General features: G+C 37.4%; 1 long non-coding RNA gene and 3 pseudogenes across 1 annotated transcript; 2 read left to right on the forward strand and 2 right to left on the reverse strand.

Moving 5' to 3' along the window:
* Positions 1–14,556: 14,556 nt before the first annotated feature.
* On the reverse strand, positions 14,557–15,864 carry LOC149159060 (BTB/POZ and MATH domain-containing protein 4 pseudogene; annotated as a pseudogene).
* Positions 15,865–24,678: 8,814 nt separating this feature from the next.
* Positions 24,679–26,623, forward strand: LOC149159061 (uncharacterized). The gene is made up of 3 exons (XR_016261096.1): positions 24,679–24,981; positions 25,092–25,260; positions 25,424–26,623. It is a non-coding gene; the product is annotated as an uncharacterized LOC149159061 (long non-coding RNA).
* Positions 26,624–34,266: 7,643 nt separating this feature from the next.
* On the reverse strand, positions 34,267–36,222 carry LOC149159062 (FRIGIDA-like protein 3; annotated as a pseudogene).
* Positions 36,223–41,413: 5,191 nt separating this feature from the next.
* LOC149159063 (uncharacterized) lies at positions 41,414–53,663 on the forward strand (annotated as a pseudogene).
* Positions 53,664–72,089: the final 18,426 nt, after the last annotated feature.

Raw genomic sequence — 72,089 nt, forward strand, 5'->3', positions numbered from 1 at the left:
GATACGTTGTTGGAAAGATCTCTCCGAGGACTACGGCTGCCAATGCGATTCCCTTTGAAATCACTAGATGCATTTTGCCAAAAAAACGTCGTTTAGGGCCTCAAAATGGATCTGAAAGTTGAGGACCTGAAAAACTGCCAAAAGTAGTAAATTGTGCTAAAATTAAGGAAACTAAAAGAAACTGAAAGAAAAATGGTGAGGATCCAAGTGGCATAGGTGAGTGGCCACCAATATACACCTGGATCAGTCATCCCCCCTTAGGAAGAAATGGTCTCGATTGCATTGAGTTCATTGATGAGATGAGGAAACTTTTGTTGAACTTGGTCCCTGGTGAGCCATTTCCCTTGGTACAGGAGTTGGATGGCTTTGAAAACTCAATATATATGGATGTTTTCCTGCCGAGTGTTTTTTATATGTGTGTCCATGATTTGATCAATTGCAACTTGTTCCATGCAGTCTGGATTTAAATATATTGGTGTGATTTGCTCTAGGATTTCAGATGTGTCTAGTAATAATGGAAAGTATGGCTCAAGGTGATCCACATTGAAAACTAGGTGCAGGCCAAGGAATGGGGTAATTATGAGCTTAAAATCATTATCTCCCACAACCTTGGTGATGGTGTATGGCCCATATCGAAGTGGGAGAATCTTGTGGTGGGGCCCAACAAGGCGCTCCTTCTATAAATGTAGCCAAACTTTGTTGCCCAACTAGAACTTGTGTGGCACCCGATGCTGATCATGCCTCTACTTGTACTTAGTATTGATGTATCCAATATTCCATGGACCTGTTGGTGGATGTGTTGAATGTGTTTGATGAAGTTATTTTCCTTGTCATCTTCGGGTTGGACATGAGATGAATCTTTGTGAGTCACAGCAAATGGTATGGCCACATCAATGGGACATAGTGACTGGAATCCAAAGCCCACTTGAAAAGGGTTGTGGCCAGTGGAGTTGTGGGGAGTCTGGTTATAGTTGTGCTCGACATAGGGGTGGCTCTCATCCCATGTGCGTAGATTCTTTGAGTTGTACATGCACAGAATCTGTACGATCATCGTGTTGATGATGTCTCTCTCACCATTAATTTAGGGATGGAAAGTTGTGGAATTCGTGAGCTTAGTGTCCAACATCAACCAAAGATTGGAAGAAAATGTACTAAAGAACCTCTTGTCCCGATCTAAGATGATAGATCGCGGGATCCCAAAGTGTACCCACACTCGTTCAAAGAAGAGTTTAGCAGTGGCTTCTACTATGATATTCTTCTTACAGACCCCCATAATGGCCATCTTCGAGAATCTATCGATGATAACAAAAACACAATCATTTCCATGCTTAGTAGAAGGAAGGCCCGACATGTAATCCATGGAGATGGATTCCCAAGGTCGACTAGCGGTAGGCAGTGGAGTATAGAGGCATTGGTTCTTGATGGTTGGTTTTGCAATGGCATAGGAAGTGCAGGATCTAATATACTTCCTGACATCCTATCGAAGATTTGGCGAATAAAAATATTTCTATAGTACTGCCACCATTTTCTCGGCCCTCAAATGCCCAACAGTTTGACTGTAGTGTGCTTCCCAAATCATCTTGGAACACTTGCTTGAAGGAACACAAGGGTGTCTCGGGTGGCATAACAGAGCATCCTTGAGGTGAAAATCTGGAACTTGCTGACCTTCTAAGAGCGTATGGTATGTGTGGCCGAATTCTGGGTCGATTTTGTAGGGAAATGACCAATCAAAAGTCTCTTGCCCAAAAGAGTTGAGCACGGTGGTTAACACCATGATCGATGGTCGGTTGAGGCAGTCTCCAACATTATTGGTGATGCCCTTCTTGTACTTGATATTCAAATGGAACTGTTGCAAGTATGTGGATCACTTTTGATGATCATAATTCTACAACTTCCCTTCTGTCTATATGAATTGTAGGGGTCGGTGGTCTATGTGGATGACAATTTCCTTCCCTAAAATGTAATGCTTCAATTGTCGATAGGCCTGCACAATGGAATACATCTCTTTGTCATAAGTGGGATACTTCTGAACTGTGTCTGAAAGTGTCTCACTGTGATATGCCACTGGATGCCCCTATTGCATAAGGATTGCCCCAATAGCATAGCCAGAGGCATCTGTCTCGACCTTAAATGAGTATTGTAATTCTAGTAATGTGAGCACTAGTGCAGAGCAGAGGTGATGTTTCAACTCTGCAAATGCCTTCTGTTCAGATTCATACCAAAGGAATTTTTCTTTCGCTCCTCCCTTGGTGACTTGACTCAAGAGACAAGTGATATCAGAGAACCCCAACACTAACCTATGGTAGAAGTTGGCAAGACTAAGAAATATGCGGTGCTCTGTGAGAGTGGTTGGGGCCAACCAATTTGGAATTAATTGGATCTTGGATGGATCTACATGCACCCCCTGTTCATCAATAATGTCTCCCAAATACTGAACCTAAGTCATGCCAAAAGTGCATTTCTCCAAATTGGAACACAGCTTGTGCTGTCGCAGTGTTTGGAGAGCCTGTCAGAGGTGGTGGAGGTGCTCTTCCTAACTCTGGCTGAAGATTAGGATGTCATCCAAGTATACCACTACAAATGAGCTCTTGAAAGGCCGCAATACGTAATCCATTCCCCTCATGAAGGTTTTAGGAGCATTCGTCAACCCGAAAGGCGTACCCAACTATTTCAAAAGGCTCTCCTTGGCTTTCAAGGAAATCTTCCACATATCGTAGGGTTCGATTGGTACCTGGTGATATCTGGACTTCAAGTCAATCTTTCTGAAATATTTTTCCCCCTTGAGTTGGTCAAGAAGGTCATCAATCCATGGGATCAGGTACCTATTCCAGAAAGTGATCTTTTAAGCACTTGATGGTCAATACAGAGTCTCCAAGTCCCATCCTTCTTCTGTACCAACACGATTAAGCTCCCATAGGGCAATGAACTCGCCCAGATGTGACCTTTCTACAGTAGCTCCTGAATCTGACTCTTGATTTCATCATTCTCTAAAATAAATCGCTTGTAGATTGGTCCATTGGGAAATGATGCACCTGGGGTCAGATTGATGGAGTGCTTGAGTTTACAGTGAAAAGGCACCACTGTGGGGGAGGTGAAGATGTCCTTGTTCTCCTCCATGACCTTTTCCATCTTTTGTTGTCGTGTGGAGGGGCCCTATTTGGAGATCGTGGCCACTGTTTTCTTCTCTCCCTGAGGGCATTTCATTAGGAAAACAAATTTACTGGTTTTGGAAATGAGCTTAAAGCATTGGTTTGCAGTAACTACAGAGATTACAGTAGGTGGTGCTACGTTCAATGTCCAGTACAACTTATTTCCCAAGGTGAAAATAACAGTGTGAGGCCTTGACTCATACACAACATATCGCTTCCACAAGTACGGTGGGTCTAATAATTCATCACAAACATCAAGGGGAGAAACATCACGTAATACCTCATCCGTGAAGGGCTCGATGTTGTATGGAAGGTGGCACTGTTGGCTCACGTGAAGATCCTGTCCTTGGTGAAGCCAGTAGAAATTTTGAATAATATGACACATATTCACAGAGATTATCCTGATCATACAATTATAAGCGGAACATGTATAATACATAATCTCCTCTACGTTGATCATCAATTTACAGAAGCAGAAACATTCACAGGCACACATAGAAGCATCAATCAAACTCATAAACACAGCATGTATCCCGGGGAAAGCATCTCGCTAAAAACCCCACACTATCTGTATATTATATTTATTGAATCATGTAACATTACAAAGTACAATGCTTATCACAAGCAATCCAGTACCAGCTCCACCTGTTACACACAATACAGCTCAGATCTGATCTCCAAATCTATTCCACTGCTTGCCTGCCTCCACTGCTCAATACCTGCTCAAGAACTGATGAGAATGGCTCACCAAACTCGTTTTTCACCTGCAAAATAGTCACTCACTCTTTGTTGGACGTGAGCACAAGCTATAATGTGGGAAAATACGTGAGCAAACTCATTGGCATACTCAATCCCTTTATTGTGCAAGATCTGGTGCACAATTATAGTCACAACTGATAGCAATCTGATTCTATAACACCTGTCCCTGTTGAACTGAACATGCACTGACATGCAACTGAGTTAACTAATGTATTCATTAGTTGTATTATGAGTTAATAACTTGTGAATTAATTAATAACTAATTCACCCAACTCATCTCTAGTCTATTTGCCAGTTAGACTAAATACAACCAGTTTAACAAAGCTAAACTGAACACAACTCCATCAACTCCACCAAACTCAACTGATTGAGTTCTAACTGAAGTCATGCATGCAAATATTAGTCATCCCATAGGTAACCACGTATTTCCCTCTGGGATCTGCATCTGCCACATCCGTAGCTCATCCTGAAGTGCTCCAAGAGAATAAGATTAAGTTTATAGTCCAAATATTATTGTGAGATAATAATGTTTGAGTTTTCTATTTTTGACTTTGATCACTCACACTTTCATCAAAAATAGAAGTCCATCTATTTTTTTCCCAACTTGATCAATCATCCACAAACAGCAACTTGAAATCCATAGACATGATCCATATGTCTAAAAATAGACATAGTCTAAAAATAGACTTGCGCCAAAAATAACCCACGGGACCACTTAGAGAAGGTGACTCTTTTCACTAAGCTCCATCATCTTGTTGCACTCTCAACAAGCATTTCTTGTTGCACAGTTTTCAACAAAGCCACCCAATGGTGTACAGTTGTGTGTGTTGTGGTCAGTAAGACAACCTGTTTCATGGCCTATGTTGCAATGAGGTTCTTTTGGATCGCAATGTCAACAATGAACTGTAGTAGGTAACCCTTTACCCACATCAGGGAGTGGAAGATATGCTCCTCCTTCTTTGGATATTCAGGTTCCTTCTTCTACATCTTTGTGGTGGCAATAGTGTCATTGGGCTCCACATCGATAATTTGCTTCCCTTTGTCACTTCCCTTGTCAAGTTCTGACTCAGAGTCAGAACATGCATCTGATTTCGAAGCCTTCAGCTCAGCCACCAGTGACTACCTGGCCTGCCACTCACTTGTGTTGTCAGTGGACCTCTTATGGAACTCACTCCACGTTCTCGTATCTTTCTTCATCATTGAAGTGTTTTCCTTTACTTGTGGGTTTGGTGGGTTGTCCTGGGCCATCTTGCCTTGGATTTGTACTTTGTTCTATGGTTTTGGGGCACTTTTCCCTTGCTTTAGATTCACAGATCCAAAGTCTCACTTCTTATTTTTGAACTTCTAGTCGATCTTGACAGCATATCGATACACCATGCTAAGCGAGGATATGTCTAGGAGCTTCATCTTATCCTAGATGTATTTGTCTAGGTAGCTATGATACTTGAGTACCAAATATTTCTCAGAATCCTTGATACCCAACTTCATGTGAAGGGTATGAAAAACATTGGTAAACTCCAACACATATTCATCCCTTCCCTTTCACAGTGTGGTCCACTTTATGTATTTGTCCTCATAGATCTCGACAGGGTAGTACTACTCCTTGATGGCATCCCGAAATGAATTCCAAGTGGGAGTGGCTGAAAATAATGAGGTTGTACTTTCATCCATTTTCTCATAGTAGGTTTCCCACCAGTCCTTGACGTGGGGTGCGACTTTGAGAAGAGAAAAAGCAATCTTTTCCCGACTAGAAAAATCACGAATAGAAAAATATCCTTCTAGCATATTTAACCATTTATCTATGGTGTATGCATCTATTTGGCCCTCAAATATGGGAATGTCAAACTTTACTTGTACCTTAAAAGGTGTGGATCTTCCAGAGTGGCTGCTGGATGTGGATGCGCCCCTGATGGGCAATCATTGAAGGATCTAGGAAAAGTTATCCATCATTGAATTCCTCTATTTGTCGAGGGCCTCTTAGAAAAATATTTTAATATGATATCATTCTCCCTCGTATTTCTTTTCTTCCCCCATGGGTGGCTGTCGGGGTTTGCGAGGTTGATCTTGCAAAGGTTCAACCAGATTGAGCCCTAACTCCTTATATCCCAACCTCGTTGGAGACATGCAAAGAAAAACAGAGAAATATCAGACCTGTCTGATACCACTAATCTGTATTTAAATAGGAACACAACAAATTATAGATATAACCATATATATAGAGATGCAGAAGAAATAACACTTCATTTCATTAATATTAAATAATAAAATATGCTTACAAAAAGAATGGAAATAAGACTAGCTCAAGCGATGGTAGCTTATCTCTGAGAAGAGATATGGTGGCTACATGCCTCTGAAATCAGTTACAATGAGGCTCAAGGGCCTTTTTATTATTGAAAAGTAAGAGAAAAACCCTAAACAACCAAAACCCTAACCGGAGGAGATGGAACACCAAGAGCTTATGGGCCCCGTTGGGGTTAGTTGGGAAACCAACTTCCTGGGGTCTTAACTTGGTCATATTATCTATGTTTGATGCATATGATACCTCATTGGAAAGATCTCCCTGAGGAATATAGTTTATAATGAAATTTCCAAACATATCCCTAGATGCATTTGGCCAAAAACAAGTCGTTTAGGGCCTCAAAACGGCTCTGGAAGTTCACGACCCGATAAGCTGCCAAAATAGTAAATTGTGCTACAATTAAGGAAACTCAAAAAAATTGAAAGAACAATGGTGAGGGTCCAAGTGGAATAGGTAGGTGGCCACCAATATCCACCTAGATTAGAGATTATGTGCAATCCTACATTTTGAGGATATCTCATCTTAGAGATCAATTACAAAGAGTTTGGTAATTTTTGTCAAATAGGGAATTGGTGACTGTAACTCTATGAGGTCTCCCACCTATTTTGGAAACATTCATTGATACTATAAGAAAAAACAATACCCTCCCATCATTTGATGAAATTCTTGGAAATATCACTCAAGAAGAATGAAGGATGATATCAAGAGGAAGGATTCAAAAGCATGAAGAGGGAGATGTCGCTCCATTTATCATTGAAAACAAGAAGAAAGGAAAACAAGGTCCATCAAATTCAAGAAAGTCTCCGGCTTGAGATGCAATGAGAAGGAACGATAGATCATCATCTCACATTGAATGATACAATTCTCACAAGAAAGGTCACTATTCTCAAAATTTCCCTGAGGAGACAATGTTCCACACTATAATGCTAGAATCAACAAGAACGTGTTTGATGATTGAAGATGAAGAGAAGACCAAAGTAATGATGGAAATGGAAGAGATGGAAGAAGATGAGATGCTCCTAGTGAATATGATGAGGATCATCGTCCCAAAAGAATTCAAGATTCTCCAGGTATGAAACTAATGTTACAAATCAATCTGAATATATTCTTATTTATGACCTTACTAGTTCATCTCTAGATTTGTGGGATAGTTGGTTGGTTGATAGTTGTGCCACTCATCACTTCTCTGGGTATAAGGAATTTTTCTCTAATTTGGAAGACATGGAGTCAAATTTGAAAATTATTCTTGAAGATAACTCCACTGAGGCCATCAAAGGCTTTGGGTATATCAAATTTCATTTGAACTCTAAGGAATCTATTTTTCTCAATGATGTGATGTATGTGCCAAGATTTAAGAAGAATTTGGTATCAATATCTGCTTTGGAAGACAAAGGTATGAGGGTTTCCCTTAGCAAGGAAAAGGTTCTTACTTTTCCTATTGTATAACCTATAAGAGATTCATTCACATTAGCATCAAGATATGAAGGAATATACAGGGTTACTAGAAGACCTATTCTATAATTGGTCCATGATAATATTAATCTAAGTGAGCTATGGCACCAAATATTTCCCCATATACATTATTATGCTCTTTTAGAATTGGAAAAATTAGTCTCAGGGATTCCCAAGGCTCAAGCTCAACATGATGGATTATGTCTAGGTTGTGCTAGTGGAGAGAAGACAAGGGGAGCATCACCCTTTAGAGAGAAAAATAAAAATTACGTTCTCCATATCATTAATTTTAACATATGTGGTCCAATGTTTGTGAATTCTATTGGTGGCATCTCTACTACATCACCTTCATTGATGAATTCTCAAGAAAGACTGGGATATATTATTTGAAGCACAAGGATGAAGCATTTGAAATATTCAAGGAGTTCACATCTTTGATTGAAAATAAAAAAATGGAAGAAAATAAAAATATCCAGGTCTGACAATGGTGGAAAGTACACATCTAAGGAGTTCATTGATTTTTCGAAGAAGCAAGGTAAATAAAAACACAATTGTGCCCTATACTCCCAAACAAAATGGAGTAGTTGAAGGAAATAACAGGTCCATTATAGAAGTTGCATATGCCACCGACTAAGACTCCGAGCTATAGCAATAGCACTGTATCCATGAGACTGTAACCCTCCAATTTTGTTCATAAGCTTGAAAGGTAGCGACTGCAATCCCAATTTCTCTGTTATAATCCTGTGACCTTAGAATCAATAGCACTTATTAAGGGCTTGTCTCCAGACCACTGCCCAAAACTTAGTGAGACTTTCCAAAATAATAAAATAAATCAAGAAAAATATGGATATACAAATTTGAGCCACAAAATTGACCTAACTAAGCCTAACCATGACATTCATTTCGTCGAACATATTGGGAACATGAAATCTATAGTTCGTTAATGTATATCTGAAGATACAACTATGATACTTATATGAGAATAATAAAGAAGGTCTAATGCCCTCTCAAAGTAGACTCCATAACATCTAGTAGGTCATGCATTCAATAACCATTAATTTACCAATAAAACATGATAAGAGCCATGACTAGAATCTGGTATAGAACCATGCTTATAACTTGCATATAACTAGATTAATAAGAATGATAGAACAACTATTGAAGAAACATATTAACAAGCACATTTACTCATTAAATGCCAGAGGAAATAACTCTTATTAACATATTCAAAAGCCAACAAAGTTAGGGACTTCCATGAAACACCTGACCATAGATTAAGCTGAACCAAATCTTTCTTTCAGCCAATCACCACTATGCCATATTCCAAGCATGAATGTGGGACCTCATGGTATAAACCAAGACATAAACAACCAAGGGAATCCATAGGTTAAACAACCTCTAGCCTCACGCTACTGTGATCTCACCTAAATTAGTCCTGAGATCATGAAACCAAACCAATATTGGATGCATTAGAATTCCTTCACCATCCCTTGAGGAATTTTCCTGTCTCTACCCAACTGTTGAGGGATTCCTAGAGAAACCCATCTCCACCCCCAACCCTTGAGATTTTCTTGATAACACCTCACCTAGATCCAAAACCTTCTGACAATCTAAAGCTCAACCATTACTGAATCCCATCACACCATGGTTATCCAGAAATGGCAAGGCAAGGCTTAAACCACTGTCAAATTGGACAAAACCCATACTAATGACAACAAGATAACCTAATGCACACATGCATGTACCATGCATGCCAAAAATAGTAAGGAAATCATACATGCAACTTTATACCTACAAGTAATCCCACTGTAGACACTTGATCCAACTATTCCTTGCTTGATCCTTTCTTTCCTTTCCTTTATTTTTCTTTCTTGTCCTTCCTTTGCTTCCTTTTCTTCCTTGCTCATCTTGGTGCTCTTCTCCTCTCTAAAACCAATTCCCAAAACTAAACTGGCAAATACTATGAACTGATCCTAAGAAGCCTTTTTATTATTGAGGCCTCTATTTCCTTCAATTTCCTCTATTTTCGCTGCAATTTCCCTCTCATACAAAGATGTTACCCTTCATCTCCCTTTTCTCTTATTTTCCTTTATTTTTATAAATAAATGTAAATAATTTCCACTTTACATTTCCAAAGCCTTTGCCAATTTATTTAGCCATAATAACTGAAAGTGACACCCACTAGGATGTTTTTCCCAACATTCAACTTGGAATATGTGTCCCATGACCTTGGTCTTAGTTTGCCTTTATTAACCTTATTACATGAAATTTTAACCGGGGGTTGTTGAAGATTCGTGGCCCTTAGGGGAACATCATCCTTGATGTTCAATCAGACCTATAACCAACAAGATCATTGAGAACCAAAACATACTTCCTATGGAGCTTTATAACCCATGTTGTTGCAGTATTTACAATGACCATTGTTCAAGACACAACAATCATATTGTTTATTGGAGCTTTATAACACAACTCATTACGATATTGAGAATAAAAACCACATATATACTCATTCACGTTTGCTTCATCCAAGAAATAATCATATTATCTATGGATATTTAAAAAACAACTCAATACCATATTTAGAATGATATACAAGGATAATCACTTATCTACACATCCTATGATAAAGGACTTTTACTCTTACTAGATGCCACTCTTATTAGCTTCTTCAAAGCCTCAAGTAATTAACCTATTCCTCATTCAAATTAATTCCAATAAAGTTTTATGCATTTAAAAAAATTTAATTTTATTGAAGAAAAAAACTTATTTTCCTCCTTTACAATTGAACCCAAAAAATTTATTGTCTTAGACATGATTTTTTCTGATTTCTAAGGTAGCTACAGTCGATATTCCTAGCTACATAGGCAAACACTTAAAATAAATTAAAAGGAATAAATTTAAGATTTAAATTTTGAATTTAATTTTCCTCCAAAATATTCATTTCAGATCCAAAAGATGAGGTTAGCCCAACCATAAATATGCACCACTTGGGGCACCTTAATACACTATAAAATTGCATTCGACCTCATCACTTGGAGACCAACTCAGATCATGAAAAGGAGCATGTAATATTTTATTCACACATCTGAACGAGTCTAGGAAAGAGGATAAGATTTATAAGGGAGAATTTTATCTATGGAAACCAAGTTTATCCATCTTTTGACCAACATTGACCTCACACATATGGAAACAATGACATATTGTTTGACCTAAATTTTTATTTGCAAGTTCTAGGTAGCTCACAAAAATTCTAGGTAGGTTGAACAAACCTATTGGTTAGCTCTCGGAGGTCAAATTTCAGCTATATTGACCAAGGTTGACTAAAATGATGAGTACAAACAAGAAGGCTGAAAATTGATCTATTTGATGAGGTTTGACTCATTAGATCAGTTTGGTCAGTTTGACTTAATATCAAATTGCACCTCTTGTTGAATTGAAGAATTTCTCCAAAGAAAAGATTGTTGTTTTTCTCTCAAAGTTGGGTTTCCCATGTCAATTTTTTAATCTCCCTTTTGTGCTTGATTTTATCTTTATCCTCTAATCATTATTGCATTAGTATTGAGATTTTCTATTTATAATTTCTTAATATTACACGTGATATAAGAAACTTGATTAAGAAATTGTTAGACATTAATTATCGAATTAGAATATAAGATTCTCCATAGAAAATCGAGATGGTATCAAATCTAATATTTTTAACGAGAAGCCATAAGTCAATATAAACAATGTTAAAGTGTAGTCATTTGATTTCCCTAAAAGGAAAACTTAGATTGGACTGTGGAAAAGTCAATTCCCTAAATATAGTTTGAATGAAAAAAGTATTAATATTGATTTCATGAAGAATGGGTTTTATGTCTATAAAAGGACTTAAGTTTCCATGATTATTAGGAGGGTGAAATCCCTAGAAGGAAGCAATAATCCTCATATCTGCCATAAGAGGGCTGAAAGGCCTCAACAAATAAACAGAAGGGTCGAGAAAAGAATCAGTCTATTGGAAAAAACATTAGAAAGGGACCATAGCTAGCTTGCTGGCCTAGAAGAATTTGAAAGGTCTCATACCCTTGAAAATGTAGTTTTGAATTATTGATGATAGTAGTCTAGTAAGGTTAATTTGAGGATGTTGTTCTAGTATAAAGTGATTGTTGAATGTGCATTTTTGAATTAGACTGATCTTAAGTTAAGAAAGTTTGACCGAGATCTAGACCTGGAAGGATAGTAGAGTTGGGGAAACACTTGAATTTTATTAGAAGGTTACTCTAATTCAAAAATGCACATTCAATAATCACTTTATAGTAGAACAACATCCTCAAATTAACCTTGCTAGACTATTATCTTCAGTAATTCAAAACTACATTTTCAAGGGTATGAGACCTTTCAAATTCTTCTAGGCCAACAAGCTAGCTATGGCCCCCTTATGATGTTTTTTCCAATAGACTCATGCTTTTCTCGACCCTTCTATTTTTTTTTTAGGCCTTTTGGCCCTCTTATGGCAGATATGAGGATTATTGCTTCCTTCTAGGGATTTGACCCTCCTAATCATCGAAACTTAACCCCTTTTATAGACATAAAACCCATTCTTCATGACATCAATATTAATAATTTTTTTCATTCAAAGTCACAACACATTGAATCAAGTACCACTATTTTTGATACATGGTATATAAGGGAGTAGTGAAGCTCCATTGCATTTGTATGAATGAGAAGGATGTTGACATTCTCAAAATCAAGCCTCTATCACATGATGAAGTTTGTATACTTCAGGAAGTTGAGAATGCTTCTCTCAGTTAAAGGGAATGTTGAAATTGTAGCATCAAGGTGATGACATTCTCCCTAGGTCAGAATATTGACATATTAATAGTATTGACTAGGGCCATGTAATGTGGCTAGGGAGAATCACCTAGAGAGCATCAAGGCCTACAATGCTCCCTCAGTTAGAATATTCTAACCATATTTCCAAGAGGTACTTGGCTAGTTGGTAGAGTGAGTTCCTTTATCATTGGGACCAACTCCAATCATCACAAGAAGAATCAAATATTTTGTTCATAGATGCTAATGTATCTATGAAATACTTTGAGTTTTCTAACGACAAAATTTTTCTATGGCATACAACTTTATCCAACTTTTGATTAGGATTGACCTTAAGTGTATGGCTACAATAACAAATTGATTGACTAAACTTTTTATTGGAATGTTTTGGGTAGTTGAACTAGTTAAATGGGAAGTCTAGTGCTTTTGATAGGATTTTGAATTAAGAAGCCCTCTACAACCCAATATAGAAGCAATGGTGTAAAAAATTATGTAATGTAATCTAACATAATTTAATGTGATGCTATGTTGACTTGGTCAAATTATATAAAATAAAAATTGAATTAAAAAATAACAATTTATACTTGATATAACTAAATGTTGGTTCAATAAATAGATAGGTCATGTCCCTTCATATTACCATATAAAATATATAAATGTTGAATATTGAACTGAATGAATTGATGTTTATTACTATGAAACTGGATTGACTCCTCAGCAAATTCACATAAAAGAAAATGAAAAAATTCCATAGATGTATTGAAATACAAAACCAACAACAATAACAAAGGTTAAGGAATCCCTATCTTGTCACCATGAGAATCTAACTGACCAATCTTTCAATAAACTAAAGATATGTGTGTCATGATTAAATATTTATGTAATGAAACTACTATGTGCTAGAGAAAAAATGATTATAGGTTATGGTCTCTCTTCTACACCCTTGAATGGGTATGCTTGAACTAAATCTATACTTTGTTCTCGATATTTCTCTTAGTATAAAATTTGGAGCTTATTAATAAATATTTATCATTTCTATCTATTTATAACTAGCAAGCATGAATAAAGTTGCACCTCCCATCAACTAACATAGTTTTCTTTTGTTTTGTAGAAAACAAATAGTGGTTTTAACTAAAATGCATATTTTGAATATATGATAACTTTTAAGGTACAATGTTTCATATGTCTTCTATCTTTTTCAAAATGATATTTTTAATTATATTGTTGGAGATGGACAACATTTACAAAATTTGATATTTGATGCAACATATCTAATGTTCCAATGCATTAAACCCTAGGGAATTCACTACACTTTATGGGATAAGGTGATTTATCTAGTTTAGGTTTTACTAAATAAAAAAATTCAAGTATTCCATCATTCCACTATACACATCCAAGATATCGCTCATAACATCAACATCTTATCAACAATTTTATTACCAATATAGATTTTTTTGGTACTTGAGTGTTTTGGAGTTAACATAGATTTTAATTAGTTTAATTATTAATTTTATTAGCAAGCTACAAAAGCATTGCATTAATAAAAATTTGTATTACATAATAGATATTTCTTCTATGGTTTACCATTAGCTAATTCCAACTATAAGGGTAAATACACTGTCTTTATCCCAAAAAAATACCAAGGGTGAGAAAAACTAAGTCAAAAGTTTATATTGACAAGCATAAAGCACTAACAGATTCCTAGTAGCCAGAGCCATCTTGACAAAGAAAATGGGCACCAAATCACACTTCCACCAACTATTGTTAATAAAGGAGTACAGGAGGCCTAGTGTGAGGACCAAAGCACTCACCAAAATATAATTATTATTATCAAATTTTAAGGTAGTCAAAGTGGTGAGAGAAATAAAATGAGCACCAAATCACACTTCCACCAACCATTGTAAATAACAATGCTAAATAAACAATGCTAAATAAAGAAGCACAGGGAGGCCTGGTGGAGGACCAAGGCAATCCCCAAAAAAACTATCTTAGAAATGGGCATCATAAATCCTCTAGACTGAAGTTCAACTTTCTAGCCAATGCCCTTCTCAGCATCCACAGACACACACAAACAGTGATAGTCGACCTCAGTTAATGTCCAACAGTGTCGTTACTTTCAGATTGACAATCCACAGACAAGTCCAAACTGTGAATGCTATTTCTTGGTCTTACTCTCCTGCCATCAATATCTGTACCATCGGAAGGTTGATCCCAGCCATTAATATCAGTAGCATCGGAAGGTTGTTCGCAGACAACCCTGCGATTTTCTCGGCTGCTGCAATCATCCTCAAAGCCAACAACTGCCTTTAGAAGTTCTGACAGAAGTAAAGGGTATTTCTGTTGCAAAAACTCAAAACCCTTTGAACGCATAACCTCTGGAAGATTTTGTGTCGCAAATTTGAGACATGCAGCTTTCAAGCCAGTAGCATGGCAACTCTCAGCCAGAGCAAGAGTGGAGGCAACAGTATTTACAGATATGCTTCTGCATAATTTTGATTCACAAAGTAGCCTCAGTCGCCGCAAACCATACGCATCTGCTACGGCGAACAAGCGCTCAGTTGTTGAAGAAGAAGATGAATCGGCTGGGGATGGCTCTTCATCAAGAAGGGTTTCTGTATAAATATAATGCAGCATAGCCTTGAACACTCTAGGCTCCATGTCTATAATAACAACATCATTATTCTGCTTTGAAGAAGAAAAAATATTTGCTGTGAATACTGGGGATCGTGCAGCTAAGACAAGTTTATGAGCACGAAATTTCTCCCCAGCCACATCAAAAGTTACATCTGAGGCTTCCTGATTTTCTAAAAGTGCACCAAAATTTAAACCTAACTCTGATTCAGGAACAGCTATGGAGTGCAACCAAGCGTATTCGTTGCCAGAGACCACAACACCTACCGTGCAATGTAATTTCACGCAATCATCCTTGAGGTAATTGGATGTTTCAAGTGCAGCCCGTTCGATGAACCGTTTGTAACCCCACCTGCTTCCTTGAACCTCAAAAATGTGAGGGCCTCTCTCCCGCCCCGGGCGCGCATGGCTGTAGAGCGTCTTGTCCTTTCCCTCCCCGCTTTGATCCACCAACGTCAATACCTGGGTAGCGCGAACGTCAGTGCCCTTGCTGGCCAGCGCTATGAAAACCGAAACATAACGCGATTTATCCTCTGCACTTGTGCCGTCCGGGTAGAAATAAATAGCCCACTGATAACCTCCCACAAAGAAAGTCTGGCTGGAAATGTGCCTGCCAACGCCCATGCCCTTGACCAGAGAATAACCCTCTATCACGAAATTGTGTGACCCATTGACAGTGCTGGTAACCGATCTCGAGGTCGAAGCCGATCCATCGTCGTTCTGAATTCCATTCTGCATTGTGGACGGAAATCTACACCCAAGTGACCTTTTAATTGCCAATGGCCAGGCGAAACAAAAAACAAAAGAAAACACAGAAATGAAACCCTAGGCTGCCAAAATCGCTCTAATTCACAGATAACTCCGCTAGAGACCCATTAGATATTCCCTAGTTTATCCTCGATCACCTCGCACGGTCACTTCACCCAAGCGGTTTTTGAGCGATTTTGGGGGAAAACTTACTGAATATTCACTGCCCTTGTCGAATAGCCTATATAGATGGACAACGCCATCGAGACAAACTCGTGATGGCAGACAAGATAATAATGCTGTTTATCACCTCCAAATTCTCTCTATATATATTGCAAGTTATAATCAATCTAGGTCGGTGCTAGTTGGAATTTGTGGGTAAAAATTGATCGGTGGTCATTTAAATTGTGCCATGCTACTCTGGATATTCTACGAGATATGGTTAACTTTCACAATAGTATTCTAGACTTTTTCTCATGAGATTTAGTCAAAAAAAAATTTAATAACTAAAAAAAGATTTAGTCTAATTTTTTTAAAATAGATTTAGTCTAATTTTTTTAAAATAGATTTAGTCTAAATTTTTTTATTGGTTAAAAAAAACAAAATATTAAAACTAAATCTTATACAAATTAATTATTTTACAACACAATTTCCAAAATTTAAATTTATTTGTGAATAATTATTGATACAAATTAATTATTTTACACTACAATTTTGAAAAATTAAATTTATTTATGAACCATTATTTAATAGATGGTAGAGATTTAACCACTATAAAATATTGTAAAATATTTTTGATAGTAGTGTCAAACCAAATGTTATATTTATTTCAAAAATAGTTGTCTGTAACAAACCTCCTTAGCTTACCCGCTAATTTGGCCCCTAGGCCCCTTAAACATGGGATTTGGTCTCGCTACAGTTAGAATTTAGCCGCATTCATTAGTACATTAATCTGAATCACATCATGAACACTATTATTGAGCTCCAACATTAAGCAAAATTTTATAAATTTGTAGAAAGAAACTAGTTCTCTCATGTAATCCCTAACATTCATTATTTAAGTTTGCCAACAATATTAGTTAACTTATGTCTAATGCAGTTAGCCAACCATGCATCAGAATCATAATTCGAGAGACTTACTCAACTCTCATACAAGGTAGGAGGGCTAAGCGAGCCTCGTGGAGTACACATGTAATAGTTAATCGAGCTATCATAGATTATACCATGAAATGCATTCATCTATGTCTTGTACCCATTATGTACCGAGAGACGTAATATAACATTAAATACAAACTATGTTCTTTTAACATAACGATGATTAGATTTAGATCACTCGACATTTTACTCATCCACATTCATAAGAGTGAAATCAACATGAATACAGATAGTATCATCAACATATATCTTACGCAAGACAAGTAAAGAACTGGAACACTTCAATTGAACCTAAATCATTTATCATGTATAGTTATCATCGCACCTATAGCTAAACATATATGATGAAAGAATTGAAGTAATATCGAGGAAAAGAAACAACATACAATACATTCCATGCAACTAACACCAACTAAACCTCACTTGGAGGGAGGAGCACCACCACACAGCCATGAATCACCTCTGATTCCCCCAAGCCAAAGATCTTGCCAAGGATCAACTCTCCTCAATTGATCGATGCACTGGGTATTTAATACCCTCTTTCATGATTTAGTTACAATTATCGGCGTCCCGCTTTATGGATTTTTCCATTTGTGCAGGTCTTATCTGGAAAATCTCGTCTTTATCTCCCACGATGCTTTTCCACATAAAAGCTTGCGTTTATCTTCCGCAAAGCTTTTATGTCCGATGGATCTTTATCTCTCATCCATCTGATGGATATCCAATCCATCCAATCTTATCTAGAATCCCATCTAAAATCTTATCATGAAAGATTCATCTCTATCCCATTCCTCATGGGATTTGGCAAGCATCTCTTCTTTGTTGTTGCTTCACCCTCCAAGTGATTTATTTTATTTATTTATTTAATAATACATTTGCTTTTCATATTACATATCACCTAGCTTTCCTCAGCTTAGGTGTAGAATAGTTTAACCCAAAAAGGAGGGTACCAAACCTAGCTTTCCTCAGCTTAGGTTTACAACATTTAACACACAAGGGTGGATATCACACCTACCTTTAACATAGCTTAGATTTAAAATAATGTAGTACACAAGGGAAGGGTGTTACATACTCCCCCCTTAAATTTTACACTGTCCTCGGTGTATCACTACATCATGTTCTCGTTCACAAGTAGCGGGATTCTAATCAACAGCTCTCATGGATTTTCCATCTGATGCAATTTTTCTAATGTACATCTGTCACAAGGAGTGATCCCAGCATCTCTCCTTCCATAGCTATATCAGTATCAAGGAGTGCTCCGAGCATCTCTCCTTCCGTAGCTACCTGTCACACATTTTTTTTCAATCCATTTGTGATAATTTATCGATGCAAAGTTTAACTATGATAAATGTCATAATCTCTTACTATTAAAGAAGCTATTTCTTATCATTTATTTTATCTAAATAATGCATGTCCTCTGCTTGCATTCTTTCAAGCATTTGTATTCTTGTCGAACACATGCTTCTTGTAGTCTCTATGCATACAATGCATTAAGAATCATATTTTCCACATTAATATGTCTACAAGGTCATAACAGATTATTTCGCATCACAATATATATTCATATACATATATTAATTGTAATCAAACTGCGATTAACCATAGTTACTTATACCAACTTACTTTCCTTCTTCTTGGTAACCTCGAGGCTTGTTTACATGGCCAAACATCCATTCAATGACTAGTGCATACCTGCACACAAGGTATGTTATACACACCAATACACATTTCATTTTTCAAGCTTGTAGCATATGTAGTTATATGGTCCCATATGTATTGTTGTACATAGTCCAGTTGTGGTACAACCTATAATACCATCCTCATGGTATCACCTGCATGACATAAACTTTATCCACATATTTTTCCACTATGTTAGTATCATACAAACATTCATTTTTCATGGTTCATCTATGTAATTAAGAAAGTTTTTATGTCATGTGTAAATCAATTCTAGATGTCATGTGGTTACAATTTCAATCGCATATTATTGGATTCATGCATATCTTTTGCTTAATGTTCTAAATCAGATTATTAACTCATATTTGTTGAAGTTTAATATTCATGAGATCATTAATTCACCTCGTATGTTTTATTGTCGCCGTATTTATGCTTAAGCAACTTGTTGACCATGCATAATTCCATGTATTCATACATGAAAGTTTTTACTACTTACCATCTTACACTTGTAGTTGTAAGTGTTTATGATCTAAGGGTATTTACATGTTAGCTCATTCTTAACATTAAATCACCTTTTACCAAAAGCTGAGTTATCTGTTTATGAATTCTTGTTTGAATCACACAACATTTTCTTATGTTGTCCACACACCTTATCAATGCAATCTCATAAGAGATCCTCTCAAGATTTCTTGGTACAAATTATGATATCAATCTATTTTAAATAGATTGTTAAATATCATTTAATTGAATTAGGGGTTCATACCATATTGATTTCTCATGCACCCTGGTCTTATATATGAATGTTTTTCTAGTTAACCATAGGTATGATATGTTTCGTAATGATGATTACATTTAGATTTACTAGATGTCTCATACACCCATATATGTACATCCCACAATAAGGTTATTGTAATGTGTTCCACTTCAGTATAATGGTCCCATGTAGTTTTCATAATAAGTAAGATGGCTGCATAGCCTCAAGCCATAGAAACTACCTACAATGTAGCTACCCTTTAAGTAATGAGAGTCACAGGCATAACAATGAAATCATTCATTATACATAATGCTACTACCTCAGTGTCATAACTATAACTAGAACTTCATAAAAATTTAAACCAACAAAATAATCAAATTTTGCAGGTGCAATATTCATTCATGGTGCCTTATGCATAATTTGACTCTACCCACAAGCAAACATATTTAGAAACAAATTCTTCGTTGTTTACCATACCTTACCTACCTTACCTTGGGGTGCCTTATGCATAATTTGACTCTACCCACAAGCAAACATATTTAGAAACAAATTCTTCGTTGTTTACCATACCTTACCTACCTTACCTTGGTTAATGTGTTAACACCGCCTAACATTTTCTCCTTTTTTTTTATTTACAAAAATATTTTTTTTGGTAGGTAAGCACCCACGGGGGATTTGAACAAGTGACCTCTCCCAAGAAGTGTCTTAACAATAAACCCATTCACCATCAATCCAAAGCCCTGTGAGATTTTTTATTTACAAAAATCACAAAAAGAACAAGGAATATTTTAATTTATAATATATAACGGAAACTTACTAAAATCGGTATAATCTCATGTTAAGCATCATCCCTTTTTTATAAAGTAGATTTTATAATCAATGGTAAGTCGCTATAAGTCTAATGTGTACATGATAACAAAAAATAAAAATAAATTATTTAACCAAGCACCTTAGATCAACTAACTTTTAACATTCACATGGATTGTTCCATCTCTTCCTCTGCACATTCGCTCTGGTTGGCTAACACAAATACATGCAACATCAATATTTTGCATTCCCCCCACCTACACACAACATCTTATGTTGGATCACACAACCATTATATGCAAGGCCAATTCTGCTTACAAACAACATCGATCTTTACAATGATCGACCGATAACGGATCTCCTCACTAGTTAACACAATTTGTATATATTTATTAAAGAAATACACAATTACATCTCCTGGCCTTTATGGTCCTGACAGGCCTGCTCTTCATCTAATGGCCATTGTTTTACATGCCTGTAGGCTACATTTATAACAACAACAAAAACTAAGGATCGGGTCCTCATCCGAACTAATCCCTAAAATCGTTCATGATTCTAGAACTTGGGAAAATCAATTTATTAGATGAAATATTGTTTTCATGGGTACATTCACTTTCTAGAAGCTAGTATTTTCATTGATTTTCTTGAAAATACTCTACATCAAAAATCTTTTTTTGATTTGCAAAGAACCAGAGTAAAACTACTTACCAATCCATTCCAAAGACCAAAACAAACAATTTGTTGATTGTGAAATCTGGTCATCGAGGACGGCTAAATTCTAAAACAACCTTACGGAAGTGTTACAAATGCATATAAATAGAGTCACCCAATGGCCACCTGAGATTGCATAGTGTTTAAAAACCAAGAATAGTACCAAATAACGATACACATAAACGGATGCTTGGAACAATTTGAGACCCCTGAAAATGAATAGAGAGACGCATTCTAGGGGAAAATCCGAACTCGTAGACATGAACCTTCAGGGAGGAATCCTTCAACATCCCGTCATTTTTTTCTCTACAGCTGCACCTGCGTGGCTGCCTCTATTCTCATATCGATGGCACTCCATCGTCATAATAAACACAAATATATATATATATATATATACTATTCCGATTTAGCGAAGCTTAAGGTATTGCAGGAAATAACATAAACTCTAAACCTATGCATTCATGGTAGCTACACTTTAACGCAAATTATAGAGTTGTAATTATTTAAGACAATACTCACTATTATTTGTAACCCGACATAGTTCCATTACTGCTAAACCCACCAAATTGAGGACCCAAAGATTAGATAATACTTGGGTCTTCTTCGAACTCAAATAAATGGCAAGATTAGTGTGAACTTCTGCATTCCGTTTAGACAGGATATGTCCATATATATCGATTGAACAACATATGATATCCACGTCCATTGAAAAATAGAGCACTAAAAGAATGGCATATGCATTATATTTGTCTTTCCTCCTTTGCATCAGATAACCTTATCCTTCTACTTTTAAAACATTTCTTAAATCGGACTTGATCGTTATCAGAATCCAACTGTGATAAAACAACCTGAAAGGTCACATTACAAAGAAACAACAAACATATCCATAATCCATATGAACATCTGGCATTCTCGCCCTTTGGGGAGCTAGTGGGTGATAGTCATCAATGGAATGCAGGTGAGTGATAAGAACAACTGACAATTCGGCAAACAGAGAGGTGACTTACCCAAAAAGAAATAGCAATCTTAGGGTGATTCCAGATTATTATTTTTTGTGTTTTGAATTAAGCCATTTCTATGGTTGTCCATAACCGCGTCCTATTGGACCATGCGTAGGTTACTGAGGTGTTTGGATTATGATACAACTATCGAATCAATGTATTAATGAAAACCAGATTTGATTCTAACTCTAATACCGTTGTTATCTCTTCTCATTTTTGAATTGCCTAAATTACATTTCATGTTTTGTCTTGTTTTTATGAACCGATTATATTCTATCCCTTTGGATTTTTTTCACACTTCTTAGTGATTTTATCATTTCCAATTATCAGCAGAAATTCCAAGTTCAAATTACAACATAAACATTTTATGTCAAAAATCAAACAAGTAATATTTTACATTAATGACTTCAAACCTTATTTTGAACGCGCAAAAACTTCGTGACGTTACTTGGCAAAAAACCTTATGGTCAGTTTTTGGGTTTTATTTATTCTATACATCCCCATACTCAGCATGCATTATGCACAAATTAGATTTTATCTCGGCATTTCGGTATTATGGAGGAGCCGGTTGTAGAGAGAGAAGTTTGCACACATGGGATCAACTTCATTCACCGGGGGTGTAGGTAGTTGATTAGACCAATCCACTATAGCCGATTGGTCCATTAAGGGCTGCACCTAACAACATAGAGGGCCAGCACATTGCCACAAGTGAAGATTAGCCATGTGTAGTCAACAATGCCCCTTAATCTAAATAAGGAGCCGTACGAGTAGTGTGAGATGATATTATAGTACATCCTATTTTCTCACTTAATGGCAAACAATTTGTTTTCCTTGATTTGACAAAACCATGTTCCATCCATTCGACTAGTTTGACAACCAAGCCTCCAAGGTGAGCGAGGAGATGGTAATTTGTTGAGCGTGTTTTTATTAGAAGGTTAATTCCTTCATCCCAATGGATTAGAGTTTCGCTCCTTCTTTTATTGTTGGCCAAGGGTAACTAACATAGGTCTCGAAACCCTCCCTGGACAAGGATCGCTTTACACCTAGAACCCACGAGTAATTATGTTATTTCATATCACCATCATATTTTATATGACGTGGTTTTTTCATACACGAATGGCAGAAAATTGGATGTGTCTCACATAGAAGACTCAGTGTAGAAATTAACATGCCTGTCCTTTTCATACAATTTGGGGTTTCAGAAAGAGTGGATGGATATAGAGATACATTTATGCAACAGCGTGTTGACTTCTATAAGAAGCAGTGGAGCAGTAGGTGGAAGCTTGTTGTGGCAGTTGCTTCCCGAGGCGTGGAGTACATGAAACGACAATTATTGGATCTTGTTATCCTTCCATTGCTAAACTAATTTCTTTACAGTCCAGCAGAATGTTGACTTGTCCTAATGAAATAACACATATGCCTGTCATAGTTTTCACACAACCCCGTACTAAGTATAAATAAGATTTTATTTTCGCTTTTGGGTATTAGTGATGAGACGGCTTTACCAATATATATATATCAACGTTTCATGTGGGCATTGGGGAGGTGCCCTTAAATTAATAGAAACCATGGTAGGGTTTGTTGAAGTTCCTTCACCACTTCTTCAAAATTTACCAATTCTTAATTTTTGACCAACAAAGTTCAACATATATATAGCGAATTTAATATCTATATGTTATTAATCCCTCAATAACCTTGTTAACATTTGGATTCTTCTTTGAAGAACCTTAATTTACCTTGGCGGCGATAAATTCCATATGCTTAAATTTATGAGGTAAATTTTGGGGTTATGGTCCTTATAGGATTTTTATTATAATTGAGGTGGATGAGTCCATAGGTCGTAAAGTTTGAACTTAGCTTTGATACCATTTGTAACAAAGCTCCTTAGCCTGCCCAGGAATTTCACCCCTAGGCCCCTTAAACTTGGGATTTGGTCTCACTACAGTTAGAATTTAACCACATCCATTAGTACATTAACCTAAATCACTTCATGAACACTATTATTGAGCTCCATCATTAAGCACAATTTTATAAATTTGTAGAAAGAAACTAGTTCTTTCATGTAAGACCTAACATTCATTGTTTAAGTTTGCCAACAAAATTAATTAACTTAAGTCTAATGCAGTTAGCCCAGCCATTCATCAGAATCATAATTCGAAAGACTTACTCAACTCTTATAAAATAGGTAGGAGGGCTAAGAAAGCCTCCTTGAGTACACATGTAATAGTTAATAGAATAATCATAGAGCATATCATGAAATGCATGCATCTATGTATTTTACCTGTTATCTCCCGACAGATGTAATATAACATTAAATAAAAACTATGTTCCTTTAACATAATGATGATTACGCCGTAAGGCGTTTCCCTCTGGGAAGAACTCCCTTATATGCCACCGTGTCTTATTTTCGACCATTGATCTGATGTGTTAGACGATTAAAAGAGATTATGTCGTTGGATCAGATCATTATAGTTGGAATTTTATAGTTGGAATTTTAATCAGCGCTGGTTGAACTCCCGGTTTATCTCATGCTGGAGAGATTACCCGCTGGAAGGGGCACAACATCTACAGCGGTATCATAACTGGCTAGGATTGCATCGGCCGCAGATAAGGAACCCAAATCGGCAGCGGTGATAACTCCATTATGCATATCCATGGGATACGGGGCATATCCATGCGGTTATTAACTCCCGGCAGATCCATGAGTTTATTAACTGCCAAGCAGCTGTAACGGTAAAGAAACCACACAATAAGTAAAGGAGGGCTTCAGTAGACCAGCAATGGTGGTGATAGAGGAAGACTTTGTAAGCCACCTGCTAATAACTATGGAGGCTCCTTTTCCTGTGTATGGAACAAAGGCTCCATTTTTGCAAGGATTATCTTTAGATTGGCTTAGAAATCGCTCTAAATGGGCTGTGATCAGTAATGGCTCGGCTATTGATTCATGGAACTCTCCATGTAACTATCTTCGAGGCAGATTCACTGAGTGATCCTGGTTGAGTGACGGGAGGAGCTCCCAAGTCCTTCAGAAAGGTAAAAAATGGCGTAATTTGAGTTCTAAGATATAGAACGATCGAATCCTCTGTGATTCATTTTGTCTTTTTTTGTCTTTTTTTTATTATTGTTTGTGTCTATGGTTACAGTTCATTCAAGACATTGAGGGGCATTCAAGAGACTATGGGGTTTGGAAAAGGAGCTAACAGACTGTACGCGACCATCGATCTGGAGAAAGCTCTAGTGGGTTGAACTCGGTCTAGAGAAAGCTCTAGTGGGTTGAACTCAGATCCTTGACGAACCCAAAAACCCACGATGGTATGATTCCTTTCACATTTACTGTGCTAACCAAGCTGGCAATGTAGGAGTTCTCTTTCATGCACATGGGACTGTTGAATCTCTACTGCACTTTAAATACTTGGATGCTTGTATTTTCTTTCATCCTCTTTCTGATGAAGATATTTGGCAATGGCAATGGCAGATCAGGATAAGCCAGAGACCCCATCTAATAAGCTTTGCAGGTTCTCCAAGATGCAACAATACAAAATCCATTCGTTCCGTCCTCATTGAACAGTGTTAGGCAAACCAAAGAGTTGCAATTTTTTGAACTGCAATTCCTACGTTTGCCTAGGTCCCAAAAACAAAGTGAAGCTCTTCATGCAATCCGAATTCTACCTTCAGCCTCCTGGTGATAGCCCTACTCGGAGATCCCTGTTCGATTCTCTTAAAGTTGGGTGCATTCATGTGTTGTTCAATCCCTTTACAGCATATTATAAGTATCCATGGCATCTTCAGTTTACATAGCAGAAGAGACAGTTGAAGAAAATAATATAAATGTGATAGAGGCTCTTCAGAAAATCCCCAAGGAACAGAGGAAGGAAATGAGAAAGACCATAATCCAGGAAATTATACTTGCTATTCAAGATTTAAGGTTTTCCAGGATGCATTTATGATTTCTTTGAATAATATTCTCTGGAAAAAAACTAATCCCTCCAAGGATGAAGCCATTTGAATCCATGATGCATTCCATTATGGAGGGGACAATGCATCTGAGTTGAGTACAAGTTTTGAACTTTACAGACAACTAAGCTCTTGTAAAAAATTGTTTTGAATTGAGGATACATGAACAATCAGACGTTCATGGTTTTTGTAATTGCAAATAAAGGCATTGAAATGTGTCAGGCAATTGTTATAGGTGCTATCTCCACGATTCATAGGGAAAAAACTGAAGTGGAGTCTGCACCCAGCAACTTTCGGTTTGTTGGATGTTATTTAATTATGTAGTCAAGAACATAGTTACTGGTTGTTATTTAGTTATGTATTCATGAACATAATTATCGGCATCTTCTTTGGTTTTAGTTTGGTGGTTAAAGGCTACCAAAACCAGAGTTTTATACCGATCGGACCTCCAAATTACACAGATGCATATGTATGTGTTTTCCTTATCAGGCATTAAGAAAACTGTTCAATGTCTAAAATTTAGTTTCATGTATTTCTCTCTTTTAATATCATAAAATGTGCAAATGAAATCTATTCAATGTATCAATGACGTGTAGATTGTGGATTACTTTAATTGTGTGTGGTTTAGTTCAGATTATTGTTTCATTATTGTTTCATGGAGCAGGAAGTATGGCATTGGATGAGATGGAGTAATTTTGAAACCGTCTCAACTCTGCCTTCAAGCTCTGACATAAGCCTAAACACAGATGAAGCGTTATTCAAAATTGCTTCCATTTCTTCCTTTGACATAGTTTCTCCTCCATGAATGATGAACTGTCGGTTGGATTGAAATTCTTCAATGCGATTGCCTGTCTGCTAGTTAATTTACAGATCCTTTATTTTTGTTTTGCAAAATACTTTAGACATCAGAACAGTCTTCTTAGGGAAAAATCGACTCAAAATTTGGAAGAAGTGTTGGAATTGTTAAAGGGCTATCGTTTGACCACCCCTGCTCAGTTTCGAAGAGTGGTCTATCTCAACCCTAGGTTCCTTTTTTATAGATCCAAAATGAACGTGAAGTCTAAGATGACTTTCCTTGGGACCTTCATGGAGGAAGAGGATATCCCTAAACTAATTATTACGTATGCAAGGGAATTTGGAGCCAGTGAGAAGAAGCTTAAATCTACAATTTCTCTTTCGGAAAGATTGGGTGTTGTGGGTCGAGTATTATCAGAGTTAGTAGCTAACCATCCTCATATGTTCATGGCTTCAGAGGAAAAGGTAATGAAGTCATTTAGAATTGCCGAAGATTTGGGTTTCAAGCTGGGATCAAAGAAGTTTGTAGTTGCGGTACATGGAACGTTTAATCTAGCGAAAGAAACCTTAGAAGAAAAGGTTACAGTGTTTGAGCAGTTTGGGTTTCTCAAAGAAAAAAATTTCGCAAATGATAGATCGGGATCTGTCTATTCTGTGGCTTTCAAACGGATGGTGAGATCACTCAGTGGTACATCAGCAACATGGAGATCAAGGTTGTGTACACATGTCAGCATATAGGTCAGAATGAACAAGGGATAATATGGCTACTCTTTAGTGACCAGAGGACAAATATGGCTATGGCTACATATAAGCTCTATTATAGAGAAGAAAATTTTGTAACCAAGTGCGATGTTAGGTTTTGGTGGATTACCTTTTTTTTTTTTTTTGTATAGATGATATTGCAGCCGAGAAATATTATGTTTAGTATGAGAATAGCTCAGCAGAAAACTGGCAGATTCTGCAATTCTTGGTCTCAGAAATTTATGAGAAAATTTGGGGTAGATAAAAAGCTCATCATTGTAAGTTGTATCTGATCTGAAATCCCTATTAAAATGACACATGCACTGAATTTGTCAGTAAAAACATTTGCTAAGATTATGCCAGATAAATCTTTAATATGATTTTTCTTGTTCATAGTTTTTATTTTTTCACCAAAGAACTCCAGGTAAACGCTCCACTATTGGCAATTTTAATAAGGGGTCATTTTGGCTATATAATCTTCATGATTTCTCTTGCGGTATTTCAATATGATTGGTAATTTAAAAAAAAATTGAGGCTTGCTCTTCAGATGGTCTCAACTAAAGAGAGTTACCCTGGATGGGACTCTAGCTTAAATTTGGCATTCCCTGTCATAACAAGGAGTGCTCTCAGAAATGACTTGATTCATTTTGGGTAGGGAAAGGATAGAAATTTGAAGAGATTGGGCAGAACTCTACTATCTATAACAGAGTTCAAGTATTATTTGGACAATCATCTGCCTTTTTAAGTTTTAGGCTATGCTGCCCTCTGCAGTTACAACGTTACCAAGTTTTGCTTCAGTTGTAGTTTGCAAAAGTAAACACCTCATCTTTGCAAAAGCTAACAATTCATTTCAATGAAAAATGTAGTGAATTATTTGTTCTTGATAAATTTTAGTCATGTTGTGAATGAGTAGTCCAAATGTATGACGTTACCAAGTTTTGCTTCAGTTGTAGTTTGCAAAAGTAAACACCTCATCTTTGCAAAAGCTAACAATTCATTTCAATGAAAAATGTAGTGAATTATTTGTTCTTGATAAATTTTAGTCATGTTGTGAATGAGTAGTCCAAATGTATGACGTCTGCTTCATTTGTTTGACGAGATGGTTGATGGTCCTTACCATTACAGTGTAGATTCTAATCTTTCAACAAATTTTGAAAGTGTGATCTAGCAATTTTAATAAGGGGACTTTTTGGCTATATAATCTTCATGACGCTCTTGCGGTATTTCATAATGCTCTTGAGGTATTTCATGATGCTATCTTTCATGATGCTCTTGCGAATGATAATTTAGACGAGACTTCTTGTTCAGCAATCCCTGTCATAACAAGGAATGCTCTCAGAAATGCCCCACTTGATCCATTTTCAGCAGGCAACGGATAGAAATTTGAAGAGTGGGCAGAACTCAACTATCTATAACAGACTTCAAGTATTACTTGGACAATCATCTACTCTTTTTAGTTTTAGTCTATGTTGCCCTCTTCAGCTACAACATTACCAAGTTTTGTTTCAGTTGTAGTAATGGAGTAGTTGCTTTGATAACATCTAGTTACGCCGTAAGGCGTTTCCCTCTGGGAAGAACTCCCTTATATGCCACCGTGTCTTATTTTCGACCATTGATCTGATGTGTTAGACGATTAAAAGAGATTGTGCCGTTGGATCAGATCATTATAGTTGGAATTTTAATCAGCGCTGGTTGAACTCCCTGTTTATCTCATGCTGGAGAGATTACCCGCGGGAAGGGGCGCAACATCGACAGCGGTATCATAACTGGCTAGGATTGCATCCACCGCAGATAAGGAACCCAAATCGGCAGCGGCGACAGCAGCAGAGAATAAATGTGAGCAGAAATATAAATCTGCAGTTGCTGGAAGACAATATGCAACGGTTCATTTTTGGCGCCTCCAGGCAAACCAGAGAAAATCGCCGCTTCCGCGGCCGTTGTTGTCTTCGACAGTCTCGTTTAGTTGCCCTTTGTCGAGAGCTAGTAGATCATTTTGGTACAATGACAACAGACCTGAACAGATCACTAGAGGATTACCAAACACCATTAAGGACTGTCACGAGGACTGCGAGTGAGTGTCCATCTCAACCACAACTCGACCAGCGATATCCTACCAACTGTACTGGTAGGAATGACTCGGATGGTTAGTTGAACCGTGATTAGATGCTTGCAAAGGAATCTCTCATCAAACTTCACACTTTCCACTCTTTTTCTTGGTTCAGGAATCCTCAAAAAATTGTTAGGCTTTAAGCGTATCTATCTGCTCGCTTCCTTGTTTTACTTTTTAGATAGGACTTATATCTCCATTTGCCGGTCTTCAGTTTCACTACAGATGCTTCATTAGTGTACTGCAGTATTAATGGGTTAATTGTCATTCCCGTTTTCTTTACGCTGAAAATGGATGTTTCACTGTGTTATTTTTAACCTTTAATTCAAAATACGCAGTGGGTTGGTATGTGTTTGGCAATTTCCTTCTAAAATTACCCTTGGCATGATATTTATTTTATCCGTCATCTAAATATTAGCTTGATGTTTTTGTCTAAATATTATTTTGATGTTCCATCCTGTACTAAGGAAGCTTTTAAAATATTAGTCTGATCATAAAATATGTTTTAATCTAGATATTTTATAAGTTAATTATGCCGTAAGGCGTTTCCTTCTGGGAAGAACTCCCTTATATGCCACCGTGTCCTATTTTCGACCATTGATCTGATGTGTTAGACGATTAAAAGAGATTGTGCCGTTGGATCAGATCATTATAGTTGGAATTTTATAGTTGGAATTTTAATCAGCGCTGGTTGAACTCCCTGTTTATCTCATGCTGGAGAGATTACCCGCTCGAAACCCTTCGCAGACAGTAGTGATGGCTTCGCTGGAGTTTCGATTTCCTTGGCATCTTCTGAATTTTCTATTGAATTTTCTATAGTTATCTGTAGACAAATTTCCTGGCTGCCTGCTCAGTTTGAAAATCCCAATTCAGTGGGGATGAAGATCTCAGTCAGAAAAAACAAAATATAAATTAGGCCCCAGGCAGAACCTTGATGTATCTCGGGGCACTGTGTACATTATCTGTATCTTCATATAGGTACAAAGGATTGCATTTACACCATTTTCAAATTGTTTTATATTTTAGACCCGGTGCCATCTGAGAAATGGACCAAGTTGAGTATCATGATGTATATTTTGTATAACTACGACACATTTGGTGTGGGACAAGCTCCCTTTCCCAAGGGTAATAATCAAATTGTAAATCTCTCCTTGCAGAAAGTTTAAAGACTTGGTTGCCCTTGTGTTGCACACAGATAGGGCACTCCTCAGACAATTTAATTACCTGCACCAATAGGATTCACAGAAATGGCAGCCTGAATCAGTTATATATGTTCTTTCAAAAATATATTGATTTAATAATGCAAATGAGTGCTTGGTTTATCTCACCTTTGGTGCACATTTGAAACAAAATAAGTGGCTACATGGTAATTGCTTCGGCTCCACAACGGCATCTGCACATAGATTTATGGGTAGAAGTTTCAGATTTTGTTGTCTGTTGTTAGAATACAGATAAATCATTGAAATAACAATGTAAAAAAAACGAATATTCTAAGTACCCAGGCATATAGAACAAGTAAGTTCATTATCGATAGCAGATTTTGATGATGCTTGTGTTAAAACTTTGGAAATAGTGGGCATGTTCCCCATTGTTTTCTCTGTAGTATATAATACTGTTTTGATACCATTGGATCCATTAAGATTTGAAAATGGACTCTCTGGAAGGTTATGTCCATAGCTGTTGCAAGGAAAGAAACTCACTGATCATTACTTTTTTATAATAAACACCAAAACAAAACAAAGTAGCTTCTATTCAACTACTTCCAGGAACCCATTATTTACAGCTTGTTTTCTAAGTAAAATCTTTGTCATGTTCTTTATTTTACAGAACTACAGACTGTGGATGATGGTCTCTACTTTTCTTGATCATCATTGTCCCGCTTAGGCTCATCTTCGTTATTCTCCAGTACCTCAAGCAGGTACCCAAGATGATCGGTTGAAGGAAACTTGTTGAGATCTGCATAAGAGGATGAATGAAATTACTTAAATGCAAAGTGACAGTCTCTAGAGAACATGTCTTGAATAAGTGGGTATCCTAGGTTTACCTTTTGATGCCTTGGATTCTATTTCAGACTGTGGGAATCCATTAGTGAATCTATTCTCGAGGGGGTGGGAAACAACAATAGACGTGTATTCCTTTGGAGTAGTTCTTCTAGAGCTAATAACTAGAAGAAAACCAATCAATGACAAGAATCCTAAAGGCCAAGAAAGCTTGGTTATGTGGGTAGGGCTCTAGTGTCCTTGCTTGTTTTGTATTTGATAATTTTGGATTCTTTTGGTTTCGTTATCTTGGTTCAGAATCTTAATCTCTTGTAAATTTTAAAATTTAGGCAAGGCCATTACTGGCAGCTGGCTCTGTAAAAGAACTTGCAGATCCACTTTTGGAAGATGCTTATATGACATGAGGAAGATGAAGAGAATGGTCATTTGTGCAGCATGTTGTCTGAGACAGGCAGCTCAGTTTCGACCTTGAATGAACAGAGTAATTACTCTTATTCTCATTAGTTGCATATATATGTTTCAGTTTCTGATGTCAAATTTAGTTGCTTGAAGACATTTCCTTTCCTGTGAGGAGTTAGTGCTAGAATTGTTTTTTCCCATAACAAAGAATGGCACATGAAATATCGAGTTGATATCCTTCTGACATAGAGTAAAGGGTGTTTAGACCTAGTGTTTAGGGTTGTAATCTAAACATTTGTTTAGTAGTTCAATTTGTGAAATCATCACCCTTAAACCGCAGAAGAGATGTTGATGGTATGCAAATTACCCCTCCCTGAATAGGCAAGAAGAGCCAGCATATCTGCTTTCACTCCAATATCAAGAGAGTATATAGCTTTCCTGAGAATCACTATCCTAGCTGAAATCTGGATTGCAAGATTTGAATTGAAAGCTTTGGTTTCCCCAAATAAAGTGGCTTACCTTTGCATTAAACTGACTTTGTGAAATTTCAAACAATGGATAAATGTTAATGTAAGAACGTGAACTTATTCTTCCTCATTGTTTGTCTATAACTTATTATTGCAGAGTTTGAAATTAATACGAGGAGAAGGAGATGACCTACCTTATTGGACCAAGAGGTAATTGACAATGTCCATGGAATTAGATGAATTGATTGAGGATGAATCTGGAGAAAACTCTGGGAGTTGTGACATCCAAACTCATCTATCACTTGCAATGCTTGGAGTTGATGATGATTTGATATCAAACAATAGTCCAGATCAAAGTGTAAATCTTGTACATGAGAGCAGAACATTGGAAGATTATTTCTATGGACATTATAGCTGTTCAACAAGCTTTGATTGATTTAAATCTACTTCTCTGAGCTTCATAATTTTTCTTACTCCTTGCTTCTGTAAAAGCTTCAATATTTTATACTTGGTGTATTACTGTGAGCCAATGCCACTACTTAGCTATGTTCAATTTCAATCACTCTCCATATTGGCTGAAGCTGTGTCTGAAGTTGAGTGGAGTCCATGTAAAGTCCTTTGCCAATTCCTTGTATAAATGTGAAAGCCATTAGTGGTCACTCGTTTTGGTGACCCACTGGCGCTCACTAGAGCTGAAAATTTTCTTGTCCTTGCCTTTGGAGAAATTGTATGTACGTGGAAGGAAAAGCAATTATGATATCACTATTGATATGCCAAACCATTGTTATGTACTTTTTTAGGTCTGAAGATGTGTAACTTGTGGTTTATATTGGTACATTCTCTTGTATACTAGTTTACTTTGAATTTGTCAATATCATAAGCCCAATAGCAATTTAAGTGTATGTCTGCATGGCAGAACTGCATTGGGGTTGAAATTTTCTAAAATTAAGTTGTATTTAAAGAAATATGGTGTCTAAAAAGCATAGAACTCCAAACATCAAATCTCTTTGCTCCTTGTAGGCTTGAACCAACATCTCTTCTAGAGAAATTCAACAATTCTAATTTAATAATCCTATCGGCCTCTCTTTGTACCTTTTGAGACAATTGCTAGTTCTAGATGGGACATATAACTCCAATGTGCTTTGTCCTCGTTACAGAGAACACAAAAATATTAATGCAGGGTATAACAACTATACCACTAGTACTACAAATCATTTCTGCTCAAAAAGGGGGATTTAAATCATGCAACAGCTTAAGAGGGGCAGGGTCCAGTTTCAAAAATAGCCTTACAATTGGACTAATCAAAATAAATCTGATTCGCTTCATAGGCGTAGAGTAAACAGGTACCAATGAGGTAAGGTGCAAGTGGACAATTAAATCATATTCAGTACAAGACAAGCCCTCGGCATACAAATGCAATTGAAAGTCTTGTGTTATGAGCTCCGAACAAGATCACAAATGATATATTATTCACCAAATTTTAATCTTCCACAAAGAGACGGATTGATCCTCTCTGATTTGTCAAACAAATAAAAAAATACCAAAATTATGCATAGAATCATCTTTGAACTGTAAACACTACAGTATATAGTAACCTAGGAAAGTGATGAAGCACTCAATACCATACAAAAATAAAATTCCTTAATAGAAGATTCCTTAATAGAAGAAAACACCACTGAAAATTTTGAAAAGCTGCCAAATGAACTTTGCCAATCTTTTAGATTTACGGAAACAAAGTCAAAAAACCTCTTCAAAGCTAAGTGCTTACTACCAGCCACATCCAATAGAAAAGGTTTTATGGGGCCTGATAATATCAGAACTTGCTTGACCACGGTAAGATAAGCACCGTACCTACCTAATGTATAAAAGAAGACTGCTAAGCTGGAGGAGGGGCGGGCAGTCTACTGCCAAAGTGATGGTTGCTGTAATTAGTAGAGGAATTGTAAGAACCGAAACCCAACAATGAAGGTCCCATGTTATCTGATGGATACATATATGGCCTTGAGAGCGAGACTGGAGTCCTATTTCCAACACCATAGCCTGCTCCATATAATCCTTGGTTTGATCTGTCATATGCATTTTGGCCCTGTAGGTTGTAGGATGTAACACCTGGAGCTGCACCAGAATATTGTACTCTATCCAAAGACCTATAAAAGTTTCTGTCTGCACCATTGGAAGAAGCATAAAGAGTCGGAGTTCTTTCATCTGCACTTAACGGAGGCATATATACACCAGCATTTCCTCCATTAGCACGAGGACGCTTAGGTTGAGACTTAATAGCACCTGCAGACCTTTTTCTGTCAGCCTTAGCTTTCTCTAGCTGAGCTACACGCTTTTAAAGAGGATCTGGTGAGAACTGTGATTCAAGTTTGTGCTCCTCAATGCACTTTAACAGCTCTGTAAGCAGAAAGCTCTTTTGTATTTACTTCATTCTGTAGCACCAAATAAAAATATTGGTCAAAAAAGGAACTTCTGATATAACCAACAATACTAAGCCAAAATGATCATCACATAACAAGACATTTTGTATAACAGTAATACAATCGTACTTGTGCAACAATAGAGTTATTCCCGCTTTTTAAACTTGCCTGAGAAGCTTTCTTAGCATCTTTCAGATATTCCTTCAACAAAGGAACAGGTGCAAACTTCTCTGTCAACCCAAATGCATGAGCAAAGTTGACTGCCTCAATTTGTTTTCCACTATTGACCAGGGTTTCTACAACATCTGCATGAAATTGTCACAAAATTTTCAGTTAATCTGAATATGTCACAAACATTTGAAATACCAAAAGACAGTTTACTGTGAAAGGAAAAAAAATACAGACAACTTCAATGGATTTTTCAATAAAGATAACAGCTATGTCAGCTTGAGACCATTTTCGTAAGTAAATAGTTCCCCACTCATGAAAGGCCTTATGACACTTTACCATAACTGATCATCTTCAGGTGCCTTTATTAATATCAACAAAATAACTTACATACAACTTTCTACCTCATAAAAAAATGTCTACCTAGTATAGGCCACTCAGTATCTGCCTTGCATATGAAATGTTGAGATCTAAAGAAAAGACTACCAACCCCGTCAACTTAGAAACCCGTTCACTGGACTAAACAAAAAACGTTGGGAAGGTTTACTATAGCCACGATTACCAAAATTTATCTTCAACTCAATCAGCCACAACCAAGTATACTGATAAAATCCACCAGTCCCTCAAAAAAACCAAGCTAGCCATGAATGCCAGAAAAACAACAAAAAGCCTATCTACCAAAATGGATGGAAATTTTGCCAGCCTAGCCACTGAGGCTAACATTACATAACACCAGCCAACCAACCTGGCATTTTTTATTCAAGTCCAAGGGAACGACAGAGTTCAGGTGTCTGCCTGCACCATGCAACTGCAAGAACAAGCTTGCATAAGTCATCTTTATCAAACTCTGACGCAATTCCAAAAGTAGCTAGAAGTTGCAAGAAGGCCTGGGCCTCCAACGAATTGCCATTGGCAACATCTCCTTCAAGGTTTATCTTCGACTTCCATTCATGTGCAATACTTTTGGCTTGCTCCTTTATATTTAAGGGCAGAACTGGATGTTCAACACCCAAAATAGGATCTGCCAAAACAGGTACAAGAGATTCCAGTAATAATGTACAGGCCCGGCGTAGAGCCGGGAGCCCAGACTCTTTCTTGTCACTTGACTTTTGTTCAAGAGAATAAAACCCCTCCAAGGACTCTAACACTAACCGTGGTGGGTCAGTTGCAGAGTTTAATGCAGAGGGAACCTCATTGCAAAGCCCTATTTCCAATTGCAAAAGTCATTAAGAATGGGAAGAAAGGATTTAGGGATTATAATATCTGAAAATTTCTATTTTTAAAGTATTATAAAATGAGTTTAGATATTTATATAACAATAATAAGTGGAAATCAGAAAAAGAAAAAGAAAAGAAAAGAAATTGATTGGAGATAAATTTTTTATAATTTTCCAATGCTCAAACAAAATATTTATAAAAGGTAATTGACTGGTCTGTGGATGAAGCAAGCATTTGGAGGCTAATTCGTGAAGTCTGACAATAAAAGAGGTGAAATCAGAATGAGTAATGATAAGACAGACATCCTTGTATAGAAATTGCAATGAGGTTCTTCTTAAAGGTGACTTAATTGTATCACATTGATTTTGACATGACAACATCAGTAAAATGATATAAAAGTCGTTGCAACTAGTACACCTGTGTTTGGCGCATTAATCACTATATGAGATTGAAGGAATCTAGCGCATTCTCGATCAGAACTATTGCTTGATTGACAACAGCATGAGTCTTGTGTTGTACACTAATTGTATAATTGGTGCATTAATCATTGTATGAGATTGAAGGAATCTGGTTGCATTCTCAATCAGAACTATTGACAACAGCATGGACCTTGTGTTGTACAACAATTGTATAATTTGATTGTGAAGGATTTAAGGAGAAGTAATGTTGTTTTTTTTTATCCTAGTAAGGATTTCCAAATATACTATTTATTGGTCCCTGTGGTATACATTGTTTGGACCTTGTTTTCTCCCTTAATTGTAAGTGCATAAAAATATTAGATTCATAGGATACGGTACCATTAATCATGTGATCCAATGATCTTGGACGTTTTTTATTGAATTCTTCAAAACTTATTTCCATTTGATCTTCCAAAATGTGAATATAGTTTTATTGGTTGGAACAATGCTACAACTTACAAGTTATAATAACAAAGATTATGTTCTGCATAATGCTTTCCACCTTGCAATCTTTTTGTGGATATGGTTAAGCAATATTCTCTTCGAGTAAAAATAAATTATTGTGTGTAGAGTCATTGGGTTTAATATAGTAATGATCGTAACATTTTGTAGTCTTTTGTTTGTTGTTATGTGGTTTAGTGGTTGAGACAGTGCATTACCATGTTAATGACCCAAAGTCAAACTTAGAGATCAGAGCCCTCAATTATAAGTTTGTTGAATTTTATGAGATTTATATGCAATATTAATTCAATAATTAAAAAAAATATAGACTTAGGCACCCTAAATAAACTTCAATTTATACATCTTTAGAATCTCATTTATGTTACATATCTACATCTTATGTACATTTTCCCATTCCCATGTCGGAATTGTTCCTCAATTTATGCCTTAGGGCGTTTCCTTTGCAACATTTGGTGCAAATGCTAGTTAGATTTAGATTCATTGGACATTTTACTCATCCACATGCATAAGAGTGAAATCAATTACATGAACACAAATAGTATCATCAACATATATCTTACGCAATAAAAGTAAAGAACCAAAACACCTCAATAGAACCTAAACCATTTATCATGTGTAGTTATCATCGCACCTACAACTAAGCATATATGCTGAAAGAACTGAAGTAATATCCAAGAAAACAAACAACATACAATAGATTCCATGCAACTGCCACCAACTAAACCTCACTTGGAGGGAGGAGCACCACCATGCAGCCATGAATCACCTCTGACTGCCCCCGAGCCGAAGATCTTGTCAAGGATTAACTATCCTCAATTGATTGATGCACTCGGTATTTAATACCCTCTTTCATGATTTAGTTACCATTAGCGGTGTCTTGCTTTATGGATTTTTCCATTTGCCTAGGTCTTATCTAGAAAATATCGTCTTTATCTCCCATGATGCTTTTCCACATAAAAGCTTGTGTTTATCTCCCGCAAAGCTTTTATGTCCGATGGGCCTTTATCTCCCATCCATCTGATGGATATCCAATCCATCCAATCTTATCTAGAATCCCATCTAGAAGCTTATCATGAAAGATTCATCTCTAACCCATTCCTCATGGGATTTGGCAAGCATCTCCTCTCTCTTGATGCTCCACCCTCCAAGTGATTTATTTTATTAATTTATTTAATAATACATTTTCATTTCATATTACATATCACCTAGCTTTCCTTAGCTTAGGTGTAAAATAGTTTAACCCACAAGGGAGGGTATCAAATCTAGCTTTCCTTCGCTTAGGTTTACAACATTTAACACACAAGGGAGGATATCACACCTAGCTTTAACTTAGCTTAGGTTTATAATAATGTAGTACATAAGTGAGGGGTGTTACATTGTCTTTTTTTCCCTTTTTGACTAAATGTATTAATTGAAAAAAAATGTCATATGAAATGCAATGACTTATGGTTTCCTGGACATGTAGTGTTGATAAGCCATGTTATTGGCCTATAGAATTGTAAGAAAATATCTCCATAGTAAGTGAGATGAATCTCCATTATTAAGAATTTTGATACATTTAAATGTATATTTATTTAATTTATATATTAAATTTTTTAATAAATAATAGTAATAATTTCAAATAACCTTAAAATTTAGTTAGTTTTTATGACATTTTTTAACCTCGGTGATGTGAGATGTATTATAAAGTAAGCATTTCGATGCCTCACATGAATGATGCCTATCAACTTTTACAAACTATTTATTTTAGGTAACTAAAATAGTATTAAAATATTTCCTCTTGGTATTGTATATCCTCTATGATCCAATGAGCTCATAACAATAACCCCTCACAAGCCATTTATAGTTGGTGTACTTTAAACCCTCAAAAGGCATTTATAGTTGGTGTACTTTTTATATTGATATCTGTGTCTATTTTGAAATAGGGCTTCTAGAATTTTAATTTAATTATCAATAAATAATAGGTGGATGATAAAGGGATTAAATATATCTCAAAGTTAATTATGCCCCTTTTACATTTCAATTCAACTAGTACAACCATATAAATTATATACTTGGTGAACATGGAAAAGCAACAAAACACATGCCTCATCATACATTTCATATTGTGAACAATAAAAAAATCACAAAAATTATTTAAATTATGAAGTTATTATTAGTCTTTATTAAGAGCATAGATCCTTCTTTACTGTGGATCTACCAAGCCCCAAGAGGGATCTCTATGATAGTTGGCATATAAAGATATTTGATCCCTCTCGACGCTTAGTAGATCCAAAGTAAAGATACCAAGCCCCAAGAGGGATCTCTATGATAGTTGGCATATAAAGATATTTGATCCCTCTCGACGCTTAGTAGATCCAAAGTAAAGATGGATCTATGCTGGTTTAATTCCCCCCATTAAATAGGCTACATTCCACGTGAATACCATGGGTCAATACCATGGGTCAATACCATGTGTCATATTTAGTTTATTAATATTAATATTAGGGTTAATAATGTTTTTTGCATGGCGTTAATAATAATTTGACCCATGGCATTTGGCACATAGGCTTCACCTAAATAAAACCTCTTTTTTAAGTATTCATAAATATAAAGTGAATTATGGAATACATGTAATTTTTTTATTTAATTATTTACTATACCTCTACTTTATTTATATTTTTATTAATTTACCATACCTATTTTTATAAATGTGGTATTTGGCCCACACTATTTAGCCCATGGTATTAAAATGGTATTTGGCCCATAGGCTTCACCTCAAAAAAGCATATGTTTATAGTCTCCTTATATATAAAGAGGTTTATGGAGTAAATATAAAAAAAAAAGGTTTTATTTATTTACCATACCTCTAGTTTATTTATATTTTTAATTTTTTAACATACCTATTTTTTGAGTGTTCATAAACCTATTTATATTTTAAATTCATATTGTGTTTATACATAATAACTATTAGATTGTGTTAGTGTCAGTGTCCTCAAACTGCCATCAATGATCAAAATCTGCGCTTTTTCATTTCATAGTAGGAGTCCCATACTGATGGGTTTGCATTCCATTAGGTCATTGATTCACTGATGGTAGGGTTTACATCCAATTTTTCCCTCATGATTTGTACTTGTTGATCCTCTTTCATATATTTCAGTCATAGTTCATGTTCACTTTGAAATTCATTTCATTAGGTCTTAGGGTTTGGTCTCATTATGTTTTAGGGTCCCACCATTGTCAAATCGAGTTGTTACATGCCAATAATGATCAACAAGGACATGAGGAGGCCAATAATGATTGATAAAGCCATAATTTATCAGTTTGAAAGTCGAATGTAGTTCCCACCTCAAAGCTTGTTTTGAGGTGAAAACAAAGTATTTTGTTTTTATCTTCATTTATGATGTAATTTTATCTTTTTTATATGTAATATTTGTTCACAACTGCTCCTAAGCATCTTGTGATGTTTCCAAGCACCTGCCACTGCAAAAAATTAAGTTTTCTAGAGCATCAATCCATCTGCAAGAGAAAATGAAAACAAGAATGAAAAAACAAAGTATTTAAAAGGATAAATAGACATTAGAAAAGTGGGTTTTTCGAAAGAAAAAATCAAATGGAGTTCATATAAAACACTCCCATCCTAATTTCAAAGTCATTATGCCATGTTTTCTAAAGCCCAAGGAGAGAAAAACTTAAAGGAGCAAGTGTTTGTGAGCAAAGAAGTTGGGCGTTGCACTTAGAGAGAAAGGCATTGCGCTTCTGGAAGTTTTGGCCAGGTGCTACACTACTGGGAAGTGGCACTGTGCTTACATACTGGCGCTGTAGTTAAAAACCTTTTTCACAGTGTAAAATACAATGGGTACTGCACTCTTGGGGTGGTGTTGCGCTCCTCGGTTGTGGCGTTGCGCTTAGGCCAGCCAAGCCCAAAAACATTCCCAGCTTCCAATTTATGCCAAATTTCCTCCTATTCAACACTTGGCAAGTAATTTATCATTGTGCCTCTTGTTATTTAGTTTGCATTTGTGAAGAATTTCATGGTTTTTCTCTCTCAAATATAAAACCCTAATCTCCACTATAAAACCCTAGTTTCTTTGATTCTCCCTACCACTCACCTCATAAACTAAACCCTTAATCCCCACCCTATTTTCACTTTCTACCACCCATTTATTACTCCCTAAACCCTCTACCTCTCATGTTTTGTGCATAGCTTCACTTACATCCTTTCCTCCAAGCCATTGCACATACCACCCATCCCATACATTGTTAAAACTGTGCAAACTAAGAGAGTTGGCTAAATCATGGACAGAGGTAGTGATTTTGAGTATGAGGAAGAGACAGCCAATGATAGTTCTCTAGAGAGACATAGGCACAGAAAGCCCCACAAGGGAAGAAAAATCATAAGAGAAGAGCCCACCAATTTAAGAAAATTACAGGCTTTCCAACTTGCAGTCTCTTGTTTCAAACACCAAGGATGTTTTGAATTCTGTGAACTAGTGGAAAGAGCTCAATTTCATCATCAGTTGTCCAGACTTTTTCTGGCTTATTTGCATAACCATGAGGTGACACTTGCCGGAGTAACCTTCAAAATATCACCAACTGTCATTTCAGAGGCCAGTAGAATCCCGAATGTGGGTGAGAAATGGTACAAGGGTCAAGACCTTCATGAGCATTACTATGAGCCTTATATCAAGGCTCAATACAGGAAACAGGTAAAGGGACTTTTCCCCTTTAAATTTTTGGAGAGCTGGTATGTTCCACTGATGAGGATTATCATCAAATATTTCACTTGTGAAGGCAGACTCTCCCGATTGTATGCTTACCATATCAGATTCCTCATGTACTTCACCAGGGTAAAGATGATGAATCTCCCATACTTCTTGTTTAGAAATATTGACAAAATAGCTTACCTTGTGTAGAAGAAGCAATACCCTTAGCAATTGAACATCATCTATCATTACTCCTTAATCAAAATCATTGTTCTTCACCATCTCAGTCTTCTTAACATTCCTTGAGATACTTTCATTTCTCATGAGATGTTCAAAGGACCACAGATCCCATCACCAGTGCATCAAGAAGAAGGCGGGCCTTCTAGCCATGGGGAAACAAGGAAGGAGGTCAAGGAAACCAAAACTACTCAGATGCCATTGTACTTTTTGCACAAGAAAACGTTTTGCAACTACTAGGCAAGTGTTTGCTCCACAAGGTGTGGAAGGGACCTTGACCTCTTCATCAGTCCACAGGCAAATTTTATCTCGACAAGGTGTGGAAGGGGCTTTGCCTTCTACATTGACAAAACATGTATAGGTTGAGCAGTTGAGCAAAGGCAAGGAAAAAATGCAGGAGAAAGATCTTGCTGATGAGGAGGAAAGAGATTTTGACTTGATTGAGCATGAGGAGCCGCAACAGTGCTATACTCATCATGGAGTTAATATCATTAACTTGGAGACTCAGGATAAAGAAACTATCAAGGACATCATCATAAAGGAAAGGGAAGCTAAAATACAAGCTTTGGAAGACAACTTAGAGAGATCAAAATTCATCATCAAATACTTGGAATAGGAAAACAAACAATTGAGTGACAAACAAGTCCTCATGGAGCTAGAAATGATGAAAGCAAATAGGCAAATTGTCAAAGAGGCTCATGTCACATTGAATTCTATTGAGAAGGAGATTGAAAATGATAGGGAAACTTGTCTTGAGTGAGTTAAAATACATCTTGAAGGACTTACTGAAAAGGTCAACAGGGATAAGAAAATGCTCCGACACATGGCATACCATTACATGACCCGCAACAAAATTTGTAACATGAGGATTAGAAAACTAAAGGCTAGACTAAGGAGAGCATTGGAAGGCAAAAGGAAGCAAGATAGATTGAAGATGTTGGCTGATGCCTCCCTAGTCCATCAAATTAGTTGATGGTGGTGTTCCATGCCAAATTTGGGGAAATTTTGAGAAGTTTTTGTATTTTTGAAATTTTGCCTAGAAGCACAACGCCACCAGCACTGCGCCTTTTTCCTGAGGCAGCCATTGGAGAAAAAGTTGGCATTTTTGGATTCAGAATTATGAGGACATGCACCGTATAAATTTTCAGAAGTTTTGGAGTAGTTCTGGTTCACCAAAAGGTCCAAAACTACCAAAAAATGACCTTTCTGCCTCTTTTTGGACACACAGAAGCAGTCTTGGGAGATTCAAGTTTTGGGGGGTAAAATGACCTCTAAATTCACAAATTTTAGGTTTTCCGGAAACTAGACTTGAGGGCCTTTCTGATGAGCTATCATGGGCTCAATTTGGCTAAGGGGAGGGCCTCCAAAATCAAGTGGAAAGTCTCGCTGCGCTTAGGACTAGTTGCTCAAGAAACTCAAATTCGCCTATTTTGATTGTCAAATTGATTTCTCTCTCCTCATGGATGATTTCACTGATTTAATTGATGAAATAACATGTAAATGTAATGGTAAAATAGTGTTATAGGATAGATTCATTAGTTAGAGGTGGTTTTCAGGCAAACGAATCAGTTTCCCTACTTTTAAAGGCAAGTTGTTTGACTACCTAGATTCTTGGTCCTTATTTGGAAATTGTTGAAACAACTCCTCTTCTCATGGTTTAGACCCATGATGGTTATGATGGGGGATTTAAATGTCTATATGATGTATTTTCTTTCTCATTTTCAAGGGTTGGATTCACTTGGATGCTCTGAGCTTGATTGTACATCATTGTAAGCAGTTTGGCAAGGAAATTAATATGAGTTGCAGCTGTATTTATGGGATCCATGTGGTATGGTGTTTTTGCATAGTTTCTTCTTTTGTTATTAGTTGTTTACATATTTTATGTATGCCATCATCTATTTCACTACTTCTAATTGAATGATATCAAGATAGATAGGTGGAATCCACTGTTTGCAGTGCTATACCTTGGGAAATCATTTAGTATTCTATGTTTTCTATTATTTGAGAAGGATACATGATTGCCACATGCCCTCCTCAGCTCCTCACCAGTCTTAGACACCTCACCTCACTTAATTTTAGGTGCTAAATCCCATACCTACCTTGCCTCATAGAACACCCTGTATTCTGACCTAATTTCCCAGACCTAAACTGTCGAGCTCCACTTGATCCAGCAAAAACAAAACAAATTCAAACAAAACCTTTCATCCTACTATACCTAGCCTAAAATATTTACCTAATTCAATCATCGTGAGTGATATTCATTAGGAGAGAGCCCTCTCTCAACCTGGTAGGGCTAGCTACCAGGTTAAGCTTGGTTTGTGGTTACCCTAGAAGTGCCTTCCTTCAGCCTGCAGTCAATCTAGGTGATAACAGATTGATTTCTAAATAGGTTTTAAATGTTAAACATTACATGTTAAATGTTTACGTTTACATTTACTTTTACATTTACATTTACGTTTGTGATATTCATTAGGAGAGAGCCCTCTCCCAACCTGGTAGGGCTAGCTACCAGATTAAGCTTGGTTTGTGGTTACCCTAGAATTGCCTTCCTTATGCCTGTGATCAATCGGCTAGAGGGGCGGATTCCCCTTTCTCGTGAGTCTTCTCTTGCTAAAATCATAGAGACTTAGTATACCCGACTTGCAGGTGGTTGGTTATGCTCTTGGTGTTATAGTGGCAGTGTTGAGGTTTGATCCTGGGTCTCCCTTAGATTAGGCCAGGCAGTTACCAATTCACCATGTTGTAAAAAAAAATAAAAAAATATTTCTAGATAGGGTTTAAATGTTAAACATTACATGTTAAATGTTTATGTTTACATTTACGTTTACGTTTGCACATGTTTACGTGAGATCTACCCCACACTGGCTGTAGAGGGCGGTGCAATAAAAAGAAATAATATATGAGCTAAACATATATAAATTTAAAGAAAACTTGTAACAATATTATTAACCATGAAAATTTACCCCAAATAGGTTTTCTTATAGTAACCATGGACCCCAGATTACTAATACCACATGTCCAAACAACCATAAATCTTATTCATATGACACATGTTCATATGAAATTTTTTAAATAATAAATTCAATTAAAAGGGAAGAGAAAACATAATGACTGGCCATATAAATCTCAGCCTTCTACTTATGACTACTAATAAGAATATTATATGGAGTTTAAGTCTCTAACATCTATCTAATAATTATGATAACTAAATTAAAATTCCTCTATGCACTTATCTACATAATTATAAAATTGAATTATCTATATATATATATATATATATATATATATATATATATATATATATATATATATATATATATATATATATATATATATATATATATATATATATATATATATATATATAACTATGTAAACAATTTTAAATGTCGAGACAATTAAAAAATAATAAAATGTTAAGGTAATAAAAATAACAAAATTCAATTTTTAATATTTTGATTATGTTATTAACTTGTGTATAATATTTGTTACAATACCATGGGCTAATGTCACGGCTTATCAATACCAGATTCTCAAAAACCATTACTTATTTCACAATCAAAGTATGATAAGAATCTTAACAGTGGATATTCACCTTAATTTGTAAATGGGATACCATGACTTATCAATACCACATACCCAAAAAATATAACTTATTTCACAATCAAAGTATTTAATAACAATATGTCAAGATTCTCAATCATGGATATTCACCCCCACTTTACCATGGATATTATTAACTTGTAAGTAGATTTTTTACAATACCATGGGCCAACACCATGACTTATCAATAACACATTCCAAAATAAACATAACTTATTCCACAATCAAAATATCATATAACAATATGACATGATTCTTAACCACGGATATACCCCACTTTGCCATTTCTGTTATGAACTTGTGAATATGCTTTGCTATAATGCCATGGGCCAATACCATGTCTTATCAATACCTTATACCCAAAAATCATAACTTATTTCCCAATTGGAATATTCTATAAAATGTTTTATTTTAATTTAATTTTATGATATTTTTTTAATTGAATCTAAAATAAAAAGGTTCTAATTATTTTTGAGATATATCAAAACCCTCTATAGTCATGACTACCAAGACTATTATCATATAAATTAAATCAACTTCTTAATAAAATAAAAATGTGAATACTTTTATATATAAAGATGTGAAATTTATATATAAAAGTATTAATCCAAGATATAAGTTTAATATTTTACAACCAATTGAGGTAGAAACACAATACAATGGACCAAATTTAAGAGATAGGGGGAGAATGGGAAGAGAGAGAGGGAGGGAGACACAAAGATGGAGGGGAGAGAGGAGAGAGAGATAGACACAAAGATGGAGGGCAGAGAGAGGAGAGAAAGGGAGAAAGTGACAGAATTGGAGGGAAGAGATAAAGCGAGTGATGGGGGATAGATAGAGGGAAGGGGGAGAGAAAGGGATACAGAGGAAGGAAGAGAGAGAGGAATCAAGAGGGGGAATGAGAGAGAGATGGAGGCTGAAGGGGAGAGAGGGGGAGGGAAGAAGAAAGACAAAGAGGAAGAGAGGTGGGGAGAGAGTAAGGGAGAGGGAGATATATAGATACAAAGAGAGAGTGTGTGTATGTTTTTGGGGTGAACTAGAGAGAGGGAATAAGAAATAGAGACATATACATAAATGTAGATATTATATAGTATTATATAACCATCCTACATCCATCTTAAACTTAGATCTATCAAGTGCCAAGAGGGATCAATTTTCTCAAGGTGCAAACCTTTCCTCAAGTTTTACAATAAAAAAAATGTTTTCACCTCGAGATATTTGATCCCTCTCGACATTTGATGGATCCTGGGTTAAGATGGATGTAGGTTGTTAATAATAGAAATAATGGCATAGTTCAATGGATGGAAGTTATTTTTAGATGTCTCAAGTCTACTGTAGAGTTTAGTGGAGGTCTTTTTTCCTATCTTGCTGCTGGATTTAGAAGAAAAGCTCCTCATAAGAAAGGAAATTTATGGAAACCTCAAGATAGTCATATTCTAGATGATGATGACGATATTCAACCCTAGTTAACACAAAGAAAAAGATAATAATTACATTCAAAGATCCAGAAAAAGAACAAGCACAGGTACCCCTTATTCTAGCCAATGAAGAAGATTGTATTGAGAAAATTATGTCCTAGTCTCCAACCAAGGAGGTAGACTCGAAAGACCAAGAAGATTTTGAATTTTATGGGGTATTATTGAAGGATCTAGCAAGTGGATTGGAGGATGCAATGACCTCTTCAATGAGGAAAGAAATATCTAGTGACATGTCACTTTATTTAGGCATTCATGGAAAACCTGTACAACTGAATAGGTTAGGGTGCATATTAGATGAATCATTAGATTCTCTTGCAAAGTGAGAAACCTTTGATGTTGAATATTTTCGTCGAGCAACCCTTAAGTATAATCTTAATTTGGATAAGGCTGTAAAGAAACAACCTTTCATAAAAGAAAAAATGCATCTCCTTACTGTGTGATGGAGATTTGAGTTCAAATCTCGCAGGGGGTGTCATGTTGTTCGTTATATCTCCCCTACAGGTCAGAATTATTATTCTCTCTTACAAGCATATTTGGCATGGAAGTAGAAAAAAATATTCAGGGAGTAATATATGGAAATCATGATGATAATGTGTAGGGGATAACAAGTCAAGAAAATTATTTTGATGGTGTTTCTTCATTTCCTCCTCTGCAGAAAACTTGGGCATGGGATACAAGAAACATGTCTTCAAATTTTGTATGTCCAAGGAGGTCAAGAAGAGTCTATATTTCTAGGGAAGCAGTAAAACAATAAAACAACAATAATGGAATTGTTGAGGATGCTTTCAAAACTAACACGAGACTAAAGCAACGAGTATTTAGGAGACAACAAATGCATAACTGTGTCAATAAGAGGATACATATTTCAGAGAAAATGTTTCCTCTCACAAAAAATATAGTAGGATGAAGGAATATACCTTTGAATCAGAGATATTTTGCCAGAAAAATGTGATGAGAAGTGAAAGTGCACAAGGACCGAAACTCAAAAAGTCAAGGCAAGGTATATTAGCAATTTCTGCAATTGGTAGTGGAAAGCATAAAGTTGGTTTATAAGATTTTCTTGAAGGTAATTAGAAAGATAAGAAAGGGAGACCATGCCCCCTTGTGAAAATAAATGTTGACAATGCGTGGAAGTGGTTGATAAGATGCACAAACTATCTCAGAGCACTAGAAATAAAAAATCAATTACACAATGTGATCTTCTTGACAATAGATGGAAACAAAATCCTTGGTGCATGGAAAATCTAGTGTCTTTAACCAAATTTCTCCAAGAGACTCTATAGGAACAAAATCACATGAATCTAGATCAAATGGACTAACCCCTTCCTTCACACATCAAGGAAGTAAAGGTTATGTTTCTCCATTCTTGGTCAAACTTTGAGCTAATCACTCTGGAGGCAATGGAAGTGATGCCAAAGAAGAGGGTATTTTTTCAATGTAAGAAATTCAATCTACGTCGTCAGAGGATGAGAGGGGACTTGGACAACTTCCTGATGGTTCAAATCTTGAAGATGAGGAAGAGCCTTTGCAACCTCACTACATTTTAGCTTCTCGCTGAGTAGATGAATATAACTCTCCCAAAGAAACAAGGTTTGAGAATGAGGGCACAAAGAAATGGAAGAGACGTTGGGCTAGCATGGACAATGAGGAGGGGAGGTACGCTTCAGTTTGCAGCAACGTTAAGAATGGAAATGGTCAGAGTCTTTCTCCTGAATAGGGAGAATACGTGGGATAGAGATCATAGGATGGACGAGGAAAATCAAAAATTTATGAGGATGATGGAGGTCAAAGTATTGGTGGTGTCTCTGTTGGGTTTTGTTATATTCTTTCCATGACTACCCCACGCTTGGGGGGGGGGGGCTGGTAGCCCTCTTTGTACATTGCATGTTGCGCCAAGTGTTGCCAAGGGGTCAAAGTGGGGGCGGTTGCCCCCCAATGTCAAGGGGCAGTAGCCCCCTTGCATTGGGTCCCGGGTAGCGCCATGGGAAATTTTTTTTTAGACACTATATTAGGTGGGTTGACCTATCTATGTTTTTTTGCATGGATTTCACACATGGTTTTGGGCAATTTGGTTTTCTATCCATGGTATTTTGTATATTCGGCCAAGGGAACTATGGTTATGTTCTAATCCAGGGTTAATGGATTGGTGTTTACGGATGCTTCAACATGTATATATAGGTATTGTAACATTGAAAGGAACATAATGAAAATCAATCTAGTAGTCCCCGTTTTGGGATCTAGGGGAAAATCTTTGTGTATACCTATTTCATGTTTTATGCTCTAGCCATTGTTTATTTTCTTTCTTTTTTAGAATTTGTATGCAAGTAATTTATGTATGATGTTAAAGCCTACAATCCGTATGAGAGTTGTTTTGGCTTCAAGGGGATGCCCTTGGTATTGAGGACTTTTTTGTTCGGGCCTGTGGTAGACCCTATTCAGTGGGAGATCCGCGGGATGGATTCTTGTGGTGAAAGAAGATGAAGAGAAATGGAAAGGTAAAGATCAAGAAATTTAATGGTCAAAGTTTTGATTTGTGGAAACTCAAGATGGAGGATCTGTTGGTGGATAAATATTAGTGGATCACAGTAGATCAGTGTACTAAACCAACAAAAATGTTAGCTGAAGACTGGGAAAAGTTGAATAGGAAGGCAAAGAGCACAATACAATTGTGTCTCTTAGATTTAGTATTGCTGAATGTATGAGGGGAAGCTTCAGTGAAAGTTTTGTGGGACAATTTATTGACATTGTACCAATCTACATCTCTGATTAATAAATTGTTCCTACGAAAAAAGCTCTATGACCTATGGATGAAAGATGGAGACATAGCGATAGAGCATTTGAATGCATTTAATATTGTGGTAATCTAGTTATTATTTGTTAATATTAAAAATTTAGACGAGGATAAGTGCATCAGTTTGTTGTGTTCTCTACCAAATTCGTGGGATAGTCTGGTTGTTGCAATAGGTAGCAATGCAACTACCGTGCAATTTGGTGAAATAGTCTCATCCTTACTGTCGGAGTAGATGAGATGGGAAAATATGGAAGCCAGAACGGTGATGCCTTGTCTATATGAGGATGGTCCCAGACTAGAAACAAGATAAGTCCTCAAGTGGGAGATCTAAATCTAGAGGGACATCTAAATATCTAGGAAAATATATAAAGGTGTGTTGGAAATGCGGAAAGCAAGGGCACTTCAGAAGGGACTGTAAATCTAAAGCTCTTGAGAAAGGAAAGGGATATGATGATGCTCCTTCTCCATATTCTTTTTGTACTCCAGAAATGATGCAATCAAATTCATTCAATGAAATAGATGCAATTATTTCCAACATCTTATATGGGTTTTCTTTTGTACTCTGGAAATGATGATCAAATTAATTTAATGAAATAGTTGGGATTATTTTTCACCCACCTTCCAAAGATTCTAGGTTTTGCAAAAATTCAATAATGGTTGGAAATATTGAGAGAAACTGATTGACATAAAAGCCTTTGTGGCTAGGTTTACTTCGGGAATTTCTTTGTAGACATCTTAAGTCTATTGCATAGTTTAGTGGAGTGAAGTTCTTTGTATACATCTGATGTTTATTGCAAATTTTAGTGGAGGTATTTTTTTCAATCTTGCTAGTGGATTTAGAAGAAAAGCTCCTTATATGAAAGGAAATTGAGGGCCACTTTGGGATAGTCATATTCTAGATTATGGTGACATTGATATTGAACCCCGTTCACACACAAAAAAAAATGACATTCAAAGAGACAGAAAAAGAATAAGAATAGGTACCCCTTTTTCTAGCCAATGAAGCAGATTGTATTGACAAAATTATGTCTAAGTCTCCAACCAAGGAGGCAGACTAGGAAGACCAAGAATATTGTGAATTTGATGGGGAATTATTGAAGGATCTAGCAGTGGATTGGAGGATACAATGACATCTTTAATGAGGAAAGTAATATCTAGTGACATGTCACTTTATTTAGGAATTCATGGAAAACATGTACAGGTGAACATGTTAGGGTGCATACAAGATGACTCATGGGAGTCTTCTGCAAAAGCAGAAACCTTTGATTTTGAATATTTTCCTCAAGAAACCCTTAACTTTAATCTTAATTTGGACAAGACTATAAAGAAACAACTTTGCATAAGAGAAAAAATGCATGTCCTTACTCTAGGATGGATATTTGAGTTCAAATCTCGCAGCGGATATCATGATGTTCGTTATATCTCCCCTACAAGTCAAAAATATTATTCTCTTTTACAAGCATGTTTGGCATCAAAGCAACAACGAAACATTCAGGGAGTAATAGATGGAAATCATGATGATAATGTGGAGGGGGTAACAAGTTAAGAAAATTCTTTTGGCGCTATTTCTTCATTTCCTCCTTTGCAGAAAACTCAGGCATGGGCTGTAAGGAACATGTCTTCAAATTTTGTATGTCCAAAGAGGTCAAGGAGAGTCTATAGTTCTAGGGAATTAGTAAAACATGACAACAACAATAATGAAATTCTTGAGGATGCTTTCAAAACTGACACAAGACTAAAGCAACAGATATTTAGCAGATAGAAGATGCATAAATGTATCAATAAGATGATAAATGTTTTAGAGCAAACGTTTCCTCTTATAGAAAAATCTACTCTGGTAAAGGAATATACCTTTTAATAAGAGAGTGTTTTCCTTAAAAATATGATGAGAAGTCTAACCACACAATTATCTAAACTCAAAAAGTCAAGGCAATGCCTATTATCAATTTCTGCAATTAGTAGTAGAAAGCATAAAGTTGTTTTATAAGATTTTCTTGAAGGTTAGAAACATAAGAAAGAAAGACCATGACCCCTTCAGAAAAGAAATGTTGAAAATTCATGGAAGTGGTTGATAAGATGCACAAACTGTCTAAGAGCCCTAGAAAATAAAAATCAACAGCACAATGTGATCATGTTGACAATGAATAGAAACCAAAATCCTTGGTGCATGGAAAATCCATTGTCTTTAACAAGATTTCTTCAAGTGGCTCTAGAAGAAGGAACACACATGGGACTGGATCAAAAGGACCTACACCTTTCTTCACACATCAAGAATGTGAAGATTCTATTTATCCACTCTTGGCTGAACTGCCAACTCCTCATTCTGAAGGCAATTGAAGGGATGCCAAAGAAGAGGATATTTTTCCAACGGAAAAACTTAAATCTACGTCATCAAAGAATGATAGGTAACTTGGAAATCTACTTGAAATTTTGAAGCTTTAAGATGAGGAAGAGCCTTTACAACATTGCTACATTTCAGCTTCTCGCTGGGTAGATGAATATAACTATGCTAGAGATGCAAGGCCTGAGAATGAGGGCATAAAGAAACGAAAGAGATATTCAACCAACATGGACAGTGAGTAGGGGAGGTATTCTTCAGAGTGCAGTGGTATTAATCATGGAAGTGGTTAGAGTATTTCTCTATACCAGGAGAATACGTGGGAGAGAAATCAAAGGGCGCAAAAGGAAAATAAAAAAATTTCAAGGATGATGCAGGTTAAGGTATTGGTGGTGTCTCAGGGAAAGATGATGTAAGAAGAGATGAACAATATGACTTGGATTTGAATTAATGAGAGCTTATGGAACTGGATTATGGCAACAATAGTGAAGATAATAATATTGGACAGCCACCTAAATCGGAGTCTCACGATGAGCCCAAGTCCTCAATTCAACTTGAGATTCCACTCGCACAACAAATGATTGATATGATACAAGGTTGTAGAATTGTTGATGAATTTGAGAGGCCTACCAAGATAGATGAAGGAAAATATGGAGTTGTCTATAGATCTAATAATAAAAAATCTAGGGAGATAGTCACTCTAAAAAAGGTAAAAATTGAAAAAGAGAGAGATGGATTTCTGATGACTTCTCTAAAAGAGATAAATGTCTTTCTATCCTTCCATCACTCATAGGTTTTTGATGTAAAGGAAGTAGTGGAGGAAGCAACTTGGACAACATTTTTATGGTGATGGAATACACGGAGCATGATCTAAAAGGACTGATGGAAACAATGAAAAATTCTTTCAGCTAGAGCGAAGTTAAATGTTTTATGTTGCAACTCTTTGAGGGTGTTAAATACCTTCATGATAATTGGGTTCTGCATAGGTACAAGTTCCTTATGTTTTCACTTACATTCTCTATTTTTTTTAAATGATGTGTATTATGCATGCCATGTGTCCCCTTGATATATTTTGTTAGGTGTTTTCTTCATCTATCATCGAAGATAACATACAAAGAGTGTTTTGTCCATGCCATTTGTGCACTTGATATATTTTTTTACATTCTTTCTTCGTCTATTTATCGAAGATAAAATACAAGGAGACTTATATAGAGTTTTTATGAAAATTGATGTTGAATGTAGCTATATACTTTGTTTATCTTTTCTAGGGACTTGAAGAATTCAAAGCTTCTTGTAATCAATTGTGGTGAATTGAAGATATGTGACTTTGTTTTGGCTAGTGAGTATGGCAGTCCTTTGAAACCTTATACACCAATGGTTGTCACCTTATGGTAGCTTAATAAAATTTTTAATATATATCTGTTTGGCTTGCATGTTGATTGCTTGCAATACAAAAGTTTGCTGGAAATTTAATTTTTCATTTAATGACCATACCAAATAAAATTTCCAACATTTTTAATTTATTAATGTTGATTCTTTGTTACTAATTTCTTGCAGATATGAAAAATAGTAAGCTAGTAAAAAATTAATTACTTTAGTGTTCATTCATTGCTGGATTATTTTGGTACTCAATAAATGACACAATAAAATTGAGTTAATGAGATAGATGAAACTATTTCCAACATCTTCTATGGGTTTTATTTTCTACTACAGAAATGACGATCAAATTCATTTAATGAAATAGTTGGGATTATTTTCAACCACCTTCCGAAGCTTCTACGTTTTTCAGAAGTTTAATAGTGCTTGAAAATATTGAGAGAAATTGATTGATCTAAAATCCTTGGTGGCTGGGTTTCCCTCGGGAAGTTCTTTGTGGACATATGAAGTCTATTATATAGTTTATTGGAGGGAATTTCTTTGTAGACATCTGAAGTCTATTGTAGAGTTTAGAGTGGGTCTTCTTTCCTATCTTGTAGGTGGATTTAGAATAAAATATCCTTATAATAAAGGAAATTTATGGCCACTTCGGGATAGTCGTATTCTATATGATGATGATGGTATTGAACCCCAGGTAACATAGAAAAAAATAAAATAGCATTCAAAGAGCCAGAAAAATAACAAGCATAGGTACCCCTTGTTCTAGCCAACGAAGCAAATTGTATTGAGAAAATTCTACCCCAGTCTCCAACCAAGGAGGAAGACTCGAAAGACCAAGAATATTGTGAATTTGATGGGCTATTATTAAAGGATCTAGGCACTGGATTAGATGATGCAATGACCTCTTGAATGAGGAAATGAATATCTAGTGACATGTCATTTTATTTAGGCATTCATGGAAAACTTGTGCAACTAAACAAGTTAGGGTGCATATCAGCTAAATCAAGAGAGTCTCCTGTAAAAGTAGAAACCTTTGATGTTGAATATTTTAATCAAGAAATCCTTAAATATAACCTTAATTTGGACAATATTGTAAAGATAGGAACTTACATAAAATCGAAAATGCATCTCCTTATAGTAGAATGGAGATTTGAGTTCAAATCTCACATCGTGTGTCATGATGTTTGTTATATCTCCCCTAGAGGTCATAATTCTTATTCTCTTTTGATAGCATGTTTGGCATTGAAGCAGCAACAAAATATTTATGGAGTAATAGATGGAAGTGATGATGATAAAGTGGAGGGAGTAACGTGTCAAGAAAATTATTTTTGGGGTGTTTCTTAATTTCCTCGTCTGCAGAAAACTTAGGCATGGGCTATAAGAAACATATATTCAAATGGTGTATGCCCAAATAGGTCAGGGAGAGTATATAGTTATAGGGAGGTAGTAAAACATGAAAACAACAATCATGAAATTGTTGAGGATGCTTTCAAAACTGAGACAGGACTAAAGCAACGGGTATTTAGGAGAGAGAGGATGCATAATTGTGTCAATAAGAGAATACATGTTTCAGAGGAAATGTTTCCTCTTATAGAAAAAGCTACTAGGGTAAAGGCATATACCTTTGAATCAAAAAGGTTTTTCCAAAAGAATGGAAAGATATTTGCAAGAGCACAAGGACTGAAACTCAAAAAGTCAACACGAGGTCTATTAGCAATTTCTACAATTGGTAGTAGAAAGCATAGAGTTGGTTTATAAGGTTTGCTTGAAGGTTAGAAACATAAGAAAGGAAGACCATACCCCCTTGTGAAAATGAATGTGGACAATGCATGGAAGTGGTTGAGAAGATGCAAAAATTATCTTAGAGCACTAGAAATAAAAAATCAACTATACACTGTCTTCATTTTGACAATGGATGGAAACCAAAATCCTTGGTGCGTGGAAACCAAAACCCTTGTGTGTGTGTATATACATATATTACGTGAGCATCATAACATGAAACAGGGAGATGTATGCCAAAAAAATCAGAAAACTTTCCAAAAAGTATACAAATTAACAAAAAGAGTGTGTTATCATGTGACAATTGGAGACAAAGAAATTTAAATCAATATGGATGTAAAAGACCTGCATATATCTTCCTATTTGATATGCAAGAGATAATCAAATATGCTAATTCACATCATTTGAGGAAGATATAAACCAGAAAGATTTAGTTTTCAAAAGTGAGGAATGGTATTAAGAAATTGAAATAAACATAGATATAGTTGTTGTAGAAATTAATAAGATATGCTAATTCATATCATTTGAGGAAGATATAAACCATAAAGATTCAATTATCAAAAGTGAGGAATGGTATTAAGCAATTGAAATAAACAGAGATATAGTTGTTGTAGAATTTAATGAGATAGGATAATTCACATCATTTGAGGAAGATATAAACCAGAAAGATTCAATTTTCAGAAGTGAGGAATGGTATTAAGCAATCGAAATAAACATAGGTATAGTTGTTGTAGAATTAACTAGCGGAGAATTTAAGCTCACACAAAATCATTGCGGTTGATATTATTTCCATGGGCTCTATTGCAACAGAAAATCACAGCAAAACATTACAACCATCACACCAGACTTTCAAGAAAAAGGACTTTAAAAAAACAGACTTGGGCATAGTGATACAAACAACTAACATGAAATATGATTCAGGAAAGACAATTGATTTGAGACTATATTGTAATTATCAACGAGAATTTTACATAAATAACATTATTGAGAGTAAAAAATTAGAAAACTAGATAGCCCAAAAGGATATTGTGGTTGGGTATAAGCAGGGGGTTGTGTTTGGGCCTTGAGCTTTTCCTGTTCAAAGTCATTTTCCAATATTTTACTGGGAAATAAGTGCATAAAATTTTGTAGTATGTGATCCGCAACCCCATCTTGCTTCCATAATTAATATTCTAAATGCTCATAATTTTTAAAAATATTAATGTTTTCTAGACAAAGGGAATAAAACAAAACTAAAGGTGCAAGTACAATGCTGAAACTGCTAAGAATTCTCGCAATTTTCATATTGCAATGCAAATCAATAGGATAACGAAAGGGGAGTTCACTTTACTTTTAACACCATTTAATTTCTCTCACTGAAATTATAACATAACACATCTCTCTTCATCTATGCTCTTTCTCCACATTATATTTCCTTACGATGTTCCTTTGCAACATTTGGTGCAATTGCTACTTTATAACAGTATGAAAAGAATCTTAACCATGGATATTCACCCCCACTTTAGTATATATATTATTAACTTGTAAATGGGATTTTTTATAATACTTTGGGCCAGTAAAATGGCTTATCAATACCACATAACCAAAAAATCTAACTTATTTCACAATCAAAATATTTTATTACAATATGAAAATATTCTCAATCATGGATATTCACCCCCACTTTACCATGGATATTATTAACTTATAAATATGCTTTGTTAAAATACCATGGGTGAACACCATGGATTATTGATATGACTTTCTCAGAAAACATAACTGATTTCACAATCAAAATATCATGTAGCAATATGACAAGATTTGTAACCATGGATATTCACCCCCACTTTTCCATTTATATTATGAACTTGTGAATAGGCTTTGTTACAATGCCATGAGCCAATACCAAGACTTAGCGATATTTTATACCCAAAAATCATAACTTATTTCACAATCAAAATATTTTATAACAATATGAAAATATTTTTAAACATGGATAGCTACCCCCACTTTAGCATGGATATTATTAACTTGTAAATAGGCGTTGTTAGATGTTGGGAACTTAATCCCCCAAGGAAAATTTGGGGGCTCAAAGCCCATGTTTTGGGTCAAGTTTTGTAATAAAGTGTAAAGCCTCTGCATTTTGTGGTCGCGGACCGCAAAGGTGTCATGAGTCATAAACAATTATTTGCCCTTATTTTGTAAATTAAAGTCAGTTGTAGAGATCTACCCAGGGTACGCTGACCATGGGATTATATAAAAAGAACTAAATAAGCAAGCTCTAGGTAGTTAGAAGTCATAAGTTAGAGTAACATTCTTGAGTGATAAGGAGAGAAGTCTAAGTTTTGAGTCTTAGCATAGGTAGAGGCTCTGCAGTTGAGTGCGTAGAGGCCTAGAGTAGAAGTCTATAGCTGAGTGCACAGACCCCTACAGTTGTTTGAGTAGGGAAAACACTGTCTGAAATCATCTGAAGATAACAATAAAGAGAAGCAATCTACAAATTCTATGTCTTTGTTTCCTATTAATGCATCTTGTCATATTGTGTATGAATTTCATTTATAATGCTTATGTGATGTGTGAATGTATGTAATTGTGTTGTTTAATTGAACACAAGTGAGGATATATGTTTATGCGGTGCTAACTGTGATTGTTTAATAAGATAAGTAAAATATGCTGCACTAGTAGCGCGAAAGTACCTTAACCGCAGGTTAGGGCTGCGCGAAGGTCAATTGTACCCCTTCGCAGAGGTACTGAAAGGAAAAATAAAGGGCTAAATAGATAGAGACCAAAAACTTAATGACCTGTGAAAAAACAAGGACAACAACAATAAACGAACAACACAACCATCTCAACGTGCAGAAACTTGGTTCCAGCATCCCCCCATACTGCTTTGGGTGAGACTTTAGTTCGTGCTCCACGGGCTAATGCTGAAAAGGCCAGTAGTGTAGGGATTTGTTTGGCTAACTAATGCTGAACCTAGGTCAAGCCCAATGAATCCAACAAATGGTTCCATTGTCGGGACCCGAAATATGCATAAGAGATGTGTGATGTCATATCACTGGAATCCAACTAAGAAAAAGATCGGAGACTGGTTGGATTGGAAGATCCATGAATGTGCAGTGCATGAGAATAGAAGTCCACAACTAACAAAGGAAAAGGGGTTGGACAGGTACCTATATATAGAGATCCATGAGATCATTTTTTGTTCCTTTTCGGCTGAGCTATACAAGTGGATCGCGAAGCTAGCAGATAGCCAAGGAAGGTGGAGACTTGACAGTCCTATTTTCTAGACCCCGGAGTTAGTAAAGAGCTTGAAAGCCTCTAAGGATAAGATCACTCGTGCTGTCGATCATTGTCTTGACCGCATCATAGGAGGATTTGTGATTGAATTCGTAGTCGATACCTTATTTAGCTACAACGAGGTGGAGTGGTGCTTTTTCAAAGGTCCATGAGCTAAGTACTTAAAGTCTTTGAACACTTAGATTAAGATGTTATTGTTCGAAAAATGGGTTATGTAGCTACCTTGATGTTCATAGCTACACGAAGTGGAAAGACTTACAGGAACAAAGGAAGAAAGGGTCCTAAATATAGTCCATTGATTTCACCTCCATTGGGTGACAAATAGGGAGTAGCGTAGGCTTCTCGGTGAAGTGCTATTCAGTTAATAAGACAAGGATTCCTGCGACTTCCACCTCCACCCACACCACCTCCAACTTCACCACCATCACTTACGACTTCACCCATACCACCACCACCTCCACTGCATTTCAACATGGCGAATTCAGTCAAGATGCCTTTGTCCAAAGTCTTGGGAAATCAGGACCTAGACTAGTTTTGGTTCATCGTGAAATTTGTGTGGGAAGCTCAGGGCATTACAAATGATCACATGAAGAAGGAAACACTGGTTAGTTATTTTTAGGATTGTGCGCTAACCTAGTACATAAAATACTCTAATGATAACCCAAACGTTGGAGTTGTGGACATCCAGACCACGTTGAGCAAAGAACTCAGTAGGCTTAAATCTGAGGCACAGTCAATTGTGGGGTTCAAGGAAATCACAATGAAACTAGGAAATACACCTTGGGAATTAGATCAGATATCGACGTGTAAAATCTGTGAACGTACTATGAACTTAACAGATCGACAACACTATGAATGGTTCGTGGCTTCGCTCCTCCCACACCTAAGGGTTGTGCTGTCACAACAAAACATCACGACTCTGGTAAAGGCCTTGGAGATTTTAATGAGACTGCATGAAACACCGATGCAGGATCCAAATCTGGGGGTTTATCAGATCCATGTGTAGTTGCAAAATATTTTCATTGAAATGCAGAGCTTGAAGCAGGACATGACAGTTTGGCTAGAGGTGTGCAAATAGGTATGGTGTTTGAAATGCAAGTGTAAAGGGCATGACAAAGACCATTTCCCAGTCTTTTCGAACTATATTGGAGGAGGGGAACCGATGCCTTTGAGGCTGGAATCTCAAGCAGGACCAAGCGCGGCACCTGCATTGTGGTGTGCTACATGTCAGGTAGCAGGAAAACAGATGACAGATAACTGTCATTTGTTGCAGAACTTTGTACAAACACCGCAAAAATTGTTTTTCAACCTCTGTAGGTCGGTAGGGCATGATGAGCGCAACAACAAAAGTTATGAATTGATGATGGAAAGAACACCCACCCATAGGATTCAAGCAGAGATGCGGCCCCCTGACCAGAGCATGGAGATGGTGCGAATAGGCTTTCAGGGGTGTTGATGAGGCTGAGGCGGAGGAGGACCTGGGAGAGGTTGGGGATAGCTAACCTCCTATAATTGTGGAGGACCATGACACTATGCCTACGTTTTCACTAACTAAATGTGTCCATCATGCAAATATTGCACTTTGTTTGATCATGAGATGGAGGATTGTCCTATGTTGATAATGAGCATACGCGACAAAGGGCTGCTACCACCTCAGCTGACTCAGAACCTGTAGATGATGAGGTATGAGCCTTGCAAAGAGTATCTGAATGTAAATATAATGCTCTGAAGTGCAATTGCAATAGGGGATGATAAGGGGAAACAACCAAAAGATAGAGCCTGGGTTCGTAAAGCTCCAATGAAGGAGTTTGAATTTGATTTGGAGTGACACGCGAAACATTCATGGAAGCAAAGAAGAGCTTCGCATAGGCCTCCACCTCAGGGAGCAAGGATAAGCCTGATTAAGAGATGGACCCTTCTATGCTTACAACCTTCCAAGAAACCTGCATGAAGTTCTTACACAATATCAAGGTCGTGAAGGGATTATAGGAGCTTATAAATAGATGTACCGGAAAAACTTTGGGTGAACTGCATGTGGTGCGAAACATTGGTAAGAATAAAACAAGGACAGGACGAGAGATGAGGCTGACCGTGAAGATAGAAGAATATGAAATGGATGAGGTTATTTTGGATCTAGGATCAGACTCGAACGTCCTACCATAGCAGACCTGGGAATAGATGGGAAGACCTACGCTGCAGTGGTATTTGATTCATTTAAGGATGGAAAATGAGCAGAAGATCATCCCCATGGGGCAGCTGTAAGGGGTGTCTCTAGATATTGAAGGTGTGAGCGCGTTGGATGACTTTCAAGTAATAGAAATTATATATGACAAAAACCCCTACCTTGCACTCCTTGGCATTGATTATGCTACTGATATGAAGGAGACAATCAACCTAAAGAAGCGAAAAATGATATTTGAGAAGAAATCGCTCCACGTAGTAGTACCCTAGATCTTGGTAAAGGATCATGCTATATTGAACCAGTCTACAATTATGAGAGCGATGATGATTTAGACTTCATATATAAGATAACAACATGAAACCAAGATTGGGTGAATCCAACAGTGGATGGATGAATTACATGGGATTGCAAGAGTTCCTACACCTCAAACTCTGATGAAGAATTAAAACGCTGGAAGAATCGGTTAAATGAATTAACCTTGCTAAGTTGTAACATGACGACTTGATCACTACACTATGTGTCGCCAGAGGTAATAAATATGCCCACTTATGATGGCATGAGTGATGTAGACATATTTTTGGATGCATTCAAATGAGACGTACCAGAGAAGCAATGCTTCAAGGCTTTGGATTGGGCACTGCGCGCTACACCCGCAAGGTGGTGGGGTACGCACAAGGGTAGGTTTGATTATTGGTACGAATGTAGAAGGATGATGAAAACATGCTTCGGGAAGCTGAAGGTACAAATGACAGAAAAATGGGATGGGAAGGATGATCCATGTGCGAACTTAGCCAAATGGGCTGAGGCTTATGGAGCGAAGCCCCAACCTGAATGGGTGGACTTGTTCTGTCACACCCTAGATGTCATCCTAATGAACTGGTACTTGGAAATAGAGCTCCACGATGTTACAGGTGAATGGGATATTCTGCGTGAAGGATTCATAATGAAATTTAGCTTTGAGGATGGGTTTGAATGTATTGACGAAGTGCTATAAGAAGTGAAAGCAACGATCTTTAGGATACTACAGGATCCTTTAGACTTGATTAAACCCGACTGGACTACTCAGATGAGTCACGTGCTGGAATTCTATAATGTGACCACTAAAGAAGAAGATGAGGATCCAAGAAAGATTAACATCCCTGAAATCAAAGGTCACCGCAAGGTTGAAGGACCATAGGTTGAGAATTCTCATATAACTGTGCCATTGAAAATGAAACAGGTAAATATTGGTATAGAGGTAGAACCCAAATTCGAACAAATTGGAGATTACTGGGATGACGTGACGATGGATAAGGTCATTGAATTACTTCGTGAATACCAGGATTTGTTCCCCACCAAGTTTATGTATCTAAAAGGCATAATAGGAGACCTGGGTGTTATGAAGGTTACGTTGAAACTCAACACGAAGCCATTTAAGCAAATACCTTATGGTCTCAATCTGAAGTATAAGGAGAAGGTTTTCTTAGAGCTAGACAAGATGCTCCGACAGGCATCATTGAGCCCATAGAAGAATTTGATTAGGTAAGCCCAATGGTGGTACAAGAAAAGAAGTAGAAGGATGAAATAGGAATATGCGTGGATCTCAAGAAATTGAATGACACTTGTGTACATGGTCCCTTCCCGACTCCATTCACTGATGAACTGCTGGACAACGTAGGTGGCTAGGAACCATATTCCTTCACTGATGAGTTCTTTGGGTACCATCAAATCAAAATCACGCTGGAGGATAGGAGCAAGATGACCTTCGTGACTAAGTGGGGATGTTTTCAATACACCGTAATGCCTTTTGGATTGAAGAATGAACCTGTGATTTTTTTATGGGTAGTCACTGCGGTGTTCAAGGAATTTATTCATAATTTCTTGGAAATGTAGTTCGATGACTAGACTATGTTTGGGTTGGTCAGACTCCATGTGGAAAGCTCGCACCTAATGTTAGATACCTGTCAAAGATACCAGATCATGCTCAATCTGAAGAAATGTATGTTTTTTGTTCCTTTTGGGACCTTGTTGGGTCATGTGGTTTGTAGACAGGGACTAATGGTAGATCCTGCGAAGATCATAGTGATACTTAAATTAGAAGCATTGAGGAGTGTGAAATAGCTACATGCTACCATAGGACATAATGGATATTACATAAAGTTTATCAAAGGCTATGCCGAGATCACCACACCTATAGAGAAGTTGTTGAAGAAGGATGAAATGTTCTGCTAGAATGAGGACTGTAAGAAAAGCTTGGATGTATTGAAAGAAAAGAGGGTCACTATGCCGATTTTAGTCTTCTTGGATTGGAAGAAGGAGTTTCACATACATGTCGATGCGTCATGAATAGCACTGGGAGTAGTACTGACACAGGCTGGCAAAGGAGACTTGGACCATCCTATAATGTTCTCAAGTATAAGGTTATCCAAGGCGGAGAAGGAATATTCTGCCACCGAGCACCAAGGGTTAGCCATGGTATATGAACTCCAGAAGTTTAGGCACAATTTGCTGGGTGGCCATTTTAAGATATATATAGATCATTCCACGTTGAAGTATGTGGCCAATAAGCCTTTGTTAGGGGGGAGAACCTCCAGGTGGTTGTTATTGTTACAGGAGTATGATTTAGAAGTTATTGTGAAACCTGGACGACTGAATGTGAGACCAAACCATCTACGTGCATAGAAACAGGAGAAGAGCCCACTAATTTGGAGGAGGGATTGCCTGACGCACATCTATTTGCAGTGCACATTGTGGATGGTAATTTTGAGGATATCATACACTTCCTAACAACTGGAACTACCCTGGAAGGTTAAAACGTCCAGTAGAAGAAGGAGTTAGTGGCGTGCGCGACAGAATTTTCTATCATTGCCAGGCATCTATATAGAATGGGGCCTGATGAGATATTGCGATGATATATTCCGAAGTTTGAAAGGAGAAGTATCCTCATGGATGATCATGGGGGCATCACAGGATGACATTATGCATGGAGAGCGACCGTGAAGAATATTCTATGCACAGGGTTGTGGTGGCCAACCCTCCATCAGGATTCAAAAGCATACTGCAAAGTGTGTGATGTATGTCAAAGGACTCACAGGACATCGTGGAGGGATGAGATACCTATAAATCTACAGATGACATTACAATCCTTTGGAAAATGGGTGATATATTTTATGGGACCTATTCAGCCCCAAGGGAAGAAGATGGGAACGAGGTACATTATCACTGCGATGGAGTATTTGACTCGATGGGCGGAGGTACAGCCTGTGAAGGATTGCACAAGTGCAACTACTGCAAAGGTCCTCTTTGAGTATGTCCTGACGCGATTTGGGTGTCCAAAGATTTTGATGAATGATCGTGGTATGTACTTTCTGAATTAGACGATCAGTGCACTAACAGAGGAATTTCAAGTATATCACAAGAAAACCACGTCTTATCACCCTCATGATAACAGGACGATGGAATCATTGCATAAAGTGTTGGAGAACACATTGACCAAGGTTTGCAATGCAAAGTAAAGTGATTGGGACCTACAGATACCCACAGTACTATGAACCTATTGGACGACATGCAAGAAGTTGACTAGACAAGAGCCCTTTCGGCTTGTATATGGTGTTGAAGGGGTGATGCCCATGGAATAAATTATGCCTAGTCTATGCATAGCAACACTCATAGGTAGGACATATCGTGAAGCCCTGGAAGAAAGGCTCACGCAGCTGGCTGAGCTTGAGGATTAGAGATTTCTAGTTGGATTTCACCAACAGGTCCAAAGGCAGTGCGAAAAAGGATGGCATGATCGACAAATTAAGCAACACACCTTTAAGGTAAATGACTTGGTTCTGTTATATGACAACAAGTTTGATAAATTTCTATGGAAATTGAGAATGCACTGGTTAGGGCCCTATGTCATTAAGGAGATTATCGATAGAGGAGAAGTTCAGTTGGTCAAATTCAATGGAGATCCCTTTCAAGGAAAGGTGAATGGTAGTTGATTGAAGCCATGCAACGGTGGTTCAGCCCTGTCACTATATGAAGGTAGTATAGTCTTAGCACTCCAGGCAGTGGAAAGGAGGCGTGGGACTATAAACTACACTACTCGGGTTGGGAGCTACATGATTGGAGGATTGTGCAAAGCAAGGAAGTGTCATAGGGTTCGCAGGAGTGAAAAGGGAGTTGTGCTACAGAGGAAGAAATCATGCAGGATGGTTAGAAAGTGACCATTAAATTCATTGTTCATGATTTGACAATAGAAATGTGGCCAGATGGAGCAGACGACCAACATTTAATACGAAATTGGTCAGATCCTTGAAAATATGTCGCCAGTCCAGCATTAATGAACCGAATGTCGGGGGAACGGTCGGATTTGAATTCAAAATACCCTATAAATTACAGGTGGTTTCCCAGAGAAAAACACTTGGTATTTTGAGAATTGAGTTATTGAGCTCTCAGGCGCACATGAACCGAGAACTCTTTGAGGCTTTGATAGCAAGCCCAGCGTTTGCAAACTTATCGGCGACATCACGAGCACTGTTGGAAGCATTATGTCGGCACCCGCGGAAGCTATAGATACCAAATAAGTAGTAGAGGAGTCAGTGCCAAAAATTGTGATGGAGGTCAAAGAAGCTACTCCATAGGTTGCCGAAGTATTAGCGGAAGTCCCTGAATAACCAAGGACGCCGAGACCAAATCCCACTCGAACCAAGGAGAGCGTGAAGGATAAGAAGGGCAAGTAGCATGCAATACCAGTGCTCACATTGCCAAGAAGAAACCCACCGAAGGACAGGCACACTATGCAGGAGAAGGGAAAAGCCATCAATCTGGAGCCAAAGGAGGAGGAAATCGAAGACATTCTGATGCATGATCAAGATGTGGGAGTAGATGTGGAGGAAGTTGAATCCCAGGGTGCTAACTGTATCACTTGGTTGCCTGAGTACGTCTCTCCATGCAAGGGAAAAACCAAGGTACTAAAAGATATCGATGAGAGAAAGGTCCCGTTGCAAACCCCTTTGCTGCCGGATGAGATTGTTTTTGAAGGACCATGCTTGGTGCGAGTTCCTTTGTTAAAGCTTGAATACTGGGACTTGGGTGACCATGAGAAGTTCCCACACTTGGTGAATGAACAAATGATGAATCGAATTATCGATACAACTACTAGAATGATTGTATCGGAGCCGCAGAGGTGGCTCAAAGGAGTAGACAAGGAAGGTATGCTCAACATGCTATGGGTGCCGCACTACAACCGCACCCCGATTATAGTCTTGGTCATCAAGCAGTTTCTATGCTTGGTGCATGATGGGTGTCTGTGGCTAGAGGAGCCAATACCCACCACTGACATGTTGATCCACAAGATCACGCGGTTTCCCTATAGAGGAGAAAATTCAGCCATGATATTTGGCAGAAAAGGTGGTAAGCAGCCCCTTGCGGAGGCCATCAAAGAGAAGTTTAAGTTGGTATAGAAGTCGAGTGGATATTCCATATCTAGCATCTGTGAGACTACTATAAAGGTGGCTATGCATATTTTAGCAGGGAAGGTTATGAGGAAGTGCCGCTCCGGCGAGGTACCGACGCCTGTCATCAGGCTAGCAGCCCACTCTACCAAAGAAATTCAGTTCAATTGGAGAGACTATCTCTATGGTGAGTTCCTTGTGAACTACCGTGAAGCAAAGGAGCTCAGAAAGACACTCCATTATGCATGGATCTTGTTGTCGATTGTGCTAGTAGCATGGGAGCTCCTAGAGGACAGTTAATTCCCTTCGATTATGCCAGACCTATCCGAAGAAGTGAGGTATGCTTCGTTGTGGGAAAACAAGGATGCGCAGTGCATCAAGGAAAGCAAGGTATTCTGGATCTTGATGGAGATGAATATCCGCATGGCCATCAACCACAAGTCATGGTTGTCACCTATGGTGTTTCCCAACTTGTAGGGCTATGCAGAGTTTAAAGCAGATTTTCACCATGTGTCCATCAAGGCACGTAAGGACCCCACACAGACATGGTATGAATTGCTTTACCTAGCAATGGATGACACCATTTACGCAGTACTTGATCATTGGCCGACAGAGTGGCACATGATAGTAGACTTGGTGGTGGGAGAAATAAAGTCAATGACGCAGCACAAGGAGGAGGAGGCTAAGCTCAAGATGACGCAACTAACCAAAAATAGAAAGAAGGAGGCTACTGACAAGGCCCAGCCGGAGTGTGATTCCACTCAACAGACGGAGAAGAAAATAGGTGGAACAGAGCTGGGCTCTGACAAAGACGCGAGGTCGCCCTCACCTGAGACAGAAGAAGAGATGGACGAGAAGACAGAGTGACACGACGTGGACCCATAAGCGAAGTCTACTCACATCAAGTGTCTAATGGAGCAGGAGAAAGGAGGGTCCAGGAAGAAATCCAAGGCCACTAAGACATCATTGGACCCAATCACACTCACAGAGGGCGACTTGCATGACATTGGAGACATGGTGTGAGATGTCACTGCAGAGACCCTACAACAATTTGAGCAGCAACAACAACTAGTATTGGGGTCTATCCAAATAGGTCTGCAGGAGTTGTAGACCCACATATCGTAGGTTGGGACGGTGTCCACCAGCCTTGCTATCGACACTTCAGAAGCTACTGCGATGCTGCACGCGAAGGCCTCCAACGCGATAGTGTTGCCTGATGGAGCATTGCCCATGGAGAATGACGCTAACAAACCCACCTTCAACCCCCTCAAGGTAGTAGGGTTGAATCTGGTAGCACTCTTTGGTGAGGCGCTCCACCTATTGGAGAATGGAGTAATAGCGGAGTTCAGGACCCATGAGCACCATGCCCTATAGGTGATCAGTGAGCAGCATATTAACAATGAGTAGATGGCACTACAATGAGACTCTGCCATCGCCACCTTGACTGAGGTGACCAACCAGAACAAGCGTGTACTTTAGGTCATGGAGGAGGAATTCTGAATGGTCCTAGAGTTTGCCATTCCTAAGAAAGAACCAGTCGAGGTGCGCATCCACAAGCTGGCTATAGGGGTGCATGATGCTCAAATAGAAATGGGGATGGTCTAGTTGGAGTTGAACCAGCAGATCACTAAATTGCAGTTGAAGGCCCAACCTTACAACCCACCAGAAGTAAAGGAGTTGCATGCAACCATTGTCATAGAGGCAATAGTGGCGGTTGACAGTGTAGTAGTAGACTGCACACAACTTTTTGAGCAGTCGTTCAAGGTCTTGACGAGCTTGCAGGAGGACTCTAATGTACAATTACTAGAGACAAAAGTGTGTGAGCTGTAGTAGAACTATGATGAGTTCAAAGACACAACACAAACTGTTGTGCTCACACAGAGATTGGCAAAGCTGAAGGAGGTCAAGCAGTTGAAAGAACACGTGGATGCAGCGCTGCACAAGGAAGCAGTGCTAAAGGCATGAATAAAGCCTTGGTTGGATGAGGCTTACACAGTCACAACCTCTATTGAAGGAAAGCTTTCGACTCTGCAAGAAACTCAGCAAAATATTCAGGCTGAAAGTTTAGGAGCAGTGATCGAGAAAATGGTTGAAGACTCGAAGCAGGAAGCCTCGCAATGCACTACCGAGGTTGCAGTCATACGGGTCGAGCTGGAAGGTCTTTGCGCTAAGATCTCCGCGCCTGCTAAATGACTCGAGGGTGAGTCACTATTTTTTTGTTGGGGGCCCATTGGGAACATGATCCCCCAATGTTATAGACATTTTTGGGCACTGCAACCCCAAGCATAAAATGTCCATAAACCAAGGGCTCCTAAGTCCCTAAAAGTGTTGTTCCAACCACTAAATGAACAAGGTCAACTGATTACAGGTTCTCCCAGAAGTTCTCCATGAAAAACTACTCAGAATTGGTCAAAACTGGAGCATTTCACATGCTCCATAGGAAAAGTGCATTGCATCTCACCTAAATACACACAGTGGCTGCATTGCATTTCAAAAATCCCTTCTATGGGGTGCGATGGGCGAGAAGGGACAAATGGTAGTGTCAATCCGCGAGGTGGAGAGGCATGGAATCTTCCAGAAACTTCTCCTGTGACGCTTGCCTCTCGGAATTCGACCAGGGATGAGTAAGAGATCATCAATCTCCAAGTGGAAGCAAGAACTATGAGAGGGAAGACACTAATCAAATCACAAACTGACTCATCTCCCTTACAGACATCTATATATGGATCCCTCATCCCAGAGATCCAGAGGCTGAAATTTTGCATCTTGTAAGGAATTGCTGTTGGTTTCTTGAGGTAACATCATAGTGTTGGGTGATCTAAGCTTGTCATGAGGTGAAGAAGGTTGTACTTGCTGCGAGGATGATGCTGGGTCAGAAAAACTGGTTGTAACTCTCTTGGCTCTTTCTTGATTATCAATAAATCTATTCAAGTTTTCCTCCATTCTCTTGTGTGATTTATGTTTTACACATCTGTATGGTCAATTTACATATGATCCTAGATTGTTTATGATAATAGATCCATGTTCTCATATAGTGTTATGCTGCTTTGATTTTGCAGGTACTCTGTGAAGCTGGGTATACAAGAAAGCAAGTAGCAAAGGACTATCAGAAGAGAGAGGAATCACGCAAGGAACCAAGCGCAAGACAGAGGTTGGTCTCCTTTATCCTTCTCTCATCTATCTTTCATAAAGGAAAGCGAAAGTAGTTTTACTTTGTTTGTTTCTAAGGTAGCTACCAGCCTTAGTGGGATTAGCAATTCTGCATAGACACTTTTCCCTGTAACAAAATGGCGACTCTGCTTGGGAGCGAATAGATTGATTGTTTATCTACATTTGTTTACATTATAAAATTACAGATGGAGCCTGAAGTCAAGCCATCTAGCCTTCGAACTGCATTTGCTATGCAAGTGCAAAGTAGATCAATGCTGCTTCAGTCAATCTCCAGGTTTTGTTTATGATTTAAACAACTGATTTACAAGCTTTCTAATTGCCCTCGTGGTGGCTCTAGTAACCTCCTTGGATCTACCCCTGTGATTGATTTACTGATTACCACTTGCTCGACCAAAATCCCTGAACTGAACTGAAAAATGTGACCCGGAACCCAATCAAAGTCTCGTCCCTGGTCCATCACACTGTCTATTCTGTGAATCTCAAATTCAGCGCACTTCCCAAGTGTAGCAGGTGTGTTGTATTTCAGTTTCACTGTGTTACAGGTGCACTGATCAGACAAGGCCTTGTTCACTCTTTTCAAATCTATTCAGGAGTTTTGCTGCCTGTAGTCAGTACACCTCTGTTTTAAACCCCTTTCCTTACTGTTATTCGACCTCCATTGTGCAAAGAACTGTAAATGTTTTTATGTATTTGTTGAGTCATTTTCAGTTCTCTTTTACAAAGAAGTAACATAATTGTACTGTCGTTTCTTGATTTGAAAGTGTCGCAAGTGTCGTTTTCAGTCATAGAAGAGAATATGATTGTTCTTGGTAGTCGATTACCCTGTTACTATTGTATTTGATCTGAATTAGTAGTTTTTCTAGTGTCGAAAGCAAGTTTTCATTTCCAAATCGAAAAGTGTTGTTATCGTCTTCATTTTGATTTTGAAAAGAAACTTTTTAGTAAGTGTCGCTTTGAAAGATAATTCAGATTTGCACATTAGCTTTCTTTTTATCATCCACATATTAAGAAGGCTGAAAACAAATACATGCATGTGCATTTGCATTTAGACTGTTTGATTAGTTTGATTTAGGATAGTGCATATAGTGTGTGCTCTATGCTCTTTGTTGAAAGAATATTGTTTCTCTTTCCTTAGTAGCTAGGATTTTCATTGCATGAAGAAGATAAAACAACTGTTTATCATCTTAGATTGCATTTTAGGAATTGTACATCTACATCACGCGGTGAACCTGAAAGACAAATTTCTTAAGCAAGATCAGCTATAAAATAAATTTAATGAATCTAACAATGCTTTGAAACCTAACGCACAACATCTAGAAGTCTAGGCTACAGACGTATTCCGGTGTCGTATAGCCTGGTAACTGTTGTTCTCACTATTGGTTGGGTGATTCCTCCACTTTGAGATGATAAGTGCCAGTATGGACTTGTGCTCCCACGTACCGTTCAGTATATTTTGGGAGAACACAATAGGGTTAATCCTTTATCAATAGGAAGCCGTGTCTGCCACCCTATCGATCACAATGCACTAAACAAAGCATTCGGGAAGATTGACTGCCATACCGTAAAAAGTATTCTACAGTTTTGCGATTGGTTTGCTAATCCCTCTGTCTAGATTTCTAGAGCAGTCCCGTTCGTTCCTTTTTAGACTGCTTAACGGAAAAGGTCCATATGAGCACTTGTCACTTCAGGCTCATTAAAAATCGAAGGCGACTATAGTTATCTTTTGTTTTTTCTTGACTCTTAAAAATTGAAAAAACAAGTTGTGTCAAAGCGTCTAAAATTTATTTTAAACGAAATAATCATCACCTTTCCTACGTTGGTCTTAGGTTGAGAAAATGGATTCCACCAACCAAGGAGTTCCCCTTGGAGGAAATCCTAGTCCTTTCTCCTCTTGGGGAGATGTTGGTGTGCCCCATATGTCCGCATTGTCACTTCTAGGATTGACAATAGGCTTGCCCATATGGCTCTTCTCAACCTCTATCGTTCAGAACACCGCAATTCCTGAACAATCAAGTCAACAACTAGACAATTCCAGAGTTATCCCCCAACCCTCTACTTCGTCAAATTTTTCCTCTCCTCCTTCCTCTTTGCTTGATGGGGCTGGTAAAGCCAAAAATCAAATACCTGAGAAGAAGAAGGAAAAGAAGAAGTAGGAGCCAAAGGCGAAAAGGGGTAACCAAGCATCGTCTAGTGAAAATCCACACACTGCACTGACCAGGCCTAAATCGCCATGTGTCATTTGCAAAGGAGACCACTTTCATAGAGATTGTCCTTGCATCCTTTGGATCTTAAGGGACTGGTCTCCTCTTTTGCACAATACGGTGTCGTCAACCTCTGATGATCATGTTGAAAATACACCGTCAACTAGTGAAAGTGAAGCCCTTGGACAAAAAGGAAAAAGCAAATTTCCTTGCAAACTATGTGAAGGCGATCATGCCGTCCACCATTGTCCCTTCTTAGAAGAGGCTAAAAGAGTTTTGGATGATCGTTCGGTTTCACCGTTACGACTTCCTCCTGGATATAAGAAACTCTTGCCGAGTCCATCACTAGTTGAAAATCCGGTTGACCCACCCAGGTGGTCGGCCAAAGCGTCTATCATTGAAGATAAAC

This window comes from Pinus tabuliformis, chromosome 5_2 (genome assembly GCF_031772625.1).
Source record: "Pinus tabuliformis cultivar Carrire ecotype Pingquan chromosome 5_2, CPIR1, whole genome shotgun sequence".
Taxonomy (NCBI): Eukaryota; Viridiplantae; Streptophyta; class Pinopsida; order Pinales; family Pinaceae; genus Pinus; species Pinus tabuliformis.